Consider the following 72,089-nt stretch of genomic DNA (forward strand, 5'->3'; position numbering starts at 1 on the left):
ATGAGACCAAAAATGAGGTATAACCCAATCTCAAGTGGACCACATTACAGAAAACAGTGTTGAATGAGTGTCGACCATTAAAAATATTTTTGGGGCCATAAAAGTTTTGAACTAAGCTAATTTTTGTTTTTTCACTTCATTTGCGCCTGTATGACCTAACCAACATATTGAATGTCAAATAAACAGTATAGTGGGCCTTAGGAGGATTTTAATGGTGGATATCCAATCACTATTGTTTTCATATAGTGTGGTCCATCTGAGATTTATATCCCTCTCCTTTTTTGGCTAAAAATATAAAATGATCTGTAAAAATGGATGAACAGAATGGATGAAACACATACATCATGGTGTGGCCCACAGAGCACCGACCATCAGCCACAAGGCTGGTGGTAGGGCGAGTAGCCAATCTGTTTTCAAGGTTACAACGGTTAAATTGTGTTCCAAGTTCCATACATACGTGAGCAAAAAGGGTTAACAAACAAGGTTAGTCAGTAAGTAGTCTATACCGCATGGGTGTAGGCGAGTACGTGACAAACGACATCAGGTACAAGCGACAGGGAAGTGTATTAGGTACTGCCCACGCATGAACGAAAATCGGTCCTGACAGAGGCTATGTGGGGGCCAATCGTGATGTGTGGGTTTTATCCAGGCCGTTCATCTATTTTTCAAGATCATTTTAGGGCATTAGACCAAAAATAAGAAAGATGCAAAGCTGAAGTGGACCACACCACATGAAGCAATAGTGATAATGGCAACAACCATTGACACCTTCATAATGCCGGCCGTCCATCCAATTCATTCAAGGTCAAATAGATTGGGATGAACGGAAAACACAAATTTCTGCTTGATCCAAAACTTCTGTAGTCCTCCGTAAGTTTTTAATTATGGACATTCAATTTCCATTGTATGGTTTGGTTGACCTTATATGTATCGGGTTCATATTCTAAAATGATCCGAAAAAATTGAATGAATGTCATTGATAAAACCAATACATCATGGTGGGCTCCACAAAGTCATGTTTGGATATATTAAAGACCAGGCGGGGTAATATGGAATCCGCTTCAAAGGGAAGCTATTTGATACTTGTATGACACTTGATACATACGTACTTTAAAATTATAGATATTGTATTTATTAATTGTGATTGAGCCAAATAAATTGTGGAGATCAATGTCGCCATGTCACCAAGTAAAAACTAGAGTGTTTGGAGAATCTTAACTTTTAATTGTTTGTTGAAATAGGACAGTTAAATAAAAAAATTTAGTTTACTTGTCTAATATAATCAAGCAATTCGGTGGTCAAATAACCATATCTACACAATTTCTTGTTCATAGTAGGTTCAAAATAGAACCTGACAATTTGAATAATTTAATTTTAATTACTCATATAAATTAGTTCCTGTGTATCATCCATCACAAATTGCTAGAGAATCAAAGTCTCTCTCAAATATAACAGAAATAAAAAGATTTCTAGTTCTCCCAAATACATAACTATTCCCTCTAAATATTTGTGCATGAAAAAAAATTAAGGTGTGTTGCCAATCGCCAGGCCTGATGATTTGAATATTACTTCATGTTCTCTTTACTATCATTAATAACCTATTATCCCATAATAACACTCCAGCCATGATCCAAACCTTTGAATTTTAGAGTCCATTGCAAGCCATTGAAAATCTTCAGTATGACCATTACTCCCATCTGTTCATCATTCTTACAGTGGAGCATACATCATAAAGTCATAATACGATCGGTTATGATCATTGAAGCACTTTGCATGTGGACCCAGATAAACGGCCACATGGTCTGAATGGAGAGTTGCAAGGGGGGCAAAACAAACTACAAAGATTGAGAGGAGACTCATATTTCATTGGCCACATTAGGCATATGGACGGCAGTCCAGCCTCGCGTTGGATCCTTACTCTTGCTCCGGGGGTAGACTCTCAGGGGTTTCAACACCTGGTCAAGGGTCCAAGTTTCCATAGGTGGTGAAATCCTGGCGTGAGTGTCTGGGGTGTGTGCGTGTGTAAAAAAAAAAAAAAACATAAAGAGCCCTCTAATTGCGTTGCACCTTGGCCGGGTCGTTAGGGCCAGTCGTGGTGTTGGACCAGGTCAGACGAGGTCGTAGTTGATTTTGACGAGTTGAACGACTCTTAAAATTCGGATGTAAAAGTGGGATTTTTACCGCAAAATTCATGGAAGCGGATTGTCGTGGGTGTGTTGACGTCACCAGATTCTGTGGCCCCACCCTGATGTATGTGTTATATCCACACCATTCATCCTATTTGTCAGATTATTTTAGGATATGGTTTTGAAAAATGAGGCAGATTGAAAACTCAAGTGGACTACACTAGGGAAAGTAGTGGGAGACAATTATTCCCACCGGCGAAACCTTCTTAGGGCCCACCATGATGTTTATTTACCATCTAACCTGTTAATAACGTCACACATATCTGGATGAACGGAAAACCCAAATATCAGCTTGATCCAAAAACTTCTTTGGCCCCCAATAAGCTTTCAATTATAGGCGTTCAATTCTCATTACTTTCTTTGGTGTGGTCCACTTGAACGTTGAATTCATCTCATTTTTGAGCATTATTAAGGAATGATCTCAAAAAATGGATGGACGGTTTAGATATAAAATGTACATCATTGTGAAGGCCACATAGCCTGGTGACATCAACACAGCACTGAGGCCGGTGGTGTGTTCTGCACCACGCAATCTTCTTCGTATTAGTTTCGGACTTCATATTTCATATTTAACAAACAGCCCTAAGTTAACATTTTACCAAATGATGCCTAAACGGGCCGAACTTTTGGAGAGAAAAAATTACAAAAATACCCTTATATGTTTTTCTTTAAAAATTATTGAAAGTTGAGATTTGTGGGTCCGCATGGTGTATGTATAACATCCAAGCCATCCAACATATTCAAACCACCATGATGATCACTCTAACAAAATACAAGGTTGATTAATTAATCAGATGACTACTCTTGAAAATTTGGATGCTTTGAGACGTTTATATTATTTATAGATTGGTCCACCTTATGAATAAATTCACCCATATTTTTTGTTCTCCTTATAATCACATTGGTGTGCATATGGTGTACAAGTTGGATGTCAGGCATAGACCATGTGGCTCCACAAATCTCCATTTTCCACTATGTAAAAATAAATAAATGAGGATAATAGTGTAATTTCTCCTCTAAGAAATCCCTGTCCTGGAATGCCGGCTCCCGAAGTTGTTGTTTGTAAAATCCTAATCCTGAGGGCATTTTCCGGTTAAAATCCGAAAAGAAATTTCCAATTCTTTTTCTCACGATATGAAAGATTAGCTGATTCGTATATCCTCATGAGATGAGAAATATCCGAGATATTGATGGCATGCAGATTCTCGTGAGTACAGTGCATGGAGGCAGTTTCATGTTTTTACAGCCCAACCGTCTGCTAACGGTCACATTCCCCGCCAACAAAGCCTCGTGTTAGGGCCATGTTATTGGCCAATGCTATTTTTAGCGGTTGTTCTAACTGACCGACAATGTGAACTGATATCACGGACCACCTCTACCGTATTTCTTTGATCAGGACCGTCCATCTAGTTGTTTCTTACTTAGATGGCCCATTGCTAAAAAATAACATCAATTGGACTATCCTATCCATCCCTCTCTCTCCTTTTCTCCGTGAACCACCACCTTTTAACCATCCCTTTGAAGGCCCATTGATCAAATGTTTTAGAATAACCATATTAACATGGGCCATCCATGGTAAGGTGCACAAAGATGTACGGTCCTGATGCATAATTCCACCCGCCACGTGGACAATTTAAGGAGGAAACGGATTGGCTACTTCCCCTGCCCCCAGCCAATGGCTGGTGGTCGGTGCTCTATAGGCTCCACCATGATGTATGTGTTTCATTCATGCTGTCTATCTATTTTTATAGATCATTTTATTGTATGAAACCAAAAATAAGGTATATCCCAATCTCAAGTGGACCTCATTATAGGAAACAGTGATGAATGAATGTCGACCATTAAAAACTTTTTAAGGACCATAAAAGTTTTGGATCAACCTGATATTTGTTTTTTTCCCATCGTCTGGGTCTGTATAACCTAATCAATAGATTAGATGTCAAATAAATAGTACAGTGAGCCTTAGGAGGATTTTAATGGTGGATATCCAATCACTATTGTTTTCCTGTGGTTTGTTCCACTTGAGATTTATATCCCTATCATTTTTGGAATCAAGCAGTAAAATGATCCGTAAAAATGGATGAAACACAAACATCATGGTGGGGCCCACATAGCACCGACCACCAGCCACTGGGCTGGTGGCAGGGGGAGTAGCCAATCCGTTTCCGTGTAAGGATGGCTCTACCACACCATTTCCCACAACATCTATTTTTGGGCCAATCTAATTCTACCAATCCCATATTCCCTCTAACCAACCATTCATTTCTGCCTTAGCTAAAAACCTCTACTAAATTTGGCTACCATCCATCTCTGGCCCCACCCGACCGCCGAAAGCCCTCTTAAATCCTGCAAATAGCTATTTCTAGCAACACTCTCTATTCGTAATCCCCCTATAAATCAACCACCACCCTTATCACCCCATTCCTCACAACCCCACCTCAATCCATCCTATCTTCCCAGAAATCAATGGCCAGATTTAATGGACCCATCAGCTACATTTATGTGGTCTTCACCCTTTTGGGCCTAGCCTGTGGAGCTAGGGTCCCACAACTGAGAGGATTTGTTAGTACCCGAAATACCCAATTCGTCCTAAACGGGTCCCCTTTCCTTTTCAATGGTTTCAATTCCTATTGGATGATGAATGTTGCAACTGACCCTACTGAGAGGCACAAGGTCTCTGATGTGCTCCGGGAGGCCGCCGCAGCCGGCCTCACCGTATGTCGGACGTGGGCCTTTAGTGACGGAGGCGATCGGGCTCTGCAGATGTCGCCTGGTGTATATGACGAACGCGTTTTTCAGGTCAGAAATATTTTTTCTTTCTTTCTTTCAATCTTTTTCGTCTATGGGATTCAGTCATTTTCACTAATATAGACAATTACAGATTGGGATTTTAATAATGTGGTTTTGGTGGATATTAGGCTCTTGATTTTGTGATTTCAGAGGCACGACGATATAAGGTCCGCCTTATTTTGAGCTTGGCAAACAATTTCAAAGATTTCGGTGGACGACCGCAGTATGTTCAATGGGCGAGAAATGCAGGTGCACAAGTTAGCAGCGACGATGATTTCTATACAAATCCGGTCGTGAAGGATTATTATAAGAATCATGTCAAGGTAAATTAAGAAAGCTTTTTAATTATCTTCATGCATGGGGCACGATGAAGTGGACGACGCATCGATGTTGCATGCATGCATGTGGGCATTTAGTATTTCGGCACAAGAAATACACATACCAACATGTACAAGTTCATGTGCACACATGTGTGCCATTCATGCACATGCATTATCGCCCAAAAACCCACATTTGTTTCTAACCATGGATCCAATGTGGTGTAGAAAGTGTTAACCAGGTTCAACACCATCACCCGAAAGGTGTATAAAGATGACCCGACGATCATGGCATGGGAGCTCATCAACGAACCACGTTGCCAAGCCGACTATTCAGGAAATACAGTACACGTGAGTGTCGGCTGCCTTTTCTTACTATGCACATTTGCATTTGTTCTGGCGTCTCGGATTACTTAAAACAAGGTCATGTTGGGTAATTGAAATTGACTAATATGGGTTCATGATACAGGGCTGGGCTCAAGAGATGGCAACATACACAAAGTCTATAGACAGAAATCACATGCTGGAGATAGGGATGGAGGGTTTTTATGGGGATTCAATGGCAACAAAGAAGCAAAATAACCCTGGTTACCAAGTTGGGACTGATTTTATAAAGAGTAATCTCATTAAGGAGATTGATTTTGCTACAATACATGCATATCCTGATATATGGTGAGATGTTTTTCCTTTTCCCTTTTTTTTGGGGTATGAAAAAAAAAATCCTCAAAAATCCTCAAAAAATGTGAATTTATGAAAAAATACCTTTGGCTATTTTGATCCAATCGCTAGGTGGACCACATACCTGATAATTGGATCAGCTAATTCTTGGGCAATTAATCATTATCGCCAGAAAACCCGCCTTTGTTTCTAACCATGGATCAGATATATAATTGGATCAGAACAATGTACACATCCAACAATGTACACTGCTTGGATGGTTGAATGTCATACACAAACCCCGTTCGTCCTACAATGCTCACCATGCCACTTATTATTATTTTTTCCTATAAAAAAATAACCAAGGGTATTTTGGTCATTGTACTAATCATCCTTAAAACTGGGGGATTCTTTTGAAAATTCAAAATAATCAAGGACCGTTTTCAGACATTAAGGTTTTTAGGATTTTCGATAAAAATCTTTTATAAAATAAAATAAAATTATATTTTTTTGTTTTTACTTCAAAAGTTTCTCTACCACAGGACTTTCAAAAAGGCCTCACAAATGTATGTTTTCGCACTTTGAGCTCTGACTCATTCACCTGTCATTCTTTTTTCTTGATAGCTTCAAGTAAAATTTTTTTTGAAAGATAAATAAAATTTTATTATTTTTTTTGAAAGATTAATAAAATTTTATTAATTTAAAAAAATAACAAAAGAGAAAAAAAAAAGTCTACACTCCAAGAAAAGCAAAAGAAAAAATGAGTTAGATTAGAAGTAAGGAAAATGGCATTTTCACCCATTCTATGCATGGATTGATGAATTGTCTAATCTGGACGCAACCTGTTTGAGAGGTAACTAAAGAAAAATAAATAAATTCAGCTGTCCACATTCAATGCACATGGGTGGGCCCACATGATGAGCGTCTCGAGTCTCACCATGTTGGCATGTCGGATTTGTGGGTCGCTTGGTGTCATTAGCATTTCTATTTTATATTTTTCATTCAAGTTACTATAGTATTTATTGGCAATATTAACAGAATTAATACTTAGATTACAAAGAAATATTAATTTTTATCATTTTTATTAATCTATAGATTACAAAGAAATATTACTATAGACATATTGATTTTTATAATTTTTATTAATCTACAGGTTATCTGGACAAAACGATGGCGCGCAGCTTGAGTTCATGCAGAGATGGATGGCGAGTCACTCGGTCGACTCGAGACAGATACTGAAGAAGCCGCTAGTTCTCGCCGAATTCGGAAAATCTAAGAAAGACCCAGGTTACAGCATAGGCGTCCGAGACTCATACCTGACCGCTGTTTATCGGAACATTTACAACTTTGCGCGTGGCAGTGGCGGAGGGGCGATGTGCGGCGGCCTGGTATGGCAGCTCATGGCAGAGGGGATGGACTCATACTATGATGGCTATGAGATCATCCTACCCCAGAGTCCCTCCACAAGTGCAGTCATCACCACACAATCTCACAAAATGTCAGCCCTTGGTCACATGTTAGGTAGGCCACATAATCATAAATTCACAAAGGCGCAGGTTGTGAAAAATGATCATTCGTTGAGCGCGCAGCACGGGCATGCATTAAGCGAGCCACACGGACGTAGGTTAGGCAGACGGCGTGGGAATACACCAAGCAGGCCAGATAACCGGATACATGATCACATGTTTTCTAGGACATATGGTTGGAAAAGGCCTCATGTGCTAACTGGGCCAAAGAAATGGAGGAAGACATGGCCTTAGGGCGATTCAAAAATGATTTTATTTCAAATTTTTTTTTCTCTATTTAGAACTTGTTGCGTTGTTATTTAGGGTTAGGGTTTAGGATTTTAGAAAGCAGAGATGGATTGGAATGTGTTTGTCATCCTCCTGTTAGCTATACTGTTCTGTGGAAATAATCATTAGCTATTGTTAGAGTATATGTGTGTTCTTTTACTTTGGTACTTCCAAGACACAATTTCACTTGTATTTTTACGCAATTAATAAAATAGGTTAGAGAGATCATTTTTCTCCCTGGCCAATAAATTTTCTTAGTGCTTGTTTGGATTTGAGATTTCCATAGCAATGCAATTGAAAAAAACAATGATTATAAATTTCTTAATTACCTGTATTGTATTATGAAAACATCTGTAATTGACTGACTATTGTGGTATTTGCTATCGTGGCAAAATTGACAGTTAGTAACCCTGGTGATGTAATTACATCAATTGCATTGTGTATGAAAAGCAGGGTTTAGTGCTAAAAAAATAATAGGATGGTCTACGTTCCTACCTATGGTAATGTAATTATAGTGTTTGGATTTTCCTATGGAATCGGCGACGCGCTAAGAACAAATAGTGGACGACTCCACTATCTAAATAGGCCAATAGTAAATGGAATTGAGCATGCTATAACTGGTTATGGTTACAATTTACAAATAAATAAAATCCTTTGCATGTTGCACCCTCAAACAGATTCACATCGATAAAATAAGTGTTTACACATATTATATTCTTAAATCAAGGACATTCTACATACCAGTCATCTTAACTTGTTCAAATCCATGGTGCACATATTAAGAATGAAGATGTTACATCAAGTATACAGACACCATACTCAAATGCAGAGCATAGCATTGCAATTGATATGAAAAAGTTAAATTGGTTATAGAAATTTACAGCAAAAACAAATATCAACCACCCATCTAAGCATTGTAAAAAACAAATGTTCTTAGGAGGTAGTAAGCTTCCCCATCTACATGTAGAAAAGTCTCTAATAAGATAGATCATTAGGGCCATAGTCATTGTCTTGCAGGGGTTATATATTCATTAGACTATGAGGCTTTATATATATATATATATATATATATATATATATATATATATATATATATATATATATATATATATATATATATATATATATATATATATATAACAAAGCATCCATTAAGTCATTGAAAAACATATAAACAATCAACTTGTAGATGTTATTCTTGTAGGAGGGAATTTTTGCTGACACCTTATATGCAGTATGATATTGTTGTGAAAATGAGAACCTCGTACCATTAACCATCTCAACAAGGAAAGCATCTCCAATTACTATTTGGGCTAGGAAGGAATCCTAAGATAAGGGTTTTGCAATCATAGCTTCTTCAGATGGGTTCAAGATGACAAGCCTTCCTTCTCAGTCATTGGGCTAGGGAAGATAAAAGACGCCACTATTGTTTGTCTCATCTTTGTAATCTTATATGAATGCGTGATATTTATGCTTCATTTTGGGGAGAGTGTTAAACTAGTGTGAGTGACTTTAGTGCTCTTTTAGATATTATTCCACTTATATTGTTTTGCACTTATAAAATAGGTTAGGAAGAGCACTATAAGTTATAGTACCTAATGCACATGCATTTTCATACCGAGCTTGAGTGAGGTTGCATGTGGGATGCAGGGATATACTCGGGGTGGGCGGCCCGTGTGAGGTGGGTGGCTTGTGTGAGGTGGGCCCCACCCATGTGAAGCGGGTGGCTCGTGTGAGGTGGTACCCATGTGATGTGGGGCCCACGAGAGGAGTTCTACCAGGGTCCTAACTCATGGGATGTGGGGCCTAGGCTATGAGATAAATGGATTGATTCATCATGTTCTATCAATTCGAGCTTTTAGAGTTGTCTTGTGTGAGGCGGGCCCTGGGATATGGGGCCTGGGACCGAGGTCCTAACCCATGGGATGTAGGGCCTGGGACCAAGGTCTTAATCCATGGGATGTGAGGCCTACACTATGGGATAAATGGATTGATTCACCATGCTCTATCAGTTCTAATTTGATCAATCTATTGGTTAAGAACCATTATGAATTGCTTACGTTACGCAATCCTAACCATTCCATCCATAGCTTAGAGAGACACCTATAGAAGAAAGGATAAGTCAAGATGGATTGGATCATCCAATTAGTGTGATTTTTAAACAGACAGCTCATACCTATTGATTAGATGGTCCAAGTGAACCAATGCAACTAGGAGCAACTCATAGTGATACAAGAAGACTGAAGTATTTCTTAACACATGGTTTTCTCCAAATCCCTTTTTCTCCCTTCTCTTTCATTCAACATTTATATTGATTACAGTAATTAGCATTGCAATTAGTGGTACATTTTGTTAATATTTCTCTAAATATTAATAAATTGAGAAACAATCTGGGTCCACCCTTATTTGGGTTGCTGCTTATCACCGCGGTACATGTGGTTTTGAGATGATAGATGTGGGTTCATCTTCCCAATCACTACATGATGAACAGTTCACAGGTCTTAATGTGATTAATGAAAATAAAACATCCACTATATGAAGAACCAAATCTACCTTCTAAATCATTCAATGATGTGAGATGATGGGCCACATGGTAAATGCATCTAACCATGGACTCAATCAAGAAAATTCTAACCTACTGCGCCGAGGCATGTGAATCTCCAAGCATTTTTTTTTTCTTTTTTTTAATTATTTAAAACTTAAAGACTCTGTCCTGAGTTCCGTTACAATTCGGTTGAGTCAGGTGGGTTGTGACGGGTCTGGGCTGATCGAATCACCATCTACACTGAATATTGATTCATGTGACATAACCAGATTAGAATTGAATGAGTCGCGTCCTATTTGGACGATTCCTTTCAATCCATGTCCACAAGAGAAGATTGATATGCTAAGGAACTTGATTTTTCACTTGGTGGGGCTCACATTCATTTAATCATTGTTAAAATTAATGTTAAACCATGATTAGCTGTCAATCACTCACTTGGCAGGGCCCACATTGTGCATGATCATAGGGCTTAGAACGGAGGATAAGTGACATGTTTGGAATGGTCTTATACTTAAAATTAAGTGATCTTATATTTCTGATCATTGTTCAAAAACTAAGGAATTGAGACTTGGACGACTAGGATAACTCTTGTCAATTTTGGCTGGGTTTAATGTCTAATCTATCTTTAGCTGTCATGTATATTGGTACCTATTCGACCTTTTATTGTCATGTTATACGAAAGAATCCAGATCCTCTGATTGCCACGAGCAAAAAAATCTTACTTTCTTGCATCGTGATTAATCCATGTTATTATTGACATTATTAGCATGGCTGCATTAAATGCAGTGTGTGATGATGTGGTTCAATTAGTTTGCAACAAGCAAGATTTTCAGTAAAGGATCCAGATTCTATATGAAATTATTATGTGAACCAGTTAAAATGAGATGAAGATTGGCCACCTAAGAAAAGGAACATACCATTAGAACAATGGAGTGGGCCCCAAATGTGCAACATAAGGGTGAATGTGCCTTCAGAGAGAGTCAATGTAGTAAAATGGTCCACATGACATCTCTCCGAGTATAAATAGTACATGTGGCATATATGCATTACATTAGAACTATCTATGAAGTGGGCCCTACAATGAAGTAGGCATAAATCAAAAATCACTAATTAGAGAACACCATCTAAGAAAATATACCAATTAACAATGAAAGGGGAAAATAAAAAATAAATTGCATCAGCATATATAAGCCGGCCGAAAATTGTCACCTAAATGTCTGGAGAAATAAAAAAGTGTCATCTGGGACGTGGGCCATATATAGAACGGTCGAGATGATTGAATACATAGTAGTGAAAACATTGGAAGAAACCCTAACTAATATAGATTGGCATTTTGATCTTTCAAGCTTTCAAACGTTTGAAAAGGGAATTCTTTAGAAGAAAAATCAATCCATGATAGACCCCAAGAAATCAAGGGCTCAAGTTGTTGACTGGACCCGTTTTCCATAATGGGCGGTGGCCCATGAAAAATAAAGAAAATAAGTGCAAATAATTAGTGAAAACATTGGAAGAAACCCTAACTAATATAGATTGGCATTTTGATCTTTCAAGCTTTCAAACGTTTGAAAAGGGAATTCTTTAGAAGAAAAATCAATCCATGATAGACCCCAAGAAATCAAGGGCTCAAGTTGTTGACTGGACCCGTTTTCCATAATGGGCGGTGGCCCATGAAAAATAAAGAAAATAAGTGCAAATAATTAAAAAAATAAAAAAGCGTGGACGGCAGGATTCGAACCTGCGCGGGCAAAGCCCACATGATTTCTAGTCATGCCCGATAACCACTCCGGCACGTCCACTGCGATGCATAGGATGCGATTTTATATAATATATTTAAGATCTTGACCGTACTATCTCCATCAGGTGTGTCCTGATTATGAGACATTTGGCATTGTATATCCACACCGTCCACCCGGTTTTCCAGTGAATTTTATGGAATGAGAATGAAAATTAAAGCAGATCTAAATTTCAGTTGTACTTTACCATAGGAAACAATGGTGATTTAATGCCACCATTAAAAATATCTTACGGCCCACCGTAATTTTTATTTTCCATCCAACCTGTTGATTAGGTCATATAAACTTGGATGAATAGAAAAAAAAACAAATATCAGCTTGATCCAAAACTTTTGTGAACCACAAGAAGTTTTTAATGGTCAATCAGCACAGTTTCCTGTGGAGTAGTCCACCTGAGATTTGGATTCGCTTCGTTTTTGGGCTCATGGCTAAAATTAGCTGAAAAAACAGATGGACGGCATGGATATACAATCATCAAGGTGGGACCAATGGTCAGGGCCGAACCTAATCTGGTTCCCTGTCTTTCACCAAGAAGATTATCGTCCACAAAAATCAATCCGATCCACTCGTCAGCTGGACCACACTTCCACGTCAAATGATGGCCAGTGGCTGACTCAGCATACAGGTGTGACCCACACAGCTGGGATTCAATGTACACAAGGCAGACAGGGCCGTCAACGGCCTTGATTTGCTCTGGTCCGAGGTTCGTCCATTCCAAGCCCACAAAGTAAAACCTTACCTGATCCGAGCCGTGACGAGCCAAAACATACAGGCTCGAGCCTGGGTCCACCCCCGTCTTAGCCCGGCGCTTGTGTCGTGGGCAAGATCTAGCTGCCCCAGGCCCAGCCCTGCTCTTCATTAACGGGTTTGAATTTTACAAAAGGGCAAGCCCGGCCCATTGACAACCCTAAATGCAGCCGAGCTGTAATAATAGTGACCGTTGCTAATGGGCAACAAAAAAGAAATCAACGGACGAGAATGATGGGACTCACTGATGCTCAGTAAGAGATCTGAGTATTGGATGGGTCCCACTATATCGTGTTTGGCCAACAGAGTCTGATGGTAGTTACACTGATTGGTTGGTGGCCATGTACCGAGAATTGCACTGATTGGATGATCTTAACCGTTGCAACGATAAATTTTAGTCTTTGGATATAGACCGTTTGCCCACTTTTTCAACGTATTTGTTTGTAGGATACCGATCACGTCCAATTCGTGCAATTTTGGGCAACCTGAACCCCGGACGAACGGCTCAGATTTTCTGTCCCGCAAGGTTGGCTGGCCTCACATTAGTGGAATCGGATTGTGTACTGAGTAACTCAGTACCGTAAGGGCTACTGAGTTGAGGTGGCGGCATTCCATTGGCCCTCGTATATGGGGCCGGCTTCACTCCTCCGAAGGGCAGAGCAAAAGGCGTTAGCCCGTTTCTCTCCACCGAGATGTTCGTGTAAAATCCACCCCGTCCATTCGTTTTGAGAGATCATTTTAGGAAGTGAGACCAAAAAATAGGTTTATATAATACTCATATGGGCCACACGAGAGGAAACATTTGGTATTCAGTGAGAACCGTTGAATCATTATGTTGGCCATAAAAGTTATATATCAAGCTATATTTTTGATGTTTTCACTTCATCCCATTCGGAATGACATTATAAACGGTTTGGATAGCGTATAAACATTAAGATGGAGTCCAGAAAGGTTTCAACGGTGGGAATTTCTTTTCCCAATTTTCCCTCTGGTGTGACCCACTTGTGTTTTGTATCCACCTAATTTTTGGTCCCACGTCTTAAAATGAGCTCTCAAAACCGATGGACGGAATGAATTTCTATCATACATTGCAGTGGGCCTCACCCAGCATACTTGCGCAGGAACTTCCTTGCGAAAGGCTTTCGCAGGAAATCCGCGTCCCAAACGGCAGAGCAAACGGCGTTAGCCCGTTTCTCTCTTCAAGTTGCGTAGAGAGGTTCTCTCCGCGTCTCCCGCCGTGCAGAAAAAAAAAAGAGAAAAAAATCTCTCCAGCCGTGCAAGGAAAAAAAGAAGAAGAAGAAGAAGAAGAAGAAGCAGAGAGAGAGAGCTTCGTCGGTCTCTCCTGTCGACCTCTTCGTCTCCCTCTCGAGTTCAACCTCCCTCTCTTTCTCAGATCGGCATCAACTCGTTTCTCTACCTGGTGATGTTGATTTAGGATTAGGAATTTTGCTCCTTTCTCTTCTCTCTTTACATGGTGATGTTGATTCAGGATTAGGGATTTTGCTCCCTTCGGTTGACAGTTTGATGAGAGATTAGAGATTAGGGTTTGAAATTGAAAATCTGCAGTAGGGAATTTTTTCAAATCCCTAATCCATAACTTGAGATTTTTCAAATTTATAATTCCTAATTAGCATTTTTATATTAGAAATTGAAAATTCGTATTAGGGGATTTTTCAAATCCCTAATCCATAACTCGAGATTCTTCAAATTTCTAATTAGCATTTTTCAATCCCTAATCCATAGTAGGGATTCCCTTTTTTTAGAGATAACATTCCTAATCAAATGTGCGTTTTTTTTTTTTTTTTTTTCAATCCCTAATTAGGATTTTGCATTTGTAAATTTAATTGGGGACTTTTTTTTAATCCAGTTACGGTTTTCAATTTTTAATCCATGGGCTGTATGCAAGCAAACTGTATAGTTATTCTTGGGTCAAGCATTGTATCCTACCTCTTTTAGTTATGCTTTTACAGGGGATCTTGTGCTTTATTTTGTGATTCTAGTTGTTTTTTGAAATGACCATGTTTTGCTACATTCATCATTAATATTGTCACACCATCTTCCTCTTTCATACCTTCTGCTTTGGTTTATGTAGCAGATTGTAAGAATCCTTAGGCCATCTCTAGTGTCCCAAACATGCTGAATGCAGCTGGTTCAATGTCTTTGCATCAATCAGTTCAGATGAGCTGGCCTTTTGCAGTTGTTTTTTTTTTTTTTTTTTAACTAGCTTAAATGTCGCTATATATAGTTTTGAAGGATGTCAATAGTGTGCTCAGCAGTCTGTTTTCCTCTATTGAAAATCATGCAAGTGGTATGTGTGTAATGTTGATCTCCTAAAAGGTTGTAATTCGCTTTTCTTAGGCGAGTAATCTTCCCGCTATCTCAACGGGCTGATTCTCCCCGTTGTTCTCTTTTTGCCTTCTAATAAAGTAATCGCCATCTTTCCAAAAACAATAAATACAAGTGGTATGTGTGACCCTTCATCCAATGGAATGCACCATGGAGATGTTGCTGCCCAAAATCTTTGAATATCAACTCAATCTTCAATGTTTGATTGAGAATGACTCATCTTTGTATAACTTGCCACATTGCTAACCTCCCTTGGGAAACCCAACTTTTCCTTCTTTTCAAATTGAACAAACCTATGGATTCCACATTTACTGTCAGATAATCAAGTCAGCTGAAAAAAGCACAGGTTGCACATACCTACACACCAACTTTCAGGTCCGTTTTAAATATCCGCATGAGCAACCTTACCTTACTCGCTCGAAGTACATTCATAGTATCAAAGCTGATGAGATTTTGAGCCGCAAGTGAAGTCAGGTTCCTCAACAAAGCTAATCACGAGACCAGGGTTGGAAGCCTCTAGCTCTAGTATTACCTATCGTAGGATAAAACAAGATAATTCATGTAACAACCAACAAGGTCAAAAGAGACCTGTAATTCTGAAGAAACAAAGATTTTTGTTATTCTTTGACTCTGTATGAAAGCACATGTGATCTATATTAATCATTGATCGGGACATTTCATTCAGTAGTACCAATGCGAGCAAACCATGGTGCAAAAATCATGCTGATCAGATGATCCTAACCCATTGAATGAGGCCAATTTGTTACAACCTTCTGTTGTTTACGAGCCATGGATCAAACGGTTAGAATCATCAAACCATAGTGCTACTTTGGAGTCATAAGCAATGCAAAGTGGGATCTATCTCGAAGATGTTTCAAGACGATTATTGGAGCTATGTCTCCTCTTGCTCTTGGCTGTACATTTTCCATGCTATTGATCGGACAGTTAGGATCATCCAATTGGCGTGATTTCTACCCCCATCTATTGCCCCAAATTGTATGAATGAATGAATGGTTCAGATCAATGACAGGTCACCACATGTGCATTTAAAAGGTCAGGGGACGTTAGCAAAACCCTTCAAAAAAGAAAGGAAAAAAAAAAAAGTTCTAGGACAACAACGTTTCAAGAAATACTCATATAAGATTAAGCCTGCGGATCAATCATACAGTGTCTGTGCTTTAACCGTGAGATTCCTACCATCATAAACTTTATGGGCATAAGGTAGAAATTTCATTACCTACCCATCTAGCCTCCAATCAAGCCACTCAACCGCCGCAATGAATATATCAGAGTCAACTATTGTATTGGATGAATGCTATTCGCACGGTAAAAGGGAATCTAGAGGCTATGCAATTCAACCAGTACGAGCTTTGAAAATCGCAACTAGCTTACATGCAATTCAAGGGCTAGTAGAAATCTCTTTAATCAATTCAATCGAACAATTGATGTGCAGATAACAGGATGTGGCAATCAGTCCAAAGATATGAAAATTTCCTTGAGGAATTCTTTCAAACGACTGATATGTAGATAGATTGGTGGAGCTTTTACCTTTGAATCCTGTCTTCTTTGTGATACAATCTCTTCACTTCCTGCTTCTCGCTTGAATGCACTTGTGCATTACTTTGTATTTTGACAGCTTTAGCTGGCCCGCGTCACCACCCCAAATGGCGTCTCATATTACCCACAACACATGCATGTGAGTAGATTTAGTGCTTTTAGAAGCATGATAGGCTTCGTGCCTCTGTGTCATTGTTGCAGAGATGGGATAGATGGAGTAGATCTGAACGGTTCATTTCATAGGAAAAATAGTGAGTTTATGATAATCCAAATATCAAACTATTTGGACAATCTTAAACCTTCAATATATGACCTATGGACAGATAAAATCATAGAATACTCAAAGGTTTGCATTCAAGTCCAATTTTCAAATGGTACAGAACAACATTACAAAATAAAAAAGAGGACCGTCCATAGCCTGTCCATGGTGGACCCTACATCCTGAATATCCACATGAACCTGCTGGCAGACTACGATTTTCGGTATACCAAGGATTACCTTCCTTTTAAGTTTGAGAAATTGACCACTGTATATGCCGTCTTTTACCCATCGTCTTTTCAAAGCGCTCCCAAACTTTACTTTCCCAAAGTAAACCATTCTGTACGGACACACTATTTGCAGATGGAAATACCTTGCAGTCAGTACCTATAGCTACGGATTATCACCGTAGCCATAGGTATTTGAATGACTGTTGCATCAACAACAGCTATCTCGGCTGTCCAATATCTTCAGTACCCTATTCACAGGCTGCCTTGGAAAAATCATGCTGAATGGATGACTCAAATTGTCCTTTCAGTGGTATGCAAAAATATATGGACAAGATCATTTATAAAAGATGGGCCCAGTTAGTGATAGTTTAAGACCATCTTACCCCTCTGATGTTTGTATGGTAGCGGAATAAGTATGGATTGGTCCTAATGAACGGTCTAGATAGGCCATATCGATGACAACAAGTCCAAAATACAAAAAACAACTACTTGAAGGGGAATGGGATAAACCTTTCTGTTACAAAGGAATTGCCATCGCTTGTGTTCGTATCGGCGAAGTTTAGTGGCTACATACGCACCTTCACACGTGGCAAAAATTATAATCACGCATGTAGGGAACATCTGCCGCGTGCATAAGGTGGACCCCACCTTTAAGATGCTTTGTTGCAAAAAAAAAAAAAAAAAACAGACCCTTTCACTCATCGGGCGGGCCACCCTGTGAGGAAACAATCATGGACGGTCTACGTGCAATTTACATGTGTGGCTTCCTGAGTGGGGATGTTAGGTGGGGCCCACCGTGAAGTTTGTGAGAAATCCACACCGTCCATCTGTTTTTTCAGATCATTTTAGGAAATGGGACCTGAAATTAGGGCTGTACTCGAACCCTCGGTTAGCTCGCTCGACTCAACTCAAAAAAGCTCAATTCGTCTATGACCGAAACTGAGTTCGGGCCGAGAGTAGAGTTGATTTTTTTGAGCCTGAAAAAATTTTGAACCGAGTTCGAGCTTGCTCGAGCTTGACTCAACTCGTATCAAACCCCAATTCGAATCAAACCCCAATTTTGATTTTTTTTTTTTTTTAAAGTGTTTGATTAAAATGTCTAAATGAACCGTTGTGGCAAGAAAGGTATGTATATGAAACAAATACCTTCTTTTTTATATGTTGCCTACGAGGTATTTAATCAAAATCCTTGTAAAATCATTGTTGTTTTACATACAATGAGAATGTGTTTTGTGAAAATGTTACATAGGTAAGCTCGGCTTGTTCTTGGTTCGAATTGGCTCGAGCTACTTATCGAACTGAGCTGAGCTGGCCACTCAAGCTAGAGGATCGGCCAGAGCCAAGTTCTAGCTTGGGTCAGCTAGTGAGCAAACCGAGTTGAGTTGTGACAAGCTCCATTCAGTTCAACTCGTGTACACTTCTACCTGAAAATCAGGTGGATCCATACTCAAGGCGACCATACGTGAGGGAAAACCAGGGAAAGAGTTTACTACCATTGAAATGTTCTTGGGATATGTCTATATGCCATCCAACCGTTTATAAGGTCATTCCCACTGGGATAAAGTGAAAACACCAAAAACTTAGCTTGATACGAAACTTTGTGGCCATAAGAATGTTTCAAACGGTGGTCACTGAATCCTCTCATGCGGACCACTTGTGTTTTGGATCAATCTCATTTCTAGTCTAATGACATAAAATGATCTCTCAAAATGGATGGACGGTATGGATTTCTCACAAACATCACGGTGGGGCCCATCTAACATCCCAGCGCAGGAACTTCCTGCGAAAGGCTTTGGCAGGAAATCCGCGTCTGTTGACAGCCACACTAATGTGGGAATCGGATTGTGTACTGAGTAACTTAGTACCGTAAGGGTTATTGAGTTGAGGTAGCGGCATTCCATTGGCCCTCATATGTGGGGCCGGCTTCACTCCTCCAAACGGCAAAGCAAACGGCGTTAGCCCGTTTCTCTCTCCAGTTGCGTAGAGAGATTCTCTCCGCGTTTCTCCCACCGTGCAGAAAAAAAAAAAAGAAAAAAAAAAGAAAAAGAAAAGAAAAGAAAAGAAAATCTCTCCAGCCATGCAAGGAAAAGAAGAAGAAGAAGAAGAAGAAGCAGAGAGAGAGCTTCGTCGGTCTCTCCTGTCGACCTCTTCGTCTCCCTCTCAAGTTCAACCTCCCTCTCTTTCTCAGATCGACATCAACTCGTTTCTCTACATGGTGATGTTGATTTAGGATTAGGAATTTTGCTCCTTTCTCTTCTCTCTTTACATGGTGATGTTGATTCAGGATTAGGGATTTTGCTCCCTTCGGTTGACAGTTTGATGAGAGATTAGAGATTAGGGTTTGAAATTGAAAATCTGCAGTAGGGAAATTTTCAAATCCCTAATCCATAACTTGAGATTTTTCAAATTTATAATTCCTAATTAGCATTTTCATATTAGAAATTGAAAATTCGTATTAGGGGAATTTTCAAATCCCTAATCCATAACTCGAGATTCTTCAAATTTCTAATTAGCATTTTTCAATCCCTAATCCACAGTAGGGGATTCCCTATTTGTTTTTTTTTTTTTTTTCAATCCCTAATTAGGATTTTGCATTTGTAAATTTAATTGGGGACTTTTTTTTAATCCAGTTATGGTTTTCAATTTTTAATCCATGGGCTGTATGCAAGCAAACTGTATAGTTATTCTTGGGTCAAGCATTGTATCCTACCTATTTTAGTTATGCTTTTACAGGGGATCTTGTGCTTTATCTTGTGATTCTAGTTGTTTTTTGAAATGACCATGTTTTGCTACATTCATCATTAATATTGTCACACCATCTTCATCTTTCATTCCTTCTGCTTTGGTTTATGTAGCAGATTGTAAGAATCCTTAGGCCATCTCTAGTGTCCCAAACATGCTGAATGCAGCTGGTTCAATATCTTTGCATCAATCAGTTCAGATGAGCTGGCCTTTTGCAATTGCTTTTTTTTTTTTTCTTTACTAGCTTAAATGTTGCTATATATAGTTTTGAAGGATGTCAATAGTGTGCTCAGCAGTCTGTTTTCCTCTATTGAAAATCATGCAAGTGGTATGTGTGTAATGTTGATCTCCTAAAAGGTTGTAATTTGCTTTTCTTAGGCGAGTAATCTTCCCGCTATCTCAACGGGCTGATTCTCCCCGTTGTTCTCTTTTTGCCTTCTAATAAAGTAATCGCCATCTTTCCAAAAACAATAAATACAAGTGGTATGTGTGACCCTTCATCCAATGGAATGCACCATGGAGATGTTGTTGCCCAAAATCTTTGAATATCAACTCAATCTTCAATGTTTGATTGAGAATGACTCATCTTTGTATAACTTGCCTCATTGTTAACCTCCCTTGGGAAACCCGGCTTTTCCTTCTTTTCAAATTGAACAAACCTATGGATTCCACATTTACTGTCAGATAATCAAGTCAGCTGAAAAAAGCACAGGTTGCACATACCTACACACCAACTTTCAGGTTCGTTTTAAATATCTGCATGAGCAACCTTACCTTACTCGCTCGAAGTACATTCATAGTATCAAAGCTGATGAGATTTTGAGCCGCAAGTGAAGTCAGGTTCCTCAACAAAGCTAATCACGAGACCAGGGTTGGAAGCCTCTAGCTCTAGTATTACCTATCGTAGGATAAAACAAGATAATTCATGTAACAACCAACAAGGTCAAAAGAGACCTGTAATTCCGAAGAAACAAAGATTTTTGTTACTCTTCGACTCTGTATGAAAGCACATGTGATCTATATTAACCATGAAAAAATGACATAAATCAATGGAAATTATAAAATAGAGAAAAAAAAAAAAACCATATTATTGTTAAGCATGTAGCAGGAAATCGCTGCTCAATAGAAGACAAAAGCATAAAGAGCTTTCCTCCAGTTCTTGAGGTTTTTTTTTTTCCTGATTCGTAATTGCCTCTGAATTACTGAGTTCGGTCTCTCAACTTTATTATAACAACAAAAGAATTATTATTCAATTGAGACTTTCAACCTGGAATTCCTAAAAGAAAACGTTACATGTCTTATCAGAATAGTATTGAGTAATCTCAGGGTTCACTTGGGTGTCTTGGACTAGCAGTTTTAAAGGGGAGTAGTTTCCACAAAAGATTGCATGGAACAGATAGCCTGCTCATTTCTGCTCCTTAAGAAGAAATGAACCAGAACCTCATTTCAGGCTGGTATGAAACCAGAAAACCCACTCAATGCAGAATCCATTTTCTGTTATATCCGAGAAAGACACCCAAGTGAACCCTGAGATTACTCAATACTATTCTGACAAGACATGCAACGTTTTCTTTTAGGAATTCCAGGTTGAAAGTCTCAATTGAATAATAATTCTGTTGTTGTTATAATAAAGTTGAGAGACCGAACTCAGTAATTTAGAGGCAATTACAAATCAGGAAAAAAAGAAAAAAAAAAAACCTCAAGAACTGGAGGAAAGCTCTTTATGCTTTTGTCTTCTATTGAGCAGTGATTTCCTGCTACATGCTTAACAATAATATGGCTATTTTTTTTTTTAATCTGTTTTATAATTTCCAAATAATTTCCATTGATTTATGTCATTTCTTCATGGTTAATACAGATCACATGTGCTTTCATACAGAGCCGAAGAGTAACAAAAATCTTTGTTTCTTCGGAATTATAGGTCTCTTTTGACCTTGTTGGTTGTTCTATGAATTATCTTGTTTTATCCTACAATAGGCAATCCTAGAGCTAGAGGCTTCCAACCCTGGTCTCGTGATTAGCTTTGTTGAGGAACTTGACTTCACTTGTAGCTCAAAATCTCATCAGCTTTGATACCATGAATGTACTTCGAGCGAGTAAGGTAAGGTTACTCATCAACCAAAGCAGAAGGTATGAAAGAGGAAGATGGTGTGACAATATTAATGATGAATGTAGCAAAACATGGTCATTTCAAAAAACAACTAGAATCACAAAATAAAGCACAAGATCCCCTGTAAAAGCATAACTAAAAGAGGTAGGATACAATGCTTGACCCAAGAATAACTATACAGTTTGCTTGCATACAGCCCATGGATTAAAAATTGAAAACCGTAACTGGATTAAAAAAAAGTCCCCAATTAAATTTACAAATGCAAAATCCTAATTAGGGATTGAAAAAAAAAAAAAAGAATCCCCTACTGTGGATTAGGGATTGAAAAATGCTAATTAGAAATTTGAAGAATCTCGAGTTATGGATTAGGGATTTGAAAAATCCCCTAATACGAATTTTCAATTTCTAATATGAAAATGCTAATTAGGAATTATAAATTTGAAAAATCTCAAGTTATGGATTAGGGATTTGAAAATTTCCCTACTGCAGATTTTCAATTTCAAACCCTAATCTCTAATCTCTCATCAAACTGTCAACCGAAGGGAGCAAAATCCCTAATCCTGAATCAACATCACCATGTAAAGAGAGAAGAGAAAGGAGCAAAATTCCTAATCCTAAATCAACATCACCATGTAGAGAAATGAGTTGATGTCGATCTGAGAAAGAGAGGGAGGTTGAACTTGAGAGGGAGACGAAGAGGTCGACAGGAGAGACCGACGAAGCTTTCTCTCTGCTTCTTCTTCTTTTTTTCCTTGCATGGCTGGAGAGATTTTCTTTTCTTTTCTTTTTTTTTTCTTTTTTTTTTCTGCACGGTGGGAGAAACGCGGAGAGAATCTCTCTACGCAACTGGAGAGAGAAACGGGCTAACGCCGTTTGCTCTGCCGTTTGGAGGAGTGAAGCCGGCCCCACATATGAGGGCCAATGGAATGCCGCCACCTCAACTCAGTAACCCTTACGGTACTGAGTTACTCAGTACACAATCCGATTCCCACATTAGTGTGGCTGTCGACAGACGCGGATTTCCTGCCAAAGCCTTTCGCAGGAAGTTCCTGCGCTGGGATGCTAGATGGGCCCCACCGTGATGTTTGTGAGAAATCCATACCGTCCATCCGTTTTGAGAGATCATTTTATGTCATTAGACTAGAAATGAGATTGATCCAAAACACAAGTGGTCCGCATGAGAGGATTCAGTGACCACCGTTTGAAACATTCTTATGGCCACAAAGTTTCGTATCAAGCTAAGTTTTTGGTGTTTTCACTTTATCCCAGTGGGAATGACCTTATAAACGGTTGGATGGCATATAGACATATCCCAAGAACATTTCAATGGTAGTAAACTCTTTCCCTGGTTTTCCCTCACGTATGGTTGCCTTGAGTATGGATCCACCTGATTTTCAGGTAGAAGTGTACACGAGTTGAACTGAATGGAGCTTGTCACAACTCAACTCGGTTTGCTCACTAGCTGACCCAAGCTAGAACTTGGCTCTGGCCGATCCTCTAGCTTGAGTGGCCAGCTCAGCTCAGTTCGATAAGTAGCTCGAGCTAATTCGAACCAAGAACAAGCTGAGCTTACCTATGTAACATTTTCACAAAACACATTCTCATTGTATGTAAAACAACAATGATTTTACAAGGATTTTGATTAAATACCTCGTAGGCAACATATAAAAAAGAAGGTATTTGTTTCACATACATACCTTTCTTGCCACAACGGTTCATTTAGACATTTTAATCAAACACTTTTAAAAAAAATAAAAATAAAAATTGGGGTTTGATTCGAATTGGGGTTTGATACGAGTTGAGTCAAGCTCGAGAAAGCTCGAACTCGGTTCAAAATTTTTTCAGGCTCAAAAAAATCAACTCTACTCTCGGCCCGAACTCAGTTTCGGTCATAGACGAATTGAGCTTTTTTGAGTTGAGTCGAGCGAGCTAACCGAGGGTTCGAGTACAACCCTAATTTCAGGTCCCATTTCCTAAAATGATATGAAAAAACAGATGGACGGTGTGGATTTCTCACAAACTTCACGGTGGGCCCCACCTAACATCCTCGCTCAGGAAGCCACACATGTAAATTGCACGTAGACCGTCCATGATTGTTTCCTCACAGGGTGGCCCGCCTGATGAGTGAAAGGGTCTGTTTTTTTTTTTTTTTTGCAACAAAGCATCTTAAAGGTGGGGTCCACCTTATGCACGCGGCAGATGTTCCCTACATGCGTGATTATAATTTTTGCCACGTGTGAAGGCGCGGATGTAGCCACTAAACTTCGCCGACACGAACACAAGCGATGGCGATTCCTTTGTAACAGAAAGGTTTATCCCATTCCCCTTCAAGTAGTTGTTTTTTGTATTTTGGACTTGTTGTCATCGATATGGCCTATCTAGACCTTTCATTAGGACCAATCCATACTTATTCCGCTACCATACAAACATCAGAGGGGTCAGATGGTCTTAAACTATCACTAACTGGGCCCATCTTTTATAAATGATCTTGTCCATATATTTTTGCATACCACTGAAAGGACAATTTGAGTCATCCATTCAGCATGATTTTTCCAAGGCAGCCTGTGAATAGGGTACTGAAGATATTGGACAGCCGAGATAGCTGATGTTGATGCAACAGTCATTCAAATACCTATGGCTACGGTGATAATCCGTAGCTATAGGTACTGACTGCAAGGTATTTTCGTCTGCAAATAGTGTGTCCGTACAGAATGGTTTACTTTGGGAAAGTAAAGTTTGGGAGCGCTTTGAAAAGACGCTGGGTAAAAGACGGCATATACAGTGGTCAATTTCTCAAACTTAAAAGGAAGGTAATCCTTGGTATACCGAAAATCGTAGTCTGCTAGCAGGTTCATGTGGATATTCAGGATGTAGGGTCCACCATGGACAGGCTATGGACGGTCCTCTTTTTTATTTTGTAATGCTGTTCTGTACCATTTGAAAATTGGACTTGAATGCAAACCTTTGAGCATTCTATGATTTTATCTGTCCATAGGTCATATATTGAAGGTTTAAGATTGTCCAAATAGTTTGATATTTGGATTATCATAAACTCACTATTTTTCCTATGAAATGAACCGTTCAGATCTACTCCATCTATCCCATCTCTGCAACAATGACACAGAGGCACGAAGCCTATCATGCTTCTAAAAGCACTGGATCTACTCACATGCATGTGTTGTGGGTAATATGAGACGCCATTTGGGGTGGTGACGCGGGCCAGCTAAAGCTGTCAAAATACAAAGTAATGCACAAGTGCATTCAAGCGAGAAGCAGGAAGTGAAGAGATTGTATCACAAAGAAGACGGGATTCAAAGGTAAAAGCTCCACCAATCTATCTGCATATCAGTCGTTTGAAAGAATTCCTCAAGGAAAATTTTCATATCTTTGGACTGATTGCCACATCCTGTTATCTGCACATCAATTGTTCGATTGAATTGATTAAAGAGATTTCTACTAGCCCTTGAATTGCATGTAAGCTAGTTGCGATTTTCAAAGCTCGTACTGGTTGAATTGCATAGCCTCTAGATTCCCTTTTACCGTGCGGATAGCATTCATCCAATACAATAGTTGACTCTGATATATTCATTGCGGCGGTTGAGTGGCTTGATTGGAGGCTAGATGGGTAGGTAATAAAATTTCTACCTTATGCCCATAAAGTTTATGATGGTAGGAATCTCACGGTTGAAGCACAGACACTGTATGATTGATCCGCAGGCTTAATCTTATATGAGTATTTCTTGAAACGTTGGTGTCCCAGAACTGTTTTTTTTTTTTCCTTTCTTTTTTGAAGGGTTTTGCTAACGTCCCCTGACCTTTTAAATGCACATGTGGTGACCTGTCAGAAGGTTGTAACAAATTGGCCTCATTCAATGGGTTAGGATCATCTGATCAGCATGATTTTTGCACCATGGTTTGCTCGCATTGGTACTACTGAATGAAATGTCCCGATCGATGATTGGGCATCCCATGTGTCATACACAAGGTATTCCAAAACGGTAACGGTGGCTGTAACAGCCACCACTGTTACCATTATGATACGGGCCATAACGGCGTTACCGCCGTTTTTTAGTTTTTGAAAAAACTGTTACAAGACCATTACAGGGCCGTTACAGGCCGTTATGGCCTTTTTTTTGTAACGGCCGTTTTGACCTCGTAACATGTAACGGTTATAATCGTTACTGTTACATAACAGCCGTTATGTAACCGATTTTGAATACCTTGATCATACAAGAATAGGGGATGTTGCTAATGTCCCCATGAATATGGGGATGTTAGGAAAACCCTTCTTTAAATTACTATAATCGATCATTTTATTGGTGAAAAAGGGAAATGATTATAAGAACGAGCGTATGGATCTCTTGGGCCATATGATGTGATACATCGACCAAAGCTTTGGTTACATTCTGTACCTTTTCTCAATACATTCGTTTGTTATCTATGATTTCAACAAAACTTGGAAAAGTACAAAATATGAAAAACTAGGGTAACTAAAACTTGATTTAATGTGTATAAGATAAAATTGTTTTCCTTGATAAAAGAATAGCATTTAATGCATGATATGATTTGAGGGTCGTAAAATGGTAATAAAATGGGAGTTATTTGATGTTATGTTAGAGTGTGAATGTGTGATAGAGAAAATTCTAGAATCTTTGAAAATAAGGTCTCATCATTTGAAACTACTAAAATAGGGATTTTCCATTTGATTGTCAGTTGGGCATTGTCAAAACAAGAATATTTTGAGGTTGTTCTAAGGGGACTGGGATTTGGAAGTGACACCTAGTATCAAGGTCAGTACTAGTCGGTGCTGTTGGGTGCTGTGGGCCCCACCACGATGCATATGTTTTATCCACTCTGTCCATCCATTTTGGCAGCTCATTTTAGGGCATGAGCCCAAAAATGAGGCAGATCCAAATCTCATGTGGACCACACCACAGGAAATAGTGGTGATTGAACGCCCACCATTAAAAACTTCTTTGGGGCATAGAAATTTTGGATCAAGCTGATATTTGTGTTTCTCCTTCATCCAGGTTTGTATGCCCTAATCAATAGGTTGGATGGCAAATAAATATTACAGTGGGCCCTATGACGTTTTTAATGGAAGGAGTTTAATCACCACTATTTCCTGTGGTGTGGTCCACGTGAGATTTGGATCTTCCTAATTTTTGGTCTCATAAAATAAAATGATCTTTCAAAATGGATGGACGGCACGGATAAAGCACATGCATCATGGTGGGTCCCACAGAGCACCAACCAGCACCGACCAGTACTGACACTGGTACTGGACGGGTCACTACAGAATCCGAGTCTGTTCTAAGGAAGATCTTCTAGGCAATTGGGAGAGTTTGTAATCATAAACTGGCAGCTTCAAATATCTGTTATTGGCAGTTTTTTTTTTTTTTTGGGTACTGTATTCAATTGGGCATATCTGAGTGAGGAGAGTGTCACATGTTAGGCTTCGTTTATTATGCTGTCCTGATAATTTTTGTTTGAATGAATTAGATATTTCTGAGAAAGAAAGACTGTGAATGTGTGATTGTTCATGTGCAGGCTCTCTGCTCTCATAAATTTTACATGACATATATTGCTGGCAACATATAGACAGGTTATCATCCAACAACCTGATCCGTTCAACAATTCTAACCTCTGATTAGTGGGCATTTATTTGTTAAATTTGGAAAGTTGATCATTTTTTGTTTCTGCTGTCCTTTAAATCTCCATTAATCAGCCCGTTGGAAGTCAAATGAGTGTAATTTTACTTTATGACCAATCTAATTGGGCCCTGCTATTTGAATGGTTTAATTTGAGCTATTTGCAACATTGTGATTTCTCAGTTTGTGGGTGCATCACATTCTGCCATAGTTTGAAGATTTTTCTCATTGATAAAATGGTGAATATTGAAATTCTACATACTGTAGTTATATTTTATGCTTTGATCTTATCATGTGGATGCTGTATCAAGAAACATTTTGGATTCTTTATGTTGCGTCTTGATATTTGAACATTTTGCCCGATTCATGAATATGCTCTACATATTCCTTATTTCAAGAGTATAACTTATTGGCCTCATGATAAGCACGCTTCTTACTTCTATTTATTTTGTGTTTGTCACTAACTTAGTTGTTGGAGGAAGATGGGGGTGAGCTAAGAAGGTTTTTATTTTTATTTTAATTTTTTATGAGAGGTAATGGCAATTTTTTTGTTAAAACCAGATGAAGATAATACAACTTACAACAATGACTCTCAATACATGGGGGGATGATTACAACTATCAAAGGATTCTATACAAGAAGCCCAACCCATGACATCAACCTTTGGTCCTCCTAACCACATCTGCAGTGGACCCAAGAAGGATGGTGGGTTATGGTTATTGGGAATCTGAAGCACAACTGGGAAAGTGGCTTTCTAGGATAGTGGTGGACAGAATGACAAAAAGTTTGGAGGGAGATTGGGAAATTGGGGTTGTGATTACTAGTTGGAGGTATTGTATGCTGCTCGGCCTGAGTTTTTTCTACAGTACTGTTTGGGTTTTCAGTATGTACAAGTGGGGCCCATTGTTCAATTATCCAAATAGTTGATATTATGGTTCCCCTATGGATTGACAATGTAACAAAAATCTTCCAGATGGAAAAGTCCTAACCCATCAATAGGCATCCCAAATTAATTGACGATTAAGAAACAAAACATGGTGATAGTTCATTCAACAGAGAAAAGTCCGAACAGCCTACAGCTAGGATTTTCCAATCTGGGAAACTTCGGTGATGGGCCGTCTACCGTGAGGCACATCATATCAACTGTTTGGATTGCCAAGCTATTGGCGACAATCAGACAAACTGAAAACCTTAATCTGCAATACAACCTCTCTGCCCAAGGAGCGTACATTGCCTCTACAAGCAGAGGATACATGTTTTAGGTAGGTTGTTGGAATGGTTAGTACCAATTTCAGGGAAGGCTTGGATTTAGGTGGGGAAAGCTGGTTATGGTAAATGATGTGGGGACATTCGTATTGATGAAACATTTTTTGAGTTGAGGTGCGTCTCAGCTGATTGTGAGGCAAAAGTTATGTGCTTGCTTTGAGCAAATGGGAGCTAAAGCTGCATGAGGTCCATCATCTTCATTGTATGATACAAGAGGAAGAGATTGATTAAGTTGTAGGCTGATCTTCTGGGCTGTTTTCCGGAGTTTTGCATTCTTGGGACTAGTGTCAATAGGTGGGCATGAAAATACGAGAAGGGAGTGGTCCTAAATGACCCAAACTTGAAGACTGTGCCCATGGAAACCCGTTCTCATCAAATCTCTAGAGAGGCCAGTTGTGTTGCATATTCTGTTGCAAAAGAATCAGTTATTTCTTCCTTGTATAGGTGACTCTTCTCCATTCATTGACGGAATATGTAACTACTATATTTTGATCTCCACACACACACAAAAGTTAAGGAAACAAAAGAAATGGAGTTCCTCAATTTTTATTTTTATTTTCTATAGGTTGTGTGGGTGGAGTGCATAACAGCCCTTGGGTGTTCATACTCCCAGCTCCTAGAATGGTGGCTTTTATCTAGATTATCACCAAGGTTCAGAATAATTGTATCAGACCATGTATTGTCTTGCTCCAAAACAGATACATATCAGTATTTATTGGCCAGTACACACCACATATTTGTTTCATTCGTTTGTATCTTGACCAATTCTAGTCTCTTACCAGTGATACATATGAAAAATGCAACATAGTGATTTTGAAGAAATATAGGTACGTATCAGGTGATATTTTGAACCAGATTGCGACTTTGGACAAGATTCTTTCAGTCACCCATCTCTGACACTGCACATTTCATTTTTCTGTTATGTGCGTTGCAGTGTAGTTCAGAGGAGTTTGTGGACCATCTTTACAGTATATTAGCCTCAACTTAAACCATCTTTTATGATAATTAGTCACCTTAATCATGTAGCACATCTCCACAGATCACACAGGTAGGATATGGTCTTGGCATGTTATGTACAGTTCCATGACTTCAATGTTGAAATGCAGTGCGTCTACCACTGAGCCATGCATTCCTTCAATCAACAACACAACCAAAATAAACACCATCAACTATCATTGAAACCTTGTGCCAGTCCATTGTGAGGAATTTCTATAATTCATATACAAAATTTTCCCGTTAGGATTCCAGTTGAATACTGATTTTTTTTTTTTTCCTGGATTCTAGTCAAACGGTAGAGTTCGAATAAATCTTTAAGAAATCAAAAACATTGTATTGTACAGTCCTAAAACAAAAGGTACAGTTTTGATGTGTCCCAAGTCACAAATGAAATGGAGATTGACAGAAAATCGATTCCTCATCTGTTTCCCGGCCATTTGGGGTGTTGCGGAAAGTAAAGGGCACTATGTAGCCTTCTGTTTTTCTGCCTGGTCCACCCCAAAAATGACAGAATGCACTTCAGGCAGGACCTGAAATGCATCGAGTGTTAATTTGGATGGAAAATCATCCATCTACCTAGCTACCCAGAGAACGTCTCAACCTACAATGTAAATGACAATGGAAATTTTCATTTCTCATGATAAAATATTCATTCATGTATTTTTGTATTTCATTTAAAATCACACACTTAGCGGTGGCTTCTGTTGATGTTGGTAACAGGTGTGTCTGCTATTATGGCTGATGGCAGCGGAGCAGTTGAAACCCAAGAACCGAATAGTACTGAAAAAACTGAGAATTCATCTGTTGAGATAAAAGTTCTGTTCTTTGCTAGAGCTCGAGATCTTACTGGCGTATCAGATATGTCTCTAGAAGTGCCATCTGGTAGCACGACCCATGATTGTATGAGTAAGCTCTTGACTAAGTTTCCGAGCTTGGAAGAGATCCGTGGGTGCATGGTTTTGGCACTGAATGAGGAATATGCATCTGAGTCTGCAGTAGTGAGGAACAGAGATGAGTTGGCCATCATTCCACCGATAAGCGGAGGTTAATCTCCACAGCAGTTGCTAGAAATTTTACTTGTGGACTGTGTCAGATTTTCACTATAAAAAGGTAAGAAACGGTGGCAATTGAACTTGGGTACTGCTATTTCTACACCCTAAAATAAATATTTTTGCCCCATGGGTGAAACCTTTTCACCTTTTTTTCTGTGAATGCTTTTTCACTATGTTGTAATGACCAAATTACTCTTTTGGGGGTGGAACTAACAATACATTGGGAGTCGTAATATTGAATTTCCTAAACTTACCGTGACGTACCATGAAAATTCTGTTTACAGATTTTTTATTTGTTGAGGTTGGTTTTCTGCGTGCATCTTAATGAAACCTTGGATCATCAAACCAAGGTCTATTAAATGGGAAAGAAGCTCAAAATGGGCACACTTCGCTTGGTATTTTGAAAATTTGCTATTGCAAGTCTTTTGTAGGTCATGCAACCTATTTGACAAATTGTCTTTCCCATAGTGATATATATATATAAAAACAGTTAAGCCCTGTGAAGTGGGCCGCATGAAGAAAAGTCTGTATTCACTGAACAAGCATGGTGGGCAATGCTCACCTTGGTCTGTATTTTATTTTTCTGAGGTTCCTGGATCAGAAAACTTGCCAGTGTCTTATGAAGCCAAACAAGAACCAGAAAATGATTTCCCTCCTCCGTACATATGGGTACTTGCAGACAATGTTGTCATAGTCATTATCGTATCACAAATTGTAGGAGGGTCTGAATTGAATTGTGTCACAAATTGTATTGTAAATCATAAGATTTTTTCCAATTTTCCTAAAAAATCAGAAAAAAAAAAATCTATTTAAAACACATCAATTATCCATTTTTCATCAATATGCATCAAGAAAAGTAACATATAATGGCATTATCAATGGAGAACCCATAAAACAAGTGCATGTGACATAGTCAGTAACTAATAAAGTTTAACTCATTCTGCTCATCTATAGGTTTTTTTTAGTATAAATATATAATTTCAAATACAAAATGACCAAAAAGTTATCCCCTCCTCTCTTCAATCTTCATGCATCCTCCCATTCCTTCTGGTCATTGGAGCAATATTATCATCATGAAGAATAATTGTCTTCTTTCTTCTCTTCAAAATTGGATAAAAGAAATTCTTCCTCTTCAACCTCTTCTCCTTTACTTTTTTCTTTTCTATTCTTTACTTATGGGAAGTTTTGTAGGACCTACAATACAATATAATTGTGTATCTTAGGCTTAGTGATTAGCATGTGGGCATGCCCCTATGTTATTGATTATTGAGCATTACGTTAACTGGTTGAAAAGAAAAGGATCTAAATTATATGTTTTGAGCTTATAGTATACCATGTTACCTTCATTGTCTTCTATGGGCTCCACAAAACATTCACCCATATCCATCCATGAGTTCTCTTATGGTAGAATAGGGCTCTCTTTCTCTGCAATCCATTCATCATCAGACTCCATATCCGATAAACAAATGGGATCAAGCCCTTGTTTTAATTGTCTCCTTACATGCGCACTTAAGAGTTGCAGATTGTACATTACAAAGATGAGTATTTAATCCTTCTCGTGCAAGTCTATTTCTCTTCTTTGAATGAATCTATAATAGAAATTGAATTCGACACATCAACATAATTAACATAAATAGACATACTATAATTATATACAAACAAATAAATATTATTAAATACATATTCACCTGCCCAAATGTGCTCCAGTTGTGCTCACAACCTGTTCCATTGCAAGTGAGACTTAATATACAAATTACCAATCTTTGCAATTCTGGAAAAATAATCTCCATAGCTTTCCCATCATAAGCCTATTATTATATAGGGGAAATATCAATAAAAGGAAACAAACAAATTAATAAACTAGGGAAATTTTAATGGATAAGTAATGAAAGGAAGCAAAATAAGTTACCTGGTCGTTTAGTCTTCCTAATTGCTTTGGTTGTCTCTCTCCCAAACATTTCAACTGCTTTCTTGAACATCCCTATTTGTTCATCTCTCTTGATTCTTGACACACCCTCTTGAAGTTGGCACCATTTTGTTTATGCAGTCATGCAACCCAGTCTTATTTCTAAATCCGCTTGAAAGTTATCATCATATTGAAATTGAAGATTTACAAAGCATCCAGCCGCATGCAATGGACTATGAGGATGTACATTCCATTGCGCATCAATGATGATCCAAATGGGTGAATATCTCTTCTTTATGTCCTCAAGATTCTTTGCAATAGTTTTCTTGGCTTAATCCATTGCTTTGTAAATGTATCCCATAGGAGGCATTTCATCCTAGTCTATTAATCTAAAGACCTTCACCTAGGGGATAATAGACTTCAAACAATATTAATAGATGGCCACCAAAATTCAGGATTGGTGAACAGTAAATCATGGATTCACTTTCCCTTAGGACTCTTTACAAATGTGCTCTCTTGCCACTCCTTTGATGCAAACATCCCTCTTAACCCGAGTATTGCTCTTGGATGCTCTTGAAGGTGAGGTAACATGGCAAAGTGTGTCATGGTGAGTATCTTTAGCTTACCATCTATATATTTTTTTTCTCATTAGATTTAATACTCACACATGCTTATAAATGTACATTGCGATCTCCCTTTCTTTTTCCCTATGCTTGCATTGACTGATAGCTTTCCTATGTCAACAAGCATGAGATTAATGCAATGTGCCACACACGAATGTCCAAAATAGCTTCTTACTTTTATCCATCAGCATTTGACTAGCTTTCATGTAGGCTGATGCATTGTCTATGAAGTTGAAGTTGAAGTAGGTTGTCCACATTTTTAGAGATGTTTGACATATAATGGACCTTTAAAAAACTGTACCACTAGGACTATTTACCAAAAGTTTGGTAATAGACCTGTATTCTCCGTCGGTCCATCCATCAGACATAATGGAAACATCCCGTTTCACCTACTCTTTCTTATAAAATTTCAAGCTCTTCTCAATATTTTGAACTTCCATCTTTAGGTATTTGTTTCTAACTTCATGATAACTTGAGAGTTTCAAGCTTGGCTCGAAGATGCTACCACATCCATTGTCACACCCCACAATTCGGATACAAAGTGTGCACCTTCCGACCCGAGCTATGGTCCATGACTTGTACACCAAGTGTACTTAAACCGACAATTCATACAATTGCTTGGAAGCATAGCTTAATGCATTCTAAGTTCATTCTAGTAATAAATATGGCCATTGATCCTATGGGTCATCATCCACCACCTTGGCCTCATTCTCTGGCACCCGATTTACATTTTCAGTCTTGATTGTCTTTGTACGATTGTCATTCAACACACTTCAGCTGGCCAAACCCAGTGAGTGAACCCATCATGGTTCATGCACGACAATATTAAGATAACATATCCCCCAAGAACCCAAGCACGGGGGAATGATATGCTAATGAAGCAAATAGTCTATAATTGATAGTGTATATGTTCTTAACCGGATGAGCTCACAACCTAGAGAGAGGCATCACAAGTCGATCCTCCGACCTCTCATTTATCCAAGAGTGTCTATACCAGCATGCTTAGTGATTTGTTTTGTTATTAATTACAAAATTAAATTCTTAATCTGATATTTCATGTGGCTTAAAATTCAAGGATGTTACATCCATCATAGCAAAAAAGAACATACTTATAACAAGATTGGAAGGTGTGTTCGCATATAAGAATATTGAGGTTGCAAGGTATACATTCTCTCTATTCGCCTTTTTCCAAATTTGATTTAGGGTGGATTGCTTTTCTCTCCTACTTTCCCTTCCTATAACATCATCCATTGACTTGGTTCTTTTGCCTCTTCCCCATTCAGCCTCTTCCAAATCACTGATATCATTTATGATTGGGGCCCTTCCAATGTCATACATGGCATCTTTCTTTTATTGCTTATCCGTACCCATTTCACCTTACAAGTCTTGGGGCCCTTCTAATGGCATACATGCCATCTTTCTTTTGTTGCTTCTCCTTACCCATTTCACCTTACAAGTTCTTAAACTTCTCTGCCACTTCATCGCTTACTTGGGTACATACAACAATGTTCTTCTTTGTTTGAGCTAGGTGATGTTTCATTGGAAATAAACCGCCCCAATATGCCTTCCAACAAAAAATACATCTTCATTGAAGGCTGTTATCTCCACTCACTTTAGAACACTATTGCCATGTGATATCATTGTCTTTTCCCATTCCCTTCACCATCTTGAATACCAAGGAAACCCAAATCAACACTAGAGAGTATGCCTGAAAAAACACAAAAAACAGAGGAAAGGGTAAGAGAATTTCACAAAAATACCTTAAAAATAAAATTAATATAAAAGACAAGGTTTCCAATATATATATCCATGTTTTATGCCAGGTAATAGTAATACTTCTTCGTGGTGCTCGCCTGTTGGAAGGCTGGGATATTTTACACATGTAATATATTGGCACGTATGCAAAAGGTAGACTAAGTTAGAGTACATAAACAAGTACCGGAATACTCTCTTTCATTGTTTTGCGTTTATCTAGCGTGGTTTTTTTTTTTTTTTTTTAATATACAAATAGGGAAGGTTTTGTGGAGTATTATTGTGTGTGTATCCGTTTTTTCGTATTATTTTAGGGAATGGGCCTATTTATAACCATTAAAAATTTATAATGGACTTCAAAAATATTGGATGAAGCTGATATTTATATTTTTTTCTCTTCATCTAGGTTCATGTGACCTGATCAACAGGTTGGATGGCAAATAAACATTGTAGAAACATCACGGTGGAAGATTTTAAAGGTGGGATGTTCAATCACCACTGTTTCGTATATGGTCCACCTAAGATTTAGATTTGCTTCATTTTTAGGCTTGAATCTTGAATTGATCTGGCAAGATGGATGGGCGGCGTGGATATCAAACAAATACATCAAGGTGGGCCCCACGGTAAGGCTGCATGATCTTGGGTAGAGCCGGGGTTGCACATAATCCGCCCTGATTAATGGATGATTTTTGATGTAGATGATCATCATGGTAGCTCCCACATTTTGGATGGCCTGGGTGTTGTATTCAGATGAGTATCTGGTTAGGCCATATGCACAAGGGGTCCCTGTCCATTGAGAAATATTTGAACACTTGTATTTATTTTATTAGGATTTATTGTTTAACATATAATAAACATCAACCAATTGCCAATAGACCACCTCAAGTTATGACCCACTTGGGTTCCATCTTATATGGGTTCGTTCATTCATGGTGGTTGGAAATTGTTAGTTTGATGGGGCCATTTCATAGTGATTGGAAATCGTTAGTTTGGTAGGGCTTTCGTTTTTTCACAATGAACCACTTACATGCACATGCACACCTGCATATACTTGCGCACAAGGGTTGCCTGTACAGTGTTGTGTAGGGTCAGAAACATTGCTGGAGAGTTGTACCCTACAAGATAGCAATATCAGCTACATTTTTGCACCAAAGGGCGTAAACTATCTCAAAAATAGCGATGCATATGCGTCTCGACCCAGTGTTGATCTAATCATGCTACCTAGTCAAAATCTGCATAACATGTGTCGAGTTCTTAAGCATTTGAGATGCCTTTTGCAGTACTCCTGATACCATATTCAAGAAGCATAAAGTGGTATACACTTTTTTAGGTATTCTCCACATTTTGGTAAGCGGATAGAAATTAGTTTCAAGCTTCCTTTTTGTAGCAAGGTTGGTTGCAGAAATGGTTTGGCATCTTTCTAGAACAAGTGCTGGTCTACTTTTCTTTTCCAATGTCCCTATTTTCCTAGCTTTTATAGGGGAATTATTCTGAGGAAAAGCTGGGAAATCTTAAGAAATAAGTCATTGATTGGGTGTTTACCCAAACAAACGTGGACCCCACACATGATGCAAGGTCCATATTAATCACTCTTTCTAATATGATCAATATGACCCGTCCATTTCTTAAGCCGTTGCTCACATGTAGCATCATTCGATCAAAGATGTTTATATATATATATATATATATATATATATGATGTGTAATCAAGTGGGGCCCTCACATGAAAGTGGACAATCCATATGATCACAAGTTCTCTAATGTAATAAATATGAACCATCCATTTCCTATACAACTTGATGTTTAGGATCATTTAAATCAGATTTCTGGGAGGGATGTACAATCAAGGGTGGGGCCCACAGGTTTCACGATGAGTAGGCCTTTCATACTACAATGATATAAATTGCCTATTTCATAATTGTTAGTCGGATGTTGGATGATGTGATTGGCGTGACTTGTTTTGGGAAGGATGACCAGTCAAAGGTGGTGGCCGCACCGATAAATCATCAAAACTTTTCTAATACAACAAATATGGACGTTCCATTTCTCATCCGTTGATTGGACGGTTAAGATGATTAAATCAGAGTGATTCATGGGAGGGATACAGGTGGGCCCCACATTAGGCACAATATGATCGGGCCTTTTCCACTATAACGGTCTAGATTATTTTCCTACAAGCGGCCCATGGCCAATAAAAGGTGGGCCCCACATGATGGATGGTTCAAATCAATGGCCATGCCTTTTCTACCACAAATATGGTTTTACATTCCCAATTCATTGATCGGGCAGTCAGTATCATCAGATCCCAGTGACTTTTGCCAGGCCTGGAAAATAAAAAAAAGGCAGACCCCGGATGATATGGAAAGTCCTTTTCTACTACAATAACGTGGACATTCCACTTACCATTAATTGGATGGTCAGAGTCATGCAAGGCGGCTTTTGATAGGGATGGGGAATCAAAGGTAGAGCTGTACATCATGTATGGCCAGGTTCAAGGATCACACCTCCCTAATATAATAAAGATAGGCATTCCATTTTCCATCCCCAGATTGGGAGGTTAGGATAATCAGAACATAGTGATCTTCGTGAAGGATGGACAACCAAAGGTGGGCCCCACACTGAAGTCTAGGTCAATGATGGAATCTTTTCTAGCATAATAAATACGGACAGTTTCATAGCCACAGATTGGTTGCTTATGATTATCTAATTAATTTTTTTAATTATTAAAACGTTCAATCAAGCATAATATGACCCAACTAATGAATGGCTTGGATCTATTAGACATGTTTGAGACAACACATGATGTGTGCACAATATCCAAACCGTCCACTAGATGAGTAACCTCATGAATCCCCTAGAGGCCAAAAGTCAGGTGGGCCATAGCAAAGTGGTAGGAAATTCCCTCCCTTGATTTTCATAGGGCCCACCTTGTACAAAACGTATCTTAAAGACTCAGACAATATTAAACTTTTCCATGAATTTCCCAAATGCTAACCAAACAGATCTCAGACTTTCCTCAGCAATTCCAAGAATTTCAACCAACCAGAAATCAACTCTATTTCCACCAACACCAGGGAGTAAAATTCCCCAACAACCAAACAGACCCAAAATGTTAATAGAGATTTCCACCCACAATCAACAGCCTACAAGTTCACCTAGTTCGCTGCATGGCAAACCTCATGGTGATCTGGATTGTTGATATGGTGGGCCACCATCAGAATGGGCAATGGGCCAAAAACTGCAGGGATTGGACAACTCAATGTTCTAACCATCCCCTTTGCACGGCCCAATCCCCCCAGTTTGCAGCCTATCTACAATGTTCCCCACCAGAACAACATGTTTACTGTGCACACCATGGAGATGGAACTGGAGAAGAAGTTCCGACGGAGATCTGCCCATCAGCATTCTTCAACATTTAGTAATAGAGGCTTTTTGCCTCCACCCACAGCACCAGGACCTAAAACCATTCATGATTTCTCTGGCTTGCACCCCTCATACCGCACACAAGGACACACCCTCATTACATGCGCAAAAGCATTGGAAACCTGAGCAGTTTATAAAGTGGCCGATCTGATGAATGGATTGAACCGACTCTTGCATATGGCCGGAGAAACACATTCGCAGCTCAGTGGTCCCACACACTTGCCGGGTTGGAATGTGCGTTGTGTGAAAGCGAACACGTAGATGGGTGCCCACATGGCTAGTAAAAATCAAGTCCGCCCTGCATTTCCTACTCTACGCCAAGATACCATTTACACAACTTATGCTTTTTTGATGAATTAAAATAAAAATTTATACAAAACTCTCTTCAAAACATTTTAATACATGGGTACAGACGTGTCACTTCCGGCCCACGTAAGAAAATATCCAAAACATAAATATATGTCCCTGAGAACTTTCAAGTTATTTAATTCAACTTCATACGTAAGTAAAATGAAAACGAAGGCTACCCCAAGAGAGTAAATATTGAGATATAAAATGAAAGTGTGATAGATATGTTTCTCTACTGACCTCATTTTAGTTAAACACGTCTCTGTCATACCTACTCATCTCAAGCTCACCACAGGCCACGGGATCACTCCCCCGGCCGCCGGCAACGAAGATCGCACTACAGGTATGCGCCTCACGACCGAAATTGCCTCGTTGAAACGGGCCACACGTACCATGACCTCAGACACCTTCTGCAGAATTTTCATCCATCAGAAAAGTGAGAAGAAATAGCTTCAAAGGGTAGATTATGCTAAATGTGGTAGCTGTTACAAATCCAGTCTGTCGGATGGGTATAAGAAACAACCAAAATTGCAAGATTCTTGTGATGCCTCAAGGAGACGAGGGAGTTGGAGTATCATGCATTCAGACTAGCCACACACATACCTACCAACACGGCACAGGCACGTGCATGGGTTCCAGGCCATTCATTAGACAGGCCCCACCACAGACATACCCTGCCTGAAAGTCAGGCCGATCCGCATTGTCTATATTGAATATGGCATGCTGGTCAATTTTTTTAACCATTGATTTCTTACTACACGTGAGGCACATTGTTTTCTTGTGCAAATATGCTTGTGTGGGGCCAGTTCTGATGCACAGGTCCCATCAGTGAGCTCAACTTACAAGACGATTCCCCTAATCTCATAATCATCATCAACCACAAGAATGTATTCATACACATCGAAATGAGTGGAGGTGCTCCATTAGCAGCAAAAGATCAAACAGTACAACTATAAGCCATCTTAGGACAAAGTACAGAAATCAAAGGCTTTTGAAGCGGAAGATCCACCCAAGCATAACATTTGCACAACTACACTTAGGATATATTGCATCTATGGTATCAAATAATGCATGTTCGTGTCTCTCATATTTATTTCTAAACTTATGGTGTGTGTTGGTGTGACAGACAGTGGCTTTTCAAAGTCAGATTTGTCAACCTATTCGTCTCCATATTAAAAATAACAAAACACACTATAACATGTATACTGTAGTTGTTTACAGGTAGTTCATTCACTGCTTCCAGAGACGGGGCATTTTCTTTTCATGTCTCCAGATCATCTACCAAACACAGCACATTTGTATGATGATCTGTAACGCCATCCTGTGGGCCTCCATTGTTTGGCCGCTAACAAAAAGCTGCTTTACTTGGTCTATCCTAACCATCTAATAAGTCAACCTTTTCTCACAGAATGTTAGTGATGAATTTTTAGGGTCCATTTCTGTTCCACCAAAGGGTTAGGATTATTAAAACTGTGTGGTCTTTGGAATATGGCCCATTCACTATTTGACCTGTCAAATGGATGGTTTCAATGCAATCCATGTCACCTCTACAACATGATATCAGAGCACAGTCCCTTTTCCCCCCCTGGTAGGGCATTCACTGAATGCCTGTGGTAAGACCAGATCCTGGGCCATGTCTCCACAGGAACTGGATCCAATCCCTTGTTTGCATGTGTGAAAAATTCCCAAAAGGTAAATAGTAACAGTTATAAACCTACAAAGTCAATTATATATATATATATATATATATATATATATATATATATAAGATGTATTCCAAATCAAAAGGTAATAATAATTAAACATAACAAAATTAGATTTTTGTATGAACTCTACCTTTGAGTTTTAAATAGCATATGCTATGTAGCGCATGAAAATAGCACAAGTCGCATGTAGCAATGCATACACTACATGCTATTTTCCACTAAAATAGTAAAATCAATTAATGGTTTCAATGATTTTAGTGAAATAATATGAGCAAAAGTATTAAATCAGTTATGTTGCTATTTTTATCTTTATATTTAACTCTTTTCCTATTTTTCCTATTATTTTAATTGAAAATCTAGAAGTGGGCTACATGCTACACAACTACAGCCTCACAGTTCAAAGGGGTGCACACAATGCTACATGCCATTCGCTATTTAAACTACTGCTCTGCATAGACGTGTCAGGCAAGTGGACATGGATGTGTCAACATGGAAAATTTTTAAAAAGTGCTGCTTCCTTGTAATAGAGAGTTGTGCCAATGAAGACTCGATTCTTCGTGCCCTCTATTCTCACATACTGTATAGGCTTAGAAGCAACATGATTGCCATTGGTTCTGTCATGGTGGAAGGGAATAAATGAGCATGACTGAGCAACATAACCAGAAGATTGTCACTGCTTGTGTAGGAGACTTGTCTTTGCAGTTGGGTCTGAAAATGCTAGGCTAAAATTTTCTAGAAAGATCCGAGAACCAGAAGAAAATTGAAAGATGGTCAAGGGGCTCTACACAGTCAGCATCTACTAGGCAGTGAGCTGTAACTAAGAATTGGTTAGAGGATATCAGGCAATGGCAAGCTGAAGCTTCAAGTTGGCGAACCTCCCTCCCTCTTTCTCAAAACTCTGTGCCTATATGTATATGTATAAAAGACTGGTAAATTCGCAATTTATAAAATAATAGTGTTAATATTTATAATAACTTAAAAGAACCAATGGAAATATGCATAACCTTGTACTCTTTTAAAGCTAATGAGAATTACGAACACAAAAAGTAGGAAATAATACCATCCTTAGATAACTATTTCTCATACATATCGGAACATTTAATGTGGCTATACATATAGGTACATGTGATCCATCCACTACACCTATCTTTTTTCTTTTCTTTTCTTTTTCTGTTTCTTCTCACAATTAACTAAGCATAAAAGATGATTTAGGTAAAGGATTTTCTATTCAAATTTATATTTGTATACACATGGCTGCCTTTTTATCCTTGTTCCCTGTAAAAAAATGGCCACCACTTTAGGGAAAAAAAAAGAAACACATTTTTGTCAGAAGGTGGCTCGTATACATGATATAATTGGTATTGCTGTTTTCACTTGCAACCACAGCAAGACCTTACCACCCTGTAAATTTAACTTCTCTTCCCAGTGCACACTTTTGAATGGATCGCTCATCATTACTGGTGAAGATTGCTGTTTGCTATAACATTAATGACATTGTTTAGTAGTAGTTTTTACTGAAAATGACTTGCCTTGTGAAAGAGCAACTCATAGGAGGGGCTCTAAGGCCCCGTTTGTTAAATCTGAAGTCTAAAGCTTGAATCTGAAATCTGAAGCTGAATCTGAAATCTGAAGCCTGAATCTGAAATCTAAAGTCAAAAAACTTGTTTGGTAATTATGACTGAAGTCTGAAAATTAAGTATTGAAATTGAAATAATTTGTTTGTTAACAAACAATGAAATGTCTAAAATATGTTAATTTGACACATTTGCCCGTATCTCCTGTTTTGAAATGTTTTACATTATAAAGAAATTATTTTTTATTAAATGAAAATATAATTATTTTATTTAATTCAAATAAACTATAAAGTACTTAATAAAAAATTAAAATATCATTATTCACAAAAGTCAGGGTGGGCCCCATATAGGTTTTCGGCACAGGAACTTCCTGCGAAAGGCTTTCCCACGGAATCCACATCCATAGGCTAGTGTACCACATGGAAAATGGATTGGCTACTCTCATTGCCACACGAAACAGTGGAGATAATGATTTCCACCGTTGAAACCTTTCTAGGCCCCACAGTGATGTTTATTTGTCATCCAACCTGTTCATTATATAATAAGGGCATGGATGAAGGGAAAACAAAAATATCGGCCCACTATAACATTTCTGTACCACATACCAGCTATATAGCTGGTGTAAATATTTGTCGTGCAAAAGACAAGCGCGGACGCTTCTCCATGTCCGAGTTGTGCGAATGGTTCAAAGGAGATCAAAGTTACATGGCCCTACAATAATGTATTTATTATATCCACACTTTTCATCAATTTTTTAAGATCATTTTAAAGCATTATCCAAAAAATGAATCATATCCAAAACTCAAATGGACCACACCAAAAATAGCAACGGGATAATGTCTTTCACCGTTAAAAAATTCATAGGCCCACTATAACGTTTATTTTCCATCTAATCTATTCATAAGGTCAAAAAATATCTGGATGAAGAGGAAAAACAAATTTCATATTGATCCGAAACTTCTATGACCCCAAAAGGGTTTCAATGATAGACGTTCAATCCCCCACTGCCTTTTGCAGTGTGGTCTAGTTTATCTTTAAATTTGTTTTATTTTTTGGCTCATGCCTTACGATGAGCTGGCAAAATGGATGGACGGTTTGGATATAACAAATACATCATGACGGGACCCACAAAACTTGCTGACATCAATACATGCCAATCCACTTCCCAATCGGAAAAGGGTTGGCTACTCCCCCTGCCTCAGCCCCTAGGCTGATGGTCGGTGCTCTGTGGGCCCCACCATAATATATGTGTTTCATCCATTCCATTCATCCATTTTTAAAGATCATTTTAGGACTAATACCAAAATTGAGAGGGATATAAATCTCAGGTGGACCACATCATAGGAAAACAATAGTGATTGGATATCCACCATTAAAATCCTCTTCAGGCCCACTGTACTGTTTATTTGACATCTAATCTGTTAATTAGGTCATAAAGGCACAGATGAAGGGAAAAAACAAATATCAGCTTGATCCAAAACTTTTATGGCCCCCAAAAGGTTTTTAATGGTCGACGCTCATTCGACACTGTTTCCTGTAATGTGGTCCAATTGAGATTTATATATACCTCGGTTTTGGTCTCATATCATAAAATGATATGGAAAAATAGATGGACAGAATGGATGAAGCACAAAAATCATGTTGGGGCCCACAGAGCCATTGGCTGGTGGCAGGGGGAGTAGCCAATCCGCGTCCTTCCCAATCCCGTCGCCAACGGACGCGGATTTCCTGCCGAAGCCTTCCGTAGGAAGATCCTGCGCTGAGAACTCAGTGGGGCCCACTGTGATGTTTGTGAAAAATCCTCCCTTTCCATCAGTTTTTTGAGTTCATTTCAGGGCATGATACCAAAAATGAACTGTATCCAAAGCTCATGCGGGTCGTGCTAAAGGAAAATGTGGTTTGGGAAATTCCTACCATTGAAGCCTGTTTGGGTTCGATAGTGATGTTTACATGCTATCCATACCGTTAATAACTTCATTATTATTGGGATGAACTGAAATCACAAATATTAGCATGATTCAAAACTTCTGTGGCCCACGAATATTTCAACTGTGGACATTCAATTATCACGTTTTCGGCCCACTTGAGATTTGGAAATGGTTCGTTTTTGGCATCATGTCCTAAAATAAACTCACAAAACATATGAACGGGTAGGATTTCTCACAAACATCACAGTGGGTCCCACCCAGGTTCCCAGTGTAGGAAATCCACGTCTGTCCCATCCCATCCGCTTCGAACGCGGATTGCGTCCTACCCCGCCCGGATGGATTACCGTCGGGTCAGGGCTCTGTGGGCCCACCGATATAAGTGTTTTATCTAAGCCGTTCATTATTTTTCTTATATTATTTTAATATATGATATAAAAGAGTTCATAGCTTCAGTGAGCCACACCGAAGGATGCTGCGGTGATAATGACAGCCATCGTTGAAACCTTTCTAAGGGCCACTGTGATGTTTTTTACCATCCAACCTATTCATTAGGTCATGTAGACGTGGATGAAGTGAAAACACAAATATCAGCTTGATACGAAACTTCTCTAGCTCTTAAGAAGCTTTTAACGGTGGACGTTCAATCCCCACCTTATGGTCCAATTAATCATTGGACCTACTTCTTTTATTGGATCACACCTTAAATTATCTGAAAAAGTTGATGGACGGTGTAGATCAAACACATAAATCATGTTGGGGCATAAAGAAGTTTCATAGGTTAAACGTTGATTTTGTATTGCGCAAACAACTTAAAAGAAAAAAACTGCCGTCGTAACTTGGAAAGGGATACTTTTGGAAACAAAAACTTTTTGTTTAATGAAAAATCACGGAGCGCATTCCGCGTTCACCATTAAGCAAGACTCCTATCACGGAAAGAATTCGGTGAAAAACCACTTAGCGCATTCTGTCTTCCACGCTAACGACGCATTAACAAACACCACTAAACACAGAAAATTTTCCCAATTCCGTGTTAAGTGCAAAAATTCAGCATTAACAAACACGGCCTAAGTGTCTGATCTTATTTGTCTCTTCCTAATTTTGATCATTGCATTTTTATCTTTTTTGCTGTTTCTTAATGGTAAATGAGATTTTTTATTAAGGGGCAAATTTTATTAAAATAAAGAAAGGGGGTGTGTGTGTGTGTGTATAAAAGGTACTATGCGGTCAAGCTCATGGGAACTTCCCATGAGGTCGAGCTGTGTGGGGCCCCACCGTGATGCTTGTTGAACATCTACCCCATCAGTCAGATGCACCATTCCATGGTGGGCCTAGGTTTCAAAAATCAAGTCAATCCGTGACTTGTGTGGGCCACAGCACATACAGAAGTTGAGGGGGGCTACCCTCCATTAAAAAATTCATAATCATTTGTTGGGCCCACCGAGATGTGGTTTGCAAATCCAGCCCATCTATTATGTGTGTCCCACTTGGATGAGGGTTAAGACCAAGTTGTAGACGCATCCAAATTTCAGGTGGGCCCCACCAAGTGCTTTTATATGTTTTAGGCATGTCTTCACATGCTTTTAGATGGTATGGCCCACCTGAGTTCCGTATATGGCTGATTTTTGGGATATCCCATAATTTAAAGGGGACCCATCAAATGCACGGTATTGATGTTCGACAAGCATCACGGTGGGGCCCACACAGCTCGACCTCATAGGAAGTTCCCATGAGCACGACCGCATAGTACCTTTTCCCTATATATATAGGGAAATGGTACTATGAGGTCAACCTCATGGGAACTTCCCATGATGTTGAGTTGTGTGGGCCCCACCGTGATGTGTGTCGAACATCAACACAATGCATTTGATGGGTCCCCTTTAGGCTATGGGATATCCCAAAAATCAGCTGTATAAGGAACTCAGGTAGGCCATACCATCTAAAACCATGTGAAGACATGCCTAAAACATATAAAATCACTTAGTCGGGCCCACATGAGTTTTGTATATGGCTGAAACATGGTCTTACCTCTCATCCAAGTGGGACACACACAATGGATGGGCTGGATTTGTGAACCACATCTCGGTGGGCCCAATAACTGATTATGAACATTTTAATGGGAAGGTAACACCTCTCAACTGTTGTATGTGGTGTGGCCCACCCAAGTCATGGATTGACTTGATTTTTAAGGCCGTGGCCCACCATAGAATTGTGCATCTGACTGATGCGGTAGATTTAGACACACATCACAGTGGGGCATGGGAAGTCAACCTCATAGTACCATTTCCCATATATATATATATATATATAAAGGGAAGACGATGATGAGCGGTCAACCAACTTCATTCTCAATAACAAAAGATCACTAGACCCAAAAGAACCAAAACATCCCCAATTGCATCCCTTGAGGTGCTTTTAATAAATTTCACTGTTATTGTTAAAAAATTGGCAAAAGAAAAAAGAAAAGAAAAATGAGAAAGACTTCCTACTTATTCATGATTTCTACTCACAACATGTTAATTCATTCTATGAAATTATATATGATATGCATCAGCTATCATGCACTAATCCTCTAGTTTCTGTATACTCTTCAGCATATGAGATGCTAATTTAGTGGAGATAACATCAGAAAATTTATAAATATAATACCGTCACATATAATAGAAGCCATGTACATGAGATATAAAACAATAACCCGTCAAGGCCATGCATCCATCTTGACGGTATTATTACCATCATCATAACTTTTTAATAGCATGCCAGAATCCTGATTTATTAAAACCCAAATGCATGTTTCAGATTCTTTCTCTAGTGTTCACAAGAAATGAAGAAACTGAAGTAGAAGCAGAAGAGGAGAGGTGGTAAGTGAGAAAAACGCAGCATCTACTTTCTTTTAGCCAAATGGTGAAAAGGAAAGCCAAACAACTGTAAATAAAGGTGGGAACATGTACATTGGCCCATGTCCACTTCCTTTTCGCCAAATGGTGAAAGGAAAAGCCAAACAATTGTAAACGGAACCAATATTTTCAGTATCCGTATAGATGGATGTATCGCATCCTTGGGATATGGAAACATATCAGGTATTGCATGGGAAATATCACATGTATCGTGTAATGGTTCACTGTTTTTGGGAAACATTGGGAATTAGTTGAATTTTCAGTGAAATTTCAGGGGATGTTAAACGAAAAACAGCACTACACACTTAGAAAATAAAAAAAAAATCACAAAAACAAATGCACATAATAAGTTTCCTTTGTATAGGGTCCTAAACTATGCGTTGTCTGATGGAAGTGATGCAACTATTTTCAAAATTGATTCATATCGTTTATAAATCTAAGAAGACATGTACGAAAACACAAGCAATTTCCCCCAAACTCTCAAATCAGAGGTTGAAATCCATGATTGAGCATATAAAGCATGCAAAATCATTGATTTTCATCTTATTTCTACTGATTCCAAGTGATTTACCAAAAAAAAAGAAAAAAAGAAGTAATAGTAATAATCACTATTTCAAAATCAGGCCCACCCGTTGTCCCATCTTGATTTCCGCAAAAAAGTCCAGTTTCTACTCCAAATAAACGAAGGGACTTGGTTGGATTCACTTAAGAAAGTGATTAGAACTAGAAGTGGAAGAATTGAGAAAAAAATGTAGACTTACGGAGTTTTTTGTTTGTTTTATTTTTATTTATTTATTATTATTATTGAGAAAAAGGGGGAGGAATGGTTGGAATTGCTCTGTATCGATAATATCGATTAGTATCATCGATGAAATCTCTCTCTCTCTCTCTCTCTCTCTCTCACACACACACACACACACACACACACACACACACACACACACAAATATATATATAGGGAAATGGTACATGAGGTCGACCTCATGGCAATTTCCATGAGATTGAGCTGTGCGGGCCCCACCGTGATGTGCGTCGAACATATACCCCATCAGTCAGATGAACCATTCCATGGTGGGCCATGGGCTTAAAAATCAAGTCAATCCATGACTTGGATGGGCCACACCACATACAATAGTTGAGAGGGGTTACCCTCCCATAAAAACATTCATAATCATTTAGTGGGCCCACTGAGATTTGGTTCACAGATCCAGCCCAATAATTGTGTGTGTCCCACTTGGATGAGGGGTCAAACCAAGTTTCAGCCGCATCCGAAACTCAGGTGGGCCCCACCAAGAGCTTTTATATGTTTTAGGCATGTCTTCACATATTTTTAGATGTTATGGCCCACTTGAGTTCCATGTGTGTGTGTATCCCAAAAATCAGCCGTATACAGAACTCAGGTGGGCCATAACATCTAAAACCATGCAAAGACATTCTTAAAACATATAAAAGTACTTGGTGGGGCCCATTTGAGTTTTGTATGTGGCTAAAACTTGGTCTGACCCCTCATCCAAGTGGGACACACACAATGGATGGTCTAGATTTGTGAACCACATCTCGGTAGGCCCAATAAATGATTATGAATGTTTTAATGGGAGGGTAACTCCTCTCAACTGTTGTATGTGGTGTGGCCCACCCAAGTCATAGATTGACTTGATTTTTAAGCCCGTGACCCACCATGGAATGGTGCATTTGGCTGATGGAGTAGATGTTAGACATACATCATGATGGGGCCCACACAACTTGACCTCATGGGAAGTTCCATGAGGTCAGAGTCATGGGCACAAAATCCGAACAGTCCACATGATGCGGCACCCCATGAAATTCCCAAGGCCCAACTTCCGGCCTGATCCAAAACTCTGGTGGGCCATAGCAAAGAGAGGCAAATCAAGGGAGATAACTGTTTTCTTTTGCCATGGCCCACCAGAGTTTTGGATCAGGCTGAAAGTTGGGCCCTAGGGGTTTCATGGGAACTCGTGATAACCGGTTCCCAGGTGAGCATTTCACACACACACACACGTACACACACACACACACACACACACATTTATGATATTTTTGAAAATATCGGATTGTGTCAACAGTATTGTCGATACAATGCTATATACCATGATACGCTGAAATGGACATATTTCAGTGGTGTTTCAATTGCTGTCTCATGATACCTGATAATATCAACCAATGTACCGATACCACAAACACTGAATGCTACCTTGGAAAGGAATAAAGGTGGGAACACGTATGTTGGCCTATGTCACGGTAAAAGAAAAATAGATTTCATTTCTGAGTTACTTCGAGGATAGGTTTTGTCGTGAAAATCATGGATAGGGGAGCCAAGTTAAACTGCAGGTGGGGTCATATTGAATTATCAAGAGGAAATGGAACAAGAAACATGCTAAGGGAAACAAATGAGCCTGGGGATTCTAGGATTTGAATTCCTGTGAACCATCAACGGTGTTATTTGGGAGGCTATTGCAATACAAGGGAGTCCTCATACCAACAACACTAGCAGCCTGCCACTTTTACAGCTGATGAAAGCTTAATAAGAATCACTGGCACCATTCCTACAAATTGAAATTGAATCAGTCGGAAGCTTTCTCATAGTTGTTTACCTACTATATTAGGTAGCCTTTGGTTGTAATGCCAAATCATGGTTGGTGGGACATCCAACACCAGACTGGCCTATGTTTTCCTTTTTTCTCCGCCAAAAACAATGGCTGTGATTGGGAAATGCCAATATCTTTATACATGTCTCCCCATACATATCCATAGGATCCGAACATACTGTTTTGTACCTGAACCTACACACATTTGGGCATGGGAGAAGTTGAGACTTATGGCTCCTCTGGGTGCTGATAAAACCAAAGAGGGGTTCTACGGATGTAACACAAAACATTAAAATACTTAATATGTTACAACAATTTTAACGTTAGAAAACCATCCTCCCAACTGCGCCATAGAATTCCACACAATGAAGATACAATTTCTTAAGTCCAAGAAACCACTGACTGACGAAAACTACCCGTAGATTTCTACTAATCAATCAAATGTCTGAAACAAGTTACTCTTCCAAAGAAGAAAGCATTGGAACTGCATCATTAAACAACCAAGCACCAGCAGCATTCAAACAACAAGAACTGATGAAAATCAAATCCAGAAGATGAGATTTATTGGTTGTAAAATCCATAAACACAAATAGAAAGGAACCAATTTTGAAAATGTAACCATGGTTATCCAAATATGAAAATGTAACCATGATTATCGTAATTTGAAACGTAACTATGATTATCCTACGAGTATGAAGATAACCACAAGATCGTCCAAGGGAATAAAAGATTTCACCTTCTCGTCATTAAGATTCAGAGGAATGCTTTGGCTCTTTAGTTTCATCCTATACAATCTCCTCCGCAGAATAATAATCCCCATCACAGCTGCAGCTATCGAGATGGACCAAACAGGACTAACCCTGAAGACACAGAATTTCAGAAGCTCCAAAGGCAGCTTCCACCAAACCACCACCTTCTTTGCTCCCTCACCCGATTTCACCTCACCAGCAGCAGCATCGTCCACCCCTAATGGAGATTCATCTCCATCTCTCTCAACAAACTCAACAGAATCAGACATAACTGCTCCCTCTGCCTCCTTGATCCCACGGGACTGCGACCCATCTCCCCTCTTCGGAGATTGAACATCACTCAACTCACCTTCACCCTCAACACCCCCTGATTCACCAGCAATCAGCTCATCACCACCGGAACCCATCAAAAACTCATTGGGATTCTTATGCTCCGTTGTGATTCCTTCGAAACCCACCTCACCTTTCGCATCTTCTTCATAACCCATCTCGATTTTTTCATCAAAGCCACTACTCTCGAAAACCATGCCATCATCGCTACTCATATCGGACCAAAACTCTCTGAAATTCTTTGGCTCAACCTCGACACCTTCAGTTTCTCCAATTCCTTCAAAACCCACTTCCTCTTTCACATCATCCTCAAAGCCCAACACATTTCCCCCATCAAAACCCTCGAATTTCTGGGCAACCGACCCATCACCACCCGAATCCAACAAAAAATCACTCAATTTCCCACTCGGAAGCTCAATTCCTCCAGAACCCACCGCCTTTTTTGCATCATCTTCGCAACCCAAATCGCTTTTTCCCTCGAAGTCCCCGAATTCCTCAGCATCCAACCTGTCGCTGCCAGAATTCGATCCCAAACCTCCCAAATTCCCACGCGGAATCTCGATTCCGTCAAAACCCACTTGCTTTTCCGCATCATCTCCCTGCCCATGATTCAGACAAGAATCGACAGAGCTCCGATCACCCGATTCGATAAACCCCACTTCCCCATCACCCTCCACGACCTTCTCAGAATCGATAGCGAAGTAATCCGACCTAATCACACCACCAGAGTCAGTTTTGGCTCTATCAAAATCGCTCCAACTTTCAGACGAATCGGGTGCGGTAACGAGATTCGCATCGGGGTTCTGGAGCATTTCCCAGTCATTAAAATATCCAGCTGCTTCCATGGCGTTCTGGAGAGAGACAAGAAGAAAAGTAATGGAACGAGTGGAGAGAGAGAGAGAGAGAGACTTATATCTGTCGAAGAAACAAGTGGAGTGAGTTTTGGCGTTTTTTCTCTGAGCAGGGGTGTCAAAGGGCCGGGCTTGGTGTAGGTATCAGCCCGGATTTTGGGCCGGATCATCAGATGGCCCCATGCAAACTTTTGATTTTTCAGCCCCGAGCCCGGCCCATTAACACCTCTACTCGGGAGTTTTATCTGATACTCCAGTAGAATGCGATGATTCATACACATGCACTCCATAGATGTATCCAAGAAACAATTGAATCTGAACCGTTAAAATTTGAAAGAAAATAAATGGTTACACAACCGAACCATATTGCCAAAAGAATTTTTCAATATCTGATTAATCCACATTAGTTAAATGAATCAAGATTGTAGAATATTTCATTATAGTCGTCTAATAATCGGCCAGATAAAATACCAAATCATGAAAATATTTTCATTTCAGTATATAGAAACGTATGGTTTTCTCTGTAAACGGTTTATGTCAACTATATGTATGCCATGCGTACGATTTTTTAGTTCACGCGTATGACAAAACCTGTTACTCCAGAGTATAAAATGTTTATTTATCTTTTAATTTTAATTTTAAAATTTCGTTATTTTTCTGGAGATGGGGAAGGAAGACGGAAGAATCGCCCAATTGAAGGCAATGATGATACTTCGGGCGGTTTTGTCCCATTAACGAAGGTTGAACTGATTACATCCAGATAATATATAGCTTGTGGTACTGCATCATTTTTCCTCCAATTTACCATGTTTTAGGAAATCGGTGCCATTAAAACCATGGGTCACACTGAAAAGATTATCTTGGCTAAAAATAATTTTGGTCCGTTCATTGATTTGGCCACACTTTTGGAATAATCTTCAACCGTCAGTTTGACTCGACATACATGATTAACCCACCTGGTTAGTGGATCAGCGTATTTTTTTTAAATGGTAATTTTTAGGGTGGGAAATATCATTTTATGGTTCTGATTTTGTAAAGAATTCCATGTTGATGGAAAAAATGTTACCGTACGATAAGTTGTGGTACATTGCGTGGATGGGATGGCTCCATGAGAGTCTTAATGGTTCTTCCATAGTTCGATTAGAAACAAGGGGCTAGTCATTTGGATAGGCTAATGTAGGCTAGTTTATGCCACGTGTACAGTTTATTAGGGAAACGGATTGGCTGCTCCCCTGCCACCAGCCCGGTGGCTGGTGGTCGGTGCTCTATGGGCCCCACTCTGATGTATGTGTTCCATTCCATTCATCTATTTTTACATATCGTTTTAGGGCTTGTTCCCAAAAATGAGAGGGATATAAATCTCAGGTGCACCACACCACAGGAAAACAAGAGTGATTTGATATCCACCATTAAAATCCTCCTAAAGCCCCCTGTATTGTTTATTTGACATCCAATCTGTTGATTAGCTCATACAGACCCAGATGAAGAGAAAAAACAAAGATCAGCTTAATCCAAAACAACTTTTATGACCCCAAAAAAATTTTAATGGTCAAGGTTAATTCAACACTGTTTCTTGTAATGTGGTCCACTTGAGATTAGGATATAAAACAATCTATAAAAGTAGATGGACGGCATGGATGAAACACATACATCATGGTGACGCCCACAGAGCACCAACCATTGGCTGCTGGGGGAGTAGCCAATCCGTTTCCAATGTGAGCTAGTTTATGCCACGTGTGCAGACGGTTTATAAGGGAAGGGGGAATGCCCGCATTCCTGCCATCAAAACTAGGTGGGCCCCACCGGATGTCCTTAAGACATTCACCTGACTCGCTACTGGATGGTGGCCCTTGGGCCCGCCATATATAAATATATGCTTTTCTTTTAATACATGCTGTCGCTATTATTTTGTGAGCTTACTTTAAGACATGATTCAAAAATGATATAGAGTTAGACCATACCACAGTAGTGATTAAGAACGTGGATTGCGTCCTGCCCCCACCAATCTTCAACTAAGGAACCGGTAGTAGTTTTGAGGGGCGACGGTGATGTATGGGTCTCATCCATATCATCCATCCCTTTTTTCTCTTTTTCGTATCATTTCACGGTATAAAACTAAAAAATCAGGCATATCCGAGGATCTAGTGGACTACACAGTAAGGATTAAACCCTTACAATTGAAAACTTCTTAACGGCCGCGGAAGTTCTGGATGGACCTATGTTTATGTTTTCTCTCTATGTAACTTTATAAATAGGTTGGATGGGAAATAAATATCAGTGGGCCTTAGTTTTCAACGGTGATAATTATTATCACCGCTGCTTCCGATGTGTGGTGCACCTTAGCCTTGAATCTGACACATTTTTTTTTTTGGCTTATCTTATGAAATGATAGGAAAAATGGATGAATGGTGTGGATGAGACCCATACATAATGCTGGCCACTCAAAGCTACTGTCCCTTCCCACCGACAGGGTAGGATGCAATCCTTACCATCCCCACTAATTAAACACTCAAAAGTACATATGTACGAGATATTAAAAGTTGGTTCAAAATCATATAAATATACCATGTGTTGAAGCGGTTTTCGGTAAACCCTCCGTTGTTGGCCCTCCTGAACCTATACATATGTGAAAAAGAAACAAAGGACACCCTGGTTAGTGCAGAGGACTCTCCAATGCCTAAGTAGGATCAAAATCTTTTTTTGTAGAGTAGGGTTTCTAAAAAGAGACACTAGTCGAGTAATAGAATAAGAGTTAGCATACCTTAAGTGGTTTGAGATATATATATATATATATATATATATATATATATATATATATATATAGTCATGCGCACCTTTGCACACGGGCCATGGGTGTCTAATCTGAACGGTCCATGTGATGTAGAATCCCATAAAACCCTATGTGACAAATTTTCACCCCGATCTAAAATTCTGGTGGGCCATAGTAAAGAGAAATGCAAATCAAGGGAGGAAACTGTTTTCATTTTTCATGGCCCATCAAAGTTTTAGATCAAAGTATAACTTGGACCTAAGGGGTTTCTGGAGGTGCTGCTTCACATGAATGGTTCAGATTTTGGATCCACATCACATATGATGGGTTCCCAAAAAAGTTCGTACGTAGTACGTACGAACTGGTTCACAGGTGAGCGTTTCCCTATATATATATATATAAAAGGAAAGGGAGCCCAATTGTGCGAGGACTCTTTCCGATATCTTGAAGATCCGTTCAGATCTAAGATTCTTGGAGATTACTGACTTCTAAGATTATCAGGATCTGATCTTATCCTCTAAAGATCCGGGGAGAGATCTTCGGGATGTTAGAGAATTACCCGAATCTATAGCACAGTTTTAAGTCAGCTCCCATTGGTGAGTGACAACTCGGGAATAAGCAATGCTGATCTCCTTGACATTTCAACATTCACCATCTTCGACCAATGATGCTAGATCAGCATTCATCATTTTCAACCAATAATTGTATCGGAGGGTCCATGTTCCCTTTAGCTGGGCGCTAATAGTCCTTGACTTTGTTGTGGGGTGTCGCTTGACCTTCAACCAAACAGTGGCCGATCTATGGTTGTCCAATGGTCAAGCTATGATTGGGCTATGGCCGCGTAATAACCGATCTAGAGTCGATCTATGTTCGACTTATATCCGACCTATGACCGATCTGTGGTTGATCTGTAATTGACCCACTAGGTCATAATACGGTTTATCTGAATGGGCTCATAATCGTGTTCTTTGAGTGTACTTATAGTTACATAGACCTCCTTAAAGGCTCAGCTAGTTTCTGGACGTAGACGCCTTATTAAGCTTGAGTTTTACTGGGTTCGTGCTGATTCAGTAGAGTTGGTTCATTCCATAGGCCGACATATGAACTTGTCAAATTTTCCACAATTCCATGCATAGCTACTTTTGAATTATAAATGATTTTTAACCCAAGTGCCAAACACAATGGTATGATTTCAAATAAAGGGAATCCCCATACAGGAATTTTCCAGTAATTTCAATTTTCTTAACATACAATATTAATTTTTTAAATATTTCCTAATAATAATCTATTATTCAAAAATGACAAGACACAAAGCCTCCCCTATCTTTGATTTTTTCTAATTCTTTTTTCCGTCACTATCAATCCCTAAGCTGGAAAAAAAATCTCATAACTTAGCCAAAGGAATACACGAATGAATGTAGCCGCCACACATCACAGATTTCTTTTCAATGAAAAAAACTCATTTCCAACCTATAATGTGGTCGCGACTTCTGACCGGTCAAAAAGCTACGCCCCAGGTATCATGAGGATCCCTTGGTGCAAAAATCAACCCGATCCACCCATCAAGTGGGCCACACCTGTGAAAACTATGGATAGCCACTGACATGATCCATTCTACAACTGCAGCCCACTGGATTAGTTTACCTTGCTGATTTCTACACCAGCTTACCCTTGTAGTTGTAGGTAGGCCAACTTTCTGAATGGGTTGGATGGGTCCCACACCTAGTAGGTTATAATTTATCATCGTGCGGTTAGAGTAGGTGCTGATGATGAAATGATATATCCTGAAAATATCTCAATATTTCAATATTTTGTAGTGTTTGATCTAGACCGTTCATTAGTTAGGTTCAAGGCCATGCACATTACACCAACCTAACAAATGTTAGCCATTTGATCAATGACTTTTAATATGGATGGGTCAAGATTGTCTATTCCAAACTAGGGATTGTTTCTGATTTTAAAAATATCATTTTATCAGGCAAAGTCATAAAAATCAAATCCCCGTCACTGGCTTGAAAAAGGATGGCCATAACAAATAAGGTAACATAAAGAATGGATTGAATAATCCAATTAATGTTTGAATGATTTGACTTAATTGACAGTCTAGATTGAATGATTCGAGTGTCCAAGTAATTAAGCTGATGTAATTAGGATCGGATTAGGTGTGGCCCAGCCTCACCTAAAAAGGTGCGGCTCTCACTGTGTGGTCCATCTTGATGTATATATTATATATCCACACGGTCCATCCATTTTGCCAGACCATTTTAGATCACGAGGTAAAAATGAAATAAATCCTGGTCTCAAGTGGACCATACCATGGGAAACAGTGGTGATTGAATGAAAGAATATTTAAAAACTTCGTAAGGCTCACCTTTTTGCTTCCTTATTAATGTTTATTTTTTAATCCAATGTATTGATGAGGTTATAAAAACTTGGATGAAAGGGGAAAAAACAAATATAGGCTTGATCTAAAACTTTTGCGGCTCACAGTGGGTTTTTAATAGTTCGATCACCACCATTTCCAATGGGATGGTCTATTGGCAATTTGAATTTGCTTCTTTTTTTTACTCATGGCTTGGAAAACTAATAAAACAAATGAAGTGGATATAGAAATTAGAATGCATACATCCCCACAGGGTAATGGCCATACCTTCTTGGGTGAGGTCAGGCCACACCTAATCCGCTCCCAATGTGATTAAGAGCACTATAAGTAGAGCTATCATAGGCCGAGCCTGGGTAAGAGTTGGAAGCGGCTCTGTTAGGTCCACCATAATTTATATATTTTATCCGCTCCGTCCATTCATTTTATCATGTAATTTTACGGCTTAATCCCAAAAATAAAGCATATACAATGTTTAAATGGACCACAAAATAGGAAACAATTGAATTGAATGTCTACCATTGAAAAATTCTTAGGGGCCATAGAAGTTTTGGATCAAGATTATATGTGTTTTCCCTTCATCTGTGTCTGTATCATCTTACGAATAGGTTAAATGACAAATAAACGTCACTGTGGGGTCTAGAAAGGTTTCAACTGTGGAAATCATTATCCCCACTGTTTCCTATGGTATGATCCACTTGATCTTTAGATATGATTCGATTTTGGGCTCAACCCCTTAAATTAGATGGACAAGCGGATGGATGGTATGGATAGACCACATCCATTCAAGGTTAGCCCAACTGAGTTTAACTGAGTTTACTCAGTACGATGAGAGCGTACTGAGTAACTCAGTAGGCAATCCGATTTCGTAGGCGTTGGCCCAGATTTTGAACTGTTTTAGGCCTGGCCATCGGACTGCCCTATTCAAAAACTAATTTTTCAGGCCAAGCCCGGCTCATTGACACCCTGACTGTAAGCAGGGACCGGGGATTGGGTGAGGCACGAGTAACAGCTTAATGGGTAAGCCCCTGGCCATGGGCCCACCTTGATGTATGTACTGTATATCCACGCTGTCCATCCATTTTTTTAGCTGAGTTTAATGCATCATCTAGAAAATAAGGCAGATTCAGATCTCAAGTGGTCCACACTTTTGGGATTGAATTCCCACCATGAAAAACTTCTCCCGGTCAAAATTTTTTTGATTCAAGCTGCTATTCTCAGTGCGGACCCTATAGGAAGCTCCAGTTTAGCCCATGGGATTAAATGGTATGGAATTGTAATAGATGGAATTAACATTATTATTACACAATGATTGGATGTGTGGAAATATTATGGTATCTTGGCCATCCAATCCCACGTTTGGGATAAAATTCTTGCCATGGAAAAAGCACTAGAATAAGCAAAATCCGTATTTGTAATACTCCGTCCCTTTTAAACGGTGGGTTCCACTGTTGCCTTTGGTGTAGCCCACATGAGCTGTGGATGACCCTCATTTTTGAGCTCATATCTTAACTTTGATGGGCAAAACTAATGAACGGTGTGGATTTATCACATCATTTTTGTGGGGCCTACTCTTAAAAAAATAAAAATAAATAAAATAACAAAGCAAGTGACATGCCCCTCTCCTCCACGATTCTCTCTCTCTCCTTCCTTGTTCTCTACGGTTCAGTTGCACACATGAACGCATTTGACCATCCATGCCATCATCATGGTGGGACCACTCCTCAATCTAAACCGTTCATTGGAACGACACCTCTGTTTAACCTTAGCCGTTGATATCTCTCACCTAGAAACCTCTGGTGTGGCCCACCTTAAACCTCGATCAAACTGATTTTAAACTTCATGTCTTATCTTGTTGCTATAAAACCAATGGACGTTGTAGATTTTTACATCTAATGCATCTGTGGACCCCAACTCATCTCACCAGCCCGGAACTCCATAACTATTACGGGGACTTTCTGTTTTAGCTTTAGCGGCAATGCCGCACACGTCTCTGCACTAGGCAATTCGTGTAATGCTCTCTCGTTGAATTGTGGCCATTATTCTTCCCTCATTCAACACTCCACAACTCTCCAACACCTCCCCACCTCAGAGAACTAGTAAAAAAGCTCCAATCTCTTCGCTTTCTCCTCCGTTTTCTTGTCTTTACCAACCACCGAAAGCTAAGACCCAAATTTTCTGAAACCCACCGGCAAAACACATTGAGAACTCCGATCTTTCATTGCACCAAGCTCCATAGTATTAATCTCCAACAGTTGGAAGAATTGAAGCCCTCGAATCCTTGCTAGACAACAGTTTGCCATTGGAGGGAATCAAATACCGTGTGTCAGATATCAACCTAATAGCTAACTATATCAAACGACTCTCGAGTTGGAATCTAGAAAGAGACTAAAACTATTTTATGTAGAAATCAGACCTATATCAAATATATATTTTCATATCAGATAGGTGATCATTTCCTATTGAAAAATTCATAAGTAATTGCCTTATATAATATAGACATTGAGATATTTTTTATTTGACTGAACCAATGCAAATATTATTATTTTTTATTTTATATTATCTAGTGGTGATAATGAATATTCATTATTTGAATATGACACTATATCTGTCATATTTTCTTGTAAGTTAGATGCATTTTATGTGAACTATTTTTTTAATGCAATAATTCTTACGGGTGCTCTGCCTAGGGTCATTTCCGAAATGATCAGCACGACACGGGTGCTCTGCCCAGGGTCATTTCCAAAAGGATCGGTACGGGTGCTCTGCCATGAGTGATTCCCTAAAAGGATAAGTACACATGGGTGCACTGCCCTGAGCTTTTGTCCCTAAAAGGTTGTACCGGTGCTCTACCGAGGGTCATACCCTGAAAGGATCAATATCGGTGCTCTGCCGTGGGTCATCCCCTAAAAGGATCAACACACATGAGTGTTTTGCCTGCTCCAAATCTTAGTATTTTAAAAAAAAAGCTATGTTAAACAATTTATTCATTTCATATTCATGATTGTTAAATTATTAACTATGATTTTACATCCAATGTTCGCCTTATTTTGATTAATATGTCGAGGTTAAATTTGGTAATATTTGTGAGACTTTCAACTCGGGATTGATGTGATCCTATTGAGTTGTCAACTCTTTCTGTTTTAACCATTTCAAGTTATGAATATTTTGAAGATGCAGGATACTACTATTAGTAGTGGAGCATGGAATGTGGTTGGATGCACGTGGCATGTCATTCTACATAGGATAAATTTTATTTTATTTGAGAACTCTGAATATAGTAATGTTTGACTTGATTTTCTTACTTTAAGTTAAGTTAAATAATTATGCATCGATGTAATAACAGATTATGTAATTAGTTATCTTAGTTTGTGTTTGGATTTTAAAGTTTTCGCTATGGTGGAAAAAAATAAAATGCATATGAATTTGTTATACTTTATCTTTTTATTTTTATTTTTTATATATAGGTCATGGGTCTGGAATTTGGGTCCTGGATACCCTATTCGGGTACCCAAATTTTGGGGCGTGACAATATTTGAATCACCCACATGGATAAAACACATCCATCAATGTGGGGTTCATGTATGTAGTGGATTTTAAAATCAATGGAAATCTCGCGTGAGACCAAATGAAATTCCATTCCACTTCCACTTAACCCTTGTTAGGATTTGGTATGCGGAATCATACAGATTTGGATCTAGGATAGCAATCCAAGAGCGCAAGCAAACACAAGAGAACATAAAGATTTAATGTAAAAAACCCTTTCGAAAAAAAACCACAGCACAAAGCGACAGATCTTCGCTATGAAAATAGAAATTACAAAGAGAGAGGACTTACTCGATTCGAACAACCTCGAATCTTACCCTTACTACACCCTTTAAAAAACCCTATAACACTTATAAAAATCCTTGAAATACCTTTAGGAAGCCTTAGAATATCTTAGAATGGCTCTAGGGACTCCTATTTATGGATGATAAACTCTCACTTACACACATCCCTAAAAACTGTCTCAAATTTACGCAGTCCATGTACCGTCTGTGTAACCCTCAATTAGTCGAGACAGGGCTTCAACCAGTCGAAGGAACCTTTGACTAGTCGAGCCAGTCCTTCGACTGGTCGAGGATCTCAGACTTTAAGATTTAAGGCATCTGTTTAACAACAATCTCAACCATGTCTTCAATCTTTAAACGTGTATCTTCTTGCCCTCTTCTCTTATCTCTATGACGCATCATAGCTTCAATCAATGCTTCTCGTATACACTCCGTCCTTCTTTTATGCAATTGCCAAGCCTAGAGAAGTTGCACAAAACTTGAACTTTTCTGTAGGAACGACCTTGGTGAGCATGTCTGTTAGATTCTCATTAGTATGAATCTTTTCTGGTGTATGCCTTCTTTCTCAAGCACCTAGCGGATAAAGTAGTGACGAACATTAATGTACTTAGTACGTGAGTGATAAACAGAATTTTTACCCAAATTAATAGTGCTCTTGCTATCACAATTAACTGACATGGCCTCTTGTTAAAGTCTTAACTAATTTATCATGTTTCTTAACCAAACACCATCCTTAAATGCTTCTGTCACTGTCATATACTCCACTTTGGGCGTGAAAAGAGCCACCACGAACTGAAGCTTTGACATCCAACTAATTACTCCACCCGCTAGTGCAAACGTGTAACTTCAGGTCAACTTTCTAGAATACACACTGCCTGCGTAATCTGAATCCACATAGCCTACCAATTTTGTCTGTCTTCCCAAAAGTTAAGATGTAGTCTTTTGTACCTTGAATGTATTGAAGTAACCATCTCACCGCCACCCAATGTTGCTTACTGGGGTATTTGCTCACAATACCGATTGCATGTGAAATATCTGGTCTAATACAGACCATGGCATGCATTGCCAACCGCATTAGAATAAGGCTCATACGACATATCCTTCTTTTCTTCATCTGTTTTGGAACATTGTCCTGAGTAAAGCTTGAAATGAGACGCGTAGGGAACGCCACCCAATATTGCTTGTTGGGGTATTCACTCACAATACCGATTGCCTGTGAAATAACTGGTCTAATACAGACCATAGCATGCACTGCCAACCGCATTAGAATAAGGCTCATGCGACATATCCTGCTTTTCTTCATCTATTTTGGAACATTGTCCTGAGTAAAGCTTCAAGTGAGCCGCGTAGGGAACGCTCACAGGCTTTACTTGGTCCATCACATACTTGATCAATACCTACTCAAGGTATTCTGCTTGTGATAACCAAAGCCTGTTCCTCTTCTAGTCTCTATAAATATCAATGCCGAGAACCATCTTTGCAGCCCACAGATCCTTCATCTCGAATGTCCTTGTTAACCGAGTCTACAATACATTGATTTTAAATATGTCTTGATTGACAATCTACATATCATCAACATACAATTCCAGGATGATGAACGTGCCATCACTCAGTGTCTTGCAATAGACACAGTAATCGTATTCACTCCTAAAAAATTTCTGACTCACCATGAAGAATCAAATTTTTATATCACTGCCTAGGCGACATGTCGTATAACAACCTCTTGCAAACTTTTTTCGCAACCTCTTTAATCTTTAAACCGTTTCGGTTGCTTTATGTAAAATAGTTCTTCCAATTTCTCATGAGGAAGTGTTGTCTCCACATCCATCTTTTCACCTCGAGATCATATTGGGCGACCAACGCCAACACGAATCTAATAGACACCTGCTATACCGTCATTGCGAATATCTCTGAGAAGTTGATCATTTCTCTCTGAGTATAACCTTTCGCTACCAGCCTTACTCCGTATCTATGCTGTGACCTTTTGAAGATCCACCTGCATCCAACCGCTTTTCGGCCCACTGGAAGCTCCACCGACTCCCATGTGTCGATATGGTACAATAAGTCCATCACATCGTTTATAGCCACCTTCTACTTCTCAGTACCAGGCTCACTTAAAGTCATCCGAATAGTAGATAGATCTCCATCGTCTGTAATAAGAGCATATGCAATGTAGGAGTCGTCCATGTACCTCGCCGATATCCTGCGATTATGCTGTGCGATTCTTCTCACAGGTGGCTGCTCCACTTATTCTGTATCTATGTCTGTGCATCTCAACCTTCATGCCTTGCCCGCTCATGTGGTCATGCCCAACAAGCCACACACATGCAAAGGTGGAATCCGCTACATCCACTACAGCTCCACCTGTTGAAGTGCTCTCGATCAACCTGTAAAGATTATCGAGTCGTTGCGCTTTCATAATTACCCGTGCCCCCTTAGATACTTTAAGGGCACCATCAAGTTCAGTAAACTTGCATCCTTTTGCCTCAAGTACACTGAGAGAGATCAGGCTCTTCTTCATATCGGGAACGTGCCTCACCTTAGTCAGGGTATGTTCTGTCCCATTCGCATCATACCAACAACCACAACATTGCAGGCACTATCATTGCCCATAAACACTTGTCCACTATCGCACTACCTGTAGCTGACGAACCAACTCTGATGAGAAGTCATGTGAAAGGATGCCCCTGTGTCATTGTTTGGGCAACTGATTGTAAACACAATTAATACATCACTATCATATCCACTCGTTCCATCTGACCTGGCAGCGTTGGCCTCCCTGTATAAAGCCTTAGATTCTCCTCTCTTAGATTTAGGATTTGCACAATCCTTCTTCACGTGTCCTTCCATCCCACAGTTCCAGCACTATATTTTACATTTTGCCCTTACCCTTGGATTTGAATATAGGTTTAAAAGATCCTGTACCTCACTCAGAATATCTGCCCCTCGTAATCAGTGCATCGAAGATGTTCCTATGTCACCATTTAACTTTCTCATGGCCTTCCCTTGAAAGGTGAAGATAACGATGTCGACACTTATGTTTTTATTTGCAGTGCACATCGTGTCCTTCAATGACTCATAAGATGCAGGAAAAGAATTTAACAATATACATGCCTGTTCATCACCTTTGACCGCTTCCTCCATATCCAACAATTTACACATCAAATATTTATTAAAGTTGCTGATGTGGACTTCCAGATCTCCACCCTCTGTCATTTTCAAGGTTTAACATTGTAACTTTAAGTGTAGGTGATTTTCAGAGAGCTTTTTCGCATAGATGTTCTCTAACTTCGCCCATAAACTAACTATAGTTTTCTCCCTTAAAACTTTATAGAGAACCTCATCCGTGAGACATAAACGGATGGAGGCTAAAGCATTACTATCAAGGGTTTTTCATTCTTCGTCATTCATAGTAGATTTTCGCTCATCAAGAGCCTTAATTTCGCCTTGCTTGGTTAATAAGCTAATCATCTTAACTTTCCATAACTCAAAATTATTTTTGCCTGAGTACTTTTCAATATCAAACTTGGCGTTATCCATTATTTTTAATACTTCAGATTTAGATTTGTGCCCCAACGATTGCTTTGATACCACTTGTTAGGATTTGGTCTATGAAATCACACAGATTTGGATTTAGGATAGCAATCCAAGAGCACCAACCAAACACAAGAGAACATAAAAATTTAATGTGAAAAACTATTTCAAGAAAAAACTACCGCACAAAGTGACGGATCTTCCTTAGGAGACTTACCTGATTCGAACAACCTCGAATCTCACCCTTGCTACACTCTTTGAAAAACCCTATAACCATTTAAAAAACCTTTGGAATACTTTTAGGAAGCCTTAGAATATCTTACAATGGCCTTAGGGACTCCTATTTATAAATGGGGAACTCCCACTTACGCACATCCCTAAAAACCGCCTCAAATTTATGCAATCCGTGCACAAACCGCTCACCGTCTGCGTAACCCTCGACTAGTTGAGACAAGGCTAAACAACCTTTGACTGGTCGAGCTAGTCCCTCGACTTGTCAAGGATCTCGATTCCAAGATTTAAGACATCTCTTTAACGACAACCCTAACCCATCTATCCTCTCCAAATGCAGGATGGAATTTACACGTACCAAATGCAATTCCATCCCACCTAATGTCATCTAATACCATTAGCAAAATGCTGATGAGCTGGCAAAATAGATAAACAAAAGGAATATACAACACATACATCAAGGTAGGCCCACAATCGGGCCCTCACCCACAAAGCTATTATGTACACTTGCCTATAATAAAAAACAACGGGAGCATTTCTCCATCATAATCGATGAGTTTATTTGTTAGAAAATATGATGATGTTTCACCAAATATGGTACAATCAAACAAACTATAAGCTTTTTATTTTATTTAGTTTCCTGACTAAAATTCAAGAAAAATCTCAAAATTTGAAAATATCTTGGATATTATCCACTAGAAAGTTCCCGCAATTGTTACTTTGATACCGCGGGTTTGGCTGGTTCCTCAGTCTGCCCTACAATTATGTGTTTCAAGCCTCATATAGTGTGTGTATATCATCCAACCTGCCCAACAAGATTCTCTACCATGAAAATGGGACACACTGAAAATATATAAAGACTGTCCATTCGACTTGGATGGCCACATCATGTAAAATAAAATATCCAACAAGCTTGTAAATTCACGTGTGGCCCATTTGATTGGATTAGCTTATTTCATGGGAGTATCATTTTCATCATGTTTTCATCTTACTACATGGGTTGGGTGCAATACACACCAAAAGTGGGCCGTACATGCTGTCCACATGGACCACACATAAGTATGGGTAGAACTTAGAAGTGAGGTATGCTACAGCTACCGATTTGAAACACGTGTGCAGCATCCCGGCTTTGCATCTAGTTAGAAATAGTGTTTGGATGGTTGGCTTTCACTCCTTGGTTCGCCAGAATGTACAGATTCGGAACTCCATTAAAGCAAATTTTTCTAGCCGCCAATTTGACTTGTACTTTTAGCCCACTAGAGCTGTGAAATGTACAATTGTTAGGCCAGCAGATTGAAGCTATATCTGATCCCACACACGTGTATCATGTGGCAGCGTGTGTCACCAGCAAACAGGTTTATAAAAGAAATCAAAATTCCAAGTTTTAAACTATACCTGCCAAGTGAATCACTGAACAGTTACAAATTTTTTTCATGCCAATTTCTTGGCTGGAAATTTTCTTTGAATATTTTCGATTTTTGAAATTTCTCTCAATATATTGTCGGTAAATCACCAAAAATAAAATATTTGAAAGAATTTAGTGTAAACTAATAAATAATTTTCAATTTTTAAATATCTATTGCTATAACAAAATTTTGAATTTTTTTACTTTTTTTTTTGGGTGATAAATACCCGATATTTTAAAATCTGCCAAGATTCTGAAAACATGATATTGCATTAATATTGCAGTAATATGGTTTAGAGAATTTTGATCTGTTTCGGGCTTATTTTCAAAACCGTTTCCTCTGGCGTAACACACATGGGTCACCCGGTCAAGAATTTTGTTTAGCATCTTATGGTTGAAGTGAATTTCATATGATTCTTATGTTAAAACTCCAGGCCTAATGTGGGGACTATGAGTCTAATGGTCGGAGTGAATTTCACATAGGCATTATGACAGGCCCATAAACATTCAAAGGCATCAATTATTTTTCTAGTTGTTCCAAAAAAATATATAAATTTCTACTGATATATTTAAAAAAGAAAATTTATGAGATGGTCACCCTTAATTTCGTATGAGCTTACTGTGATGCGTATGTGAAATATACAGTCAAACCATAAAATGTGTAACATGCTAGGCCTATGTCAAAACATTAGACTGACTAAGGATTTAGGTGGGCCACACCAAAGCTAACATGTAGGAATGCATCCACACTAAATTTTTACAATACTTACTGGGATGATTATATGAAATCCACTCCAGCTCTTAAGCACTCGGGGCTATGCCTAGGGAATTAATTTGAAGGGTGAGAGTTACCTTGTACATTATTTCCAACCATGTGGTCAATCCTAGGGATGAAGGGACTGATTTGTGGCCCTAGCCTGGATTACACATTAGATTCATGGTGGGCTCACTTGATCCGCGACTCCTTTGCTCGCACAAAAAATCTAATAATGAGATGGTATGATGATAATTATTTAAATTAATGAGCTTAGAAGATATATTTAATAATGAACTTGTATGATAATAGTGTTATAAATGAAAGAATTTTATACACACGAGGATAGAGGAAAACTAAATAATGAGATGATCAAATTTATCAAGTTCAAGGCTTACTTAAATATTCAGTATGTCAAGATAAGTAAAAATCTCTTCTCTTAACGTCTGACTACACACTTTGTTTATAGAAAATTTTAATTATTCATATATTTATTTACTTATTAATATAAATTTTTATTTTTAAAATTTATTTTATTTTTATTTTTAAAACCACGGGTAGTTATTTAAATTAATGAAATAATTTATTTAGAACCTGAAAATTTGTAGTTCGTAGTCAAATTCACTTTTCAAAATCTGGGCCGTATTTGTCCAACTGTCACCGAAAGCAGAGTTGTAACGTCGTGCGTTCCCTCGGGCAGGTATGCACCTTGGCCATTTTGTCTATCGTGGGGAACTAAATTAACTTGCATGAAATCTACACCGTCCATCAGCTGCATCACCCCTTGTTTAGGCTGTATTCTAGCAATTATGTTAGTTCAAAAGTCATATAAGCCCCCTCATAAATTTATATCTCAAAACCTTTAAATTCAGGTGGTACGGCTCACATGAGTTTTGGAATAATTTATTTATTTTTAGTAATTCTTTGGTATTATGAGTCACGCAAGATGAATGGACTGAATGGCATGTTAAAACCAATGTGCGCCCTAGACAAATATGGTGCAGACTATCAGAGTTCTGGTTTTAATTTTTCGGTTCTAACGTATAAACGCAGCAATGTACCCGGTGGACGGCGTGAATCTCATGAAAATTACATCCACGTGGCTCTCGAAGCACGAGGCACGTGGGGAGGTATGCAGCTCGGGTCTTTTCCTTACCACTTCACGATGGGCGCGGATTAGGGGAGGAGGGGGTAACAACTTAGTGGGTGTGAGGCCTGACTTTGATTATTTGTTGTATATCCATGCTGTCCATCTTTTTTTTTTCATCTTATTTTAGGCTATTAAACTAAAATAGAGGTAGATCCAAATTTCAAGTGGACCACACAAAAGAAAAACATGGGTGATTGAATGCCATTAAAAACTTTCTAGGGCCCACCGTTATGTTTATTTTCCACCCAACTTATTAATAAGGTCACACAGACTTAGATGAAGGGAAACACAAATAACAGCTTGATCCAAAGCTTTTGTAGTCCGAAGTAGTTTTTAATGGTAGGAATTTAATAACTAAAGTGTAGCCCACTGGATTAGTTTACCTTGCTGATTTGTATACCAGCTTACCCTCGTAGGTAGGCCAACTTTCTGAATGGGTTAGATGGGTTCCACACCTAGAACGTTAGGTGCTGATGATGAAATGATATATCGTGAAAATATCTCAATATTTCAATATTTTGTAGTGGTTTGATCTAGACCATTCATTAGGTTCAAGGCCATGCACATTACACCATCCTAACAAATATTAGCCATTTGATCAATGGCCTTTATGTACGGATGGGTCAAGATTGTTTATTCCAAACTAGGGACTGCTTCTGATTTAAAAATATCATTTTTGTTAGGCAAAATCATAAACATCCATTCCCCCTCACTGGCTTGAAAAATGATGGCCATAACAAATAAGTAACATAAAGAACGGGTTGAATCATCCAATTACTGCAAAAATTGCATGGTTGTCCATTAAATGTTTTTCTGGTTTAATGGACAGTCCAGATTGATTGATTTGACTGCCCAAGTAAGCTGATGTAATTGGGAACAGATTAGGTGTTGCCTGGCCTCACCTAAAAAGGTGAGGCCATTACTGTTGGTCCACCTTGATGTATATATTCTATGTGCATACTGTCCATCCATTTTGTCGGACCATTTTAAATCAATGAGGAAAGAAATGAAATAGATCCAAGCCTTAAGGGGACCATACCATAGGAAGGCGGTGATTGAATAGCCCACCATTAAAAACTTCCTAAGGCCTACCTTAATGCTGCGTTAATGTTTAATTTTTCATCCAACCTGTTGATAAGGTCACAAAAACCTAGATTAAAAAGGAAAAAAAAAAAAAAAAAAAAACAAATACCAGCTTGATCCAAAACTTTTGTGGCCCATAGGGAGTTCTTATTGGTCAATCACCACTATTTCCTATGGCATAGTCCATGTACAATTTGGATTTTCGTTTTTTTTTTTTTTTTTTTTTACCTATGCCCTAAAAAACTAATGAAACAAATAAATGGTGGGATATAAAATACATACATCAAGGTGGGCCACAATCAGACCCTCACCCACAAAGTTATTACCACACCGATAATTAAAAAAACAACTAGAGCATTTCTCCATCATACTCGAGGAGTCTAATCGGCGGAAAATGTGATGATCTTTCACAAAATAAGGTGCAATCAAACAAGCTTTTAGCTTTATATTTTATTTATTTTCCTTTTCCTGACTAAATTCCAAGAAAAATATCAAACTTTGGAAATATCTCGAATATTATCCACTAGAATGTTACCCATGATTGTTACTTTGATCATGATCGTAGGTTTGGCTGGTTCCTCAGTCTGCCCTACAATTATGTGTTTCTAGCCTCATGTAATGTGTGGAAAATGGGACATTCTGAAAATAAAGACGGTCCCCACTGAGAATAAAGACTGTCCAATCATCTTGATGGCCACACCATGTAAAATAAAATATCCAACGAGCTTGTAAATTCACGTGGTGGCCCACTTCATGATTGGATTATCCTATTTTCTGAGAGTCTCGATTTCATCGTGTTTTCATCTTACTACATTGGTTGGGTGCAGTACACAAACCAAAGTGGTCCGTACACGCAGTCCACATGGACCCCACACAATGGGCTTTAATCGGTGCTGGTGGACCACATAAGTATGGGTAGAACTTAAAAGTTAGGTATGCTACAGCTATCGATTTGAAACACGTGTAGCATCCGAGCTTTGCATCTAGTTAGAAATAGTGTTTGGATGGTTGGCTTTGGAGGGCCAGAATGTACAGATTCAGATTCAGATTTCCATTAAAACAAATTTTTCTAGCTGCCCATTTGATTTGTACGTTATACCCCACTAAAGCTGTGAAATGTACGATTGTTAGGCAGAAGATTGAAGCTATATTTGATCCCACACACATGCATCATGTAGTAGCGTGTGTAACCAGCAAATAGGTTTGGATGGTTGACTTCACTCCTGGGTGGGCTAGAATGTACATGTTCAAATCTCCGTTAAAAAAAAAAATTCTAGCCGCCCGAGCTGTGAAATGTACGGTTGTTAGGCAGAAAATTGAAGCTATATCTGATCCCACACACGTGTATCATGTGGTAGCGTGTGTAACCAGCAAATAGGTTTGGATGGTTGGCTTTCACTCCTTGGGGAGCTATAATGTACATGTTCAAATCTCCATTAAAACAAATTTTTCTAGCCGCCCATTTGATTTGTACATTATGGCCCACTAGAGCTGTGAAATGTACGATTGTTAGGTAGAAGATTGAAGCTATATCTAATCCCTCACACGTGTATCATGTAGAAGCGTGTGTAACCAGCAAACAGGTTTGGGTGGTTGGCTTTCACTCCTTGGTGGCCAGAATGTACAGATTTAGATCTCCATTGAAGCAAAATTTTCTAGCCACCCATTTGATTTGTATGTTATGGCCCATGGGAGTTATGAAATGTACGATTGTTAGGTCAGGAGATTGATGTTATATCTGATCCCACACACGTGTATCATGTGGTAGCGTGTGTAACCAGCAAACAGGTTGGGATGGTTGGCTTTCACTCCTTGGTGAGCTAGAATGTATAGATTCAGATCTCCATTGAAGTAAAATTTTCTAGCCACCCATTTGAATTGTACATTATGGCCCACTAGAGCTGTGAACTGTACGATTGTTAGGCCAAAAGATTGAAGTTATATTTGATCCCACACACGTGTATCATGTGGTAGCGTGTGTAACTAGCAAACAGGTTTGGATGGTTGGCTTGTTATATTTTGTTTTAAAATAGTATTAAAATTTGAATTTTCAAATTTTCGGTAATTTCCCTCCAATTTTGAAAAGTTGTAGTACTTTTGAGTTGTGAGTTTTATACCACATCGGATTTGACATAGTAAACTATCTTGTATATAAGATAGTCTTTTTGCCTAGGGCTTAAGCCCCTTTCAGGGGGCATGTGAATTTGGTCCTGTGGGGGGCTATGCCAATAGCTTTAATCTATGCCATTGATCACACACGTGCGCACGCGCGCCGAGCTGAGCCGTGCCGTGCCGAGCCAAGTCCGTGTCCGTGTGCGCGTGCGCGAAGCGATGCGACTGGACGGGACGGGACGGGCTGGGCTGGGCTGGGCGTGGGTGCGGGTGCGGGTGCGGTGTGTGTGTACTCACGTGGGTGTGTGTATGGGTACTCGCAGGACTGTATGTGCGGGAGTGTACTCGCATTTGCGTTTTTTCGTTTTAAACCAGAGAGATGCGTCCCTTTCAGTTGGTCGCACCTGTTGGGTTTAAACCCAACGGACCTAACCTTTTTATAAAGGGTGCTTATGCACCACTTCGGAGTCTATATAAAGACAACCGATTCCAGTTTCATATATACGAAAAAATTTATCTCTTATAAAACGCTCTCTGATATTCGGTTTTAAACATTTTCCATTAAGTTCATCGCTGAGTCAACTCAGCACTTTCGGATTAAACTGCAAGTGGTTCGAGCCCGTGTACAGTGAGTGCACCGCTGGGACCGGGTCATAGTCGTTGTATCCTGGAGGTCGATTGCTCTGGAAACCTGTTGCACTTGGGACGCTGTCCAAGGGGAACAAATTCGATTTCAAGCCGAGTGACTCAGTCACGCCTCGACTCAATTCAATAAGTTCTTCTTTCTCAAATTTTTTTTTTTTTTGGTTCTCGATTTTTAATAGTCTATTTAATTCAACTAAATATTCCAACAATCTTGAAATCGAAATTGTTGAATTACATAGACTATAGCTACAGTAACAGTAAATGCTTCTACTGAGTTAGCCAAAATCGAACCGTTCGCTGGACAATCATTTAAACGGTGGAAACAGAAACTGATGTTCGCTCTGACCACCCTGAAAGTTTCATACATTTTATCTGAATCATTTACTATAGATCCAGCAAATCAAACTGAAGTAACAGATGAAAATAATTGTAAAAATTATATTCTAAACTCTTTATCCAACGAACTATA

General features: G+C 39.1%; 3 protein-coding genes, 1 long non-coding RNA gene and 1 other non-coding gene across 14 annotated transcripts; 2 read left to right on the forward strand and 3 right to left on the reverse strand.

The window, feature by feature from the left end:
- Nucleotides 1-4,599: 4,599 nt before the first annotated feature.
- On the forward strand, nt 4,600-8,000 carry LOC131244405 (mannan endo-1,4-beta-mannosidase 5-like). The gene is made up of 5 exons (XM_058244014.1): nt 4,600-4,985; nt 5,105-5,299; nt 5,522-5,644; nt 5,763-5,965; nt 7,104-8,000. The coding sequence occupies exons 1-5, from the start codon at nt 4,653-4,655 to the stop codon at nt 7,708-7,710; spliced, it is 1,461 nt and encodes a 486-aa protein (XP_058099997.1). The 5' UTR covers nt 4,600-4,652; the 3' UTR covers nt 7,711-8,000.
- Nucleotides 8,001-12,002: 4,002 nt separating this feature from the next.
- On the reverse strand, nt 12,003-12,084 carry TRNAS-AGA (transfer RNA serine (anticodon AGA)). The gene has a single exon. It is a non-coding gene; the product is annotated as a tRNA-Ser (tRNA).
- Nucleotides 12,085-15,025: 2,941 nt separating this feature from the next.
- Nucleotides 15,026-15,787, reverse strand: LOC131242764 (uncharacterized). Its single transcript, XR_009169714.1, has 2 exons — nt 15,583-15,787; nt 15,026-15,467 (listed from the first exon to the last, which is right to left on the reverse strand). It is a non-coding gene; the product is annotated as an uncharacterized LOC131242764 (long non-coding RNA).
- Nucleotides 15,788-25,156: 9,369 nt separating this feature from the next.
- Nucleotides 25,157-31,295, forward strand: LOC131242765 (molybdopterin synthase sulfur carrier subunit). 10 transcript variants are annotated; one of them, XM_058241627.1, is made up of 3 exons: nt 25,157-25,388; nt 27,622-27,724; nt 30,705-31,295. In XM_058241627.1, exon 3 carries the CDS (start codon nt 30,719-30,721, stop codon nt 31,031-31,033), a length of 315 nt encoding a protein of 104 aa, XP_058097610.1. In that variant the 5' UTR covers nt 25,157-25,388; nt 27,622-27,724; nt 30,705-30,718; the 3' UTR covers nt 31,034-31,295. The 10 variants fall into 10 exon arrangements, with proteins under 10 accessions (XP_058097610.1, XP_058097612.1, XP_058097605.1 ...); XM_058241629.1 differs by lacking the exon at nt 27,622-27,724 and adding an exon at nt 28,284-28,552; XM_058241622.1 differs by having other exon boundaries at nt 25,161-25,388; nt 27,622-27,676.
- A 7,773-nt stretch (nt 31,296-39,068) lies between these two features.
- LOC131242767 (uncharacterized) lies at nt 39,069-51,785 on the reverse strand. The gene is made up of 2 exons (XM_058241630.1): nt 50,533-51,785; nt 39,069-39,498 (listed from the first exon to the last, which is right to left on the reverse strand). The coding sequence occupies exons 1-2, from the start codon at nt 51,718-51,720 to the stop codon at nt 39,364-39,366; spliced, it is 1,323 nt and encodes a 440-aa protein (XP_058097613.1). The 5' UTR covers nt 51,721-51,785; the 3' UTR covers nt 39,069-39,363.
- Nucleotides 51,786-72,089: the final 20,304 nt, after the last annotated feature.

This window comes from Magnolia sinica, chromosome 4 (genome assembly GCF_029962835.1).
Source record: "Magnolia sinica isolate HGM2019 chromosome 4, MsV1, whole genome shotgun sequence".
Lineage (NCBI taxonomy): Eukaryota > Viridiplantae > Streptophyta > Magnoliopsida > Magnoliales > Magnoliaceae > Magnolia > Magnolia sinica.

Excerpts from the sequence above, each read along its gene's own strand:
- LOC131244405 (XM_058244014.1), top strand. The coding sequence starts at position 4,653 with ATGGCCAGATTTAATGGACCCATCAGCTACATTTATGTGGTCTTCACC. Across the intron at positions 5,300-5,521 it reads ATTATAAGAATCATGTCAAG|AAAGTGTTAACCAGGTTCAA; the intron begins GTAAATTAAGAA and ends AATGTGGTGTAG. Across the intron at positions 5,966-7,103 it reads CATGCATATCCTGATATATG|GTTATCTGGACAAAACGATG; the intron begins GTGAGATGTTTT and ends ATTAATCTACAG.
- LOC131242767 (XM_058241630.1), bottom strand. The coding sequence starts at position 51,720 with ATGGAAGCAGCTGGATATTTTAATGACTGGGAAATGCTCCAGAACCCC. Across the intron at positions 39,499-50,532 it reads TGAATCTTAATGACGAGAAG|AAGGTGTCTGAGGTCATGGT; the intron begins GTGAAATCTTTT and ends AAAATTCTGCAG.